Source organism: Triturus cristatus, chromosome 6, assembly GCF_964204655.1.
Source record: "Triturus cristatus chromosome 6, aTriCri1.1, whole genome shotgun sequence".
Classification (NCBI taxonomy): domain Eukaryota; kingdom Metazoa; phylum Chordata; class Amphibia; order Caudata; family Salamandridae; genus Triturus; species Triturus cristatus.
In genome coordinates this window covers 1,730,191,433-1,730,263,521 of record NC_140589.1, presented here as the reverse complement: position 1 = coordinate 1,730,263,521, position 72,089 = coordinate 1,730,191,433, and positions in this window count along the sequence as shown.

The following is a 72,089-nucleotide window of genomic DNA, read 5'->3' as shown; positions in this document are numbered from 1 at the left end:
AGCATGACAATCTGGGCTTCCCTCATCGACTGCGGGGGGATTACCCACCACAGCAAATCCCGGAGGTGAAAAACCAAAAGGTCAGCATATATCTGTGGCCAAGTAACCAACTAATACCTCCCCTGATTCTTGCCAGATCTGGGTGCCCCCCAGTGCCTCTGGGCAGAGGTGCCACAGGGTTATTATAGGGGAGGTGCCTGGAGAGGAACCTCCTCTATAGCTGCACATCTAACACTTTGGCAGTCAAGTCGCCAGTGACCAGGAATCTGTTTAGGCGACTATAAGCATTGTGGGTCAGGGAACAACAGGTACATTCCCTGTCAGTGGGATGTGTCCCATGCCAGATGTTATTGCAATTCACCATGATCTCCCAAATTGTTGTGGTCATGTTGGTATTAGTATGCAATCTGGGGGGATATCTGTCCATCTGTCCATCAAGGTCACAATTAAAGTTCCTCGCCCAAACAACTGGGGCCCCTAGATAGCTCTGTTCCAATTGGTTAAAGAGCACTCCTTCATCTATTTTTGGGGTGTACACCTTCAGGAGGCACACATCCATGCTATTCAGGGCACCAAATAGGAGCAGATATCAGCCCTTAATGTCCTCCTTAAAGCCCCAAACCTAGAACAGGACATGGGGGCAATCCATATAACAAACCCCGCTCATAGTTGGTGTATGTAGCAGAATACAATTGCACCCTAAGTTGGCAGGGTATGCCCAGACGTAGGACCCTTGCTCACTTTGCCACTGGATTCGAGCTAGCCTGGCTGAGGAGGGCTGTTAGCCCGAAACCAGTCCCAGGATACTTGTTTCCAGTCAAGGGAAGACATGACTTAGCAGTTCGGGCTGGACTGTTCCCATGAGGCACTGGGTCAAGACTGATTTGCATATAGCTGTGGCTGAACTGGGTTTGCGAAGTGATCTAAAGAACGATGATGGATTCAACCCAGATCTGTGAATGGGGGTGAGTGTCTGAAAAGTTTCAGTGCTCCGTTCATCATCTCCTTGTGTTTGCTTTGTTGGCCCTAATTTGGCAGGGTATGCCCAGACATGGGTCACTTGCTCACTTTGCCACTGGATTCGAGCTAGCCTGGCTGAGGAGAGCTGTTAGCCCGAAACCGGTCCCAGGATGCTTGTTTTTAGTCCAGGGAAGTCATGACTTGGCAGTTGGGGCTGGACTGTTCCCATGAGGCACTGGGTTAAGACTGATTTGCATATAGCTGTGGCTGAACTGGGGTTGCGAAGTGAGCTAAAGAACGATGATGGATTCAACCCAGATCTGTGAATGGGGGTGAGTGTCTGAAAAGTTTCAGTGCTCCATCTATCATCTCCTTGTGTTTGCTTTGTTGGCCCTAAGTTGGCAGGGTACGCCCAGACATGGGTCCCTTTCTCACTTTGCCACTGGATTAAAGCTAGCCTGGCTCATGAGGGCTGTTAGCCCGAAACCAGTCCCAGGATCCTTGTTTCCGGTACAGGGAAGACATTGCTTGGCAGTTTGGGCTGGACTGTTCCCATGAGGCACAGGGTCAAGACTGATTTGCATATAGCTGTGTCTGAACTGGGGTGGCGAAGTGAGCTAAAGAACGATGATAGATTCAACCCAGATCTGTGACTGGGGGTGAGTGTCTGAAAAGTTTCAGTGATCAGCCCATCATCTCCTTTTGTTTGCTTTGTTTGCCCTAAGTTGGCAGGGTATGCCCAGGCGTGGGTCCCTTGCTCACTTTGCCACTGGATTAAAGCTAGCCTGGCTGATGAGGGCTGTGATCCCCAAACCAGTCCCAGGATCCTTGTTTCCGTTCCAGGGAAGACATTGCTTGGCAGTTCGGGCTGGACTGTTCCCATGAGGCACAGGGTCAAGACTGATTTGCATATAGCTGTGTCTAAACTGGAGTGGCGAAGTGAGCCAAAGAACAATGATAGATTCAACCCAGATCTGTGCCTGGGGGTGAGTGTCTGAAAAGTTTCGGCGCTCAGTCCATCATCTTCTCGTGTTTGTTAGCCCAAAGTTGGCAGGGTATACCCAGATGTGGGTCCCTTCCTCACCTTGCCACTGGATTCAAGCTAGCCTGGCTGATGAGGGCTGTTAGCCCAAAACCGGTCCCAGGATGCTTATTTCCGGTCAGGGAAGACATGGCTTGGCACTTTGAGCTGGACTGTTCCCATGAGGCACAGGGTCAAGACTGATTTGCATATAGCGGTGTCTGAACTGGGGTGGTGAAGTGAGATAAAGAACAATGATGGATTCAACCCAGATCTGTGACTGGGAGTGAGTGTCTGAAAAGTTTCAGCGCTCCGTCCATCATCTCCTTGTGCTTGCTTTGTTCGCCCAAAGTTGGCAGGGTATGCCCAGACGTGGGTCCCTTCCTCACTTTGCCACTGGATTCGAGCTAGCCTGGCTGATGAGGGCTGTTAGCCTGAAACCAGTCCCAGGATCCTTGTTTCCGTTCCAGGGAAGACATTGCTTGGCAGTTCGGACTGGACTTTTCCCATGAGGCACAGGGTCAAGACTGATTTGTACATAGCTGTGTCTGAACTGGGGTGGCGAAGTGAGCTAAAGAACGATGATGGATTCAACCCAGATCTATGACTGGGGGTGTGTCTGAAAAGTTTCAGTGCTCAGTCAATCATCTCCTTTTGTTTGCTTTGTTCGCCCTAATTTGTCAGGGTATGCCCAGAAGTAGGTCCCTTGCTCACTTTGCCACTGGATTAAAACACGCCTGGCTGATGAGGGTTGGTAGCCCCAAACCAGTCCTAGGATCCTTGTTTCTGGTCCAGGGAAGGCATTGCTTGGCAGTTTGAGCTGGACTGGTCCCAACAGGCACAGGGTCAAGACTGATTTGCATATAGCTGTGTCTGAACTTGGGTGGCGAAGTGAGCTAAAGAACAATGATGGATTCAACCCAGATCTGTGTCTGGGGGTAAGTGTCTGAAAAGTTTCAGCACTCCGTCCATCATCTTCTCGTGTTTGGTAGCCCTAAGTTGGCAGGGTATGCGCAGACGAGAGTTCCTTCCTCACCTTGCCACTGCATTTAAGCTAGCCTGGCTGAAGAGGGCTGTTAGCCCAAAACCGGTCCTAGGATGCTTGTTTGCGGTCCAGGGAAGACATTGCTTGGCAGTTCGAGCTGGACTGTTCCCATGAGGCACAGTGTCAAGCCTGATTTGCATAGATCTGTGTCTGAACTGGGATCGCGAAGTGAGCTAAAGAACAATGACGGATTCAACCCAGATCTGTGACTGGGGGTGAGTGCCTGAAAAGTTTCAGCGCTCCGCTCATAATCTCCTTGTGTTTGCTTTGTTCGCCCTAAGTTGGCTGGGTATGCCCAGACGTAGGTCCCTTGCTCACTTTGCCACTGGATTCGAGCTCGCCTGGCTGAGGAGGGCTGTTAGCCAGAAACCAGTCGCAGGATGCTTGTTTCCGGTCCAGGGAAGACATGGCTTGGCAGTTTGAGCTGGACTTTTCCCATGAGGCACAGGGTCAAGACTGATTTGCATATAGCCGTGTCTGAACTGGGATCACGAAGTGAGCTAAAGAACAATGACGGATTCAACCCAGACCTGTGCCTGGGAGTGACTGTCTAAAAAGTTTCAGCGCTCTGTCCATCATCTCCTTGTGTTTGCTTTGTTTGCCCTAAGTTGGCAGGGTATAACCCGGACGTGGGTCCCTTGCTCATTTTGCAACTGGATTCAAGCTAGCCTGGCTGATGAGGGATGTTAGCCAGAAACCAGTCGCAGGATGCTTGTTTCCGGTCCAGGGAAGACATGTCTTGGCAGTTTGAGCTGGACTTTTCCCATGAGGCACAGGGTCAAGACTGATTTGCATATAGCCGTGTCTGAACTGGGATCGCGAAGTAAGCTAAAGAACAATGACGGATTCAACCCAGATCTGTGACTGGGGGTGAGTGCCTGAAAAGTTTCAGCGCTCCGCTCATCATCTCCTTGTGTTTGCTTTGTTCGCCCTAAGTTGGCTGGGTATGCCCAGACGTGGGTCCCTTGCTCACTTTGCCACTGGATTCGAGCTCGCCTGGCTGAGGAGGGCTGTTAGCCCAAAACCGGTCCCAGGATGCTTGTTTCCGGTCCAGGGAAGACGTGACTTGGCAGTTCATGCTGGACTGTTCCCATGAGGCACTGGGTCAAGAATGATTTGCATATAGCTGTGTTTGAACTGGGGTTGCGAAGTGAGCTAAAGAACAATGATGGATTTAACCCAGATCTGTGGCTGGGGGTGAGTGTCTGAAAAGTTTCAGTGCTCCGTCCATCATCTCCTTGTGCTTGCTTTGTTTGCCCTAAGTTGGCAGGGTATGCCCAGACGTAGGTCCCTTGCTCACTTTGCCACTGGATTCGAGCTAGCCTGGCTGAGGAGGGCTGGTAGCCCGAAACCGGTCCCAGGATGCTTGTTTCCGGTCCAGGGAAGACATGATTTGGCAGTTCGGGCTGGACTGTTCCCATGAGGCACAGGGTCAAGACTGATTTGCATATAGCTGTGGCTGAACTGGGGTGGCGAAGTGAGCTAAAGAACGATGATGGATTCAACCCAGATCTGTGACTGGGGGTGAGTGTCTGAAAAGTTTCAGTGCTCAGTCCATCATCTCCTTTTGTTTGCTTTGTTTGCCCTAAGTTGGCAGGGTATGCCCAGACATGGGTCCCTTGCTCACTTTGCCACTGGATTAAAGCTAGCCTGGCTGATGAGGGCTGTTAGCCCCAAACCAGTCCCAGGATCCTTGTTTGCGTTGCAGGGAAGACATTGCTTGGCAGTCTTGCTGGACTGTTCCCAACAGGCACAGGGTCAAGACTGATTTGCATATAGCTGTGTCTGAACTGGGGTGGAGAAGTGAGCTAAAGAACAATGATGGATTCAACCCAGATCTGTGCCTGGGGGTGAGTGTCTGAAAGGTTTCAGCGCTCTGTCCATCATCTTCTCGTGTTTGTTAGCCCTAAGTTGGCAGGGTATGCCCAGACGTGGTTCCCTTCCTCACCTTGCCACTGGATTCAAGCTAGCCTGGCCGATGAGGGCTGTTAGCCCAAAACCGGTCCCAGGATGCTTATTTCCGGTCCAGGGAAGACATGTCTTGGCAGTTCGAGCTGGACTGTTCCCGTGAGGCACAGGGTCAAGACTGATTTGCATATAGCGGTGTCTGAACTGGGGTGGAGAAGTGAGCTAAAGAACAATGATGGATTCAACCCAGATCTGTGCCTGGGGGTGAGTGTCTGAAAGGTTTCAGCGCTCTGTCCATCATCTTCTCGTGTTTGTTAGCCCTAAGTTGGCAGGGTATGCCCAGAAGTGGGTCCCTTGCTCACTTTGCCACTGGATTAAAGCTAGCCTGGCTGATGAGGGCTGTTAGCCCCAAACCAGTCCCAGGATCCTTGTTTGCGTTGCAGGGAAGACATTGCTTGGCAGTCTGTGCTGGACTGTTCCCAACAGGCACAGGGTCAAGACTGATTTGCATATAGCCGTGTCTGAACTGGGGTGGTGAAGTGACCTAAAGAACAATGATGGATTCAACCCAGATCTGTGACTGGGGGTGAGTGTCTGAAAAGTTTCAGCGCTCTGTCCATCATCTCCTTGTTTTTGCTTTGTTCACCCTAAGTTGGCAGGGTATGTCCATATATGGGTCCCTTGCTCACTTTGCCACTGGATTCGAGCTAGCCTGGCTGAGGAGGGCTGTTAGCCAGAAACCGGTCCCAGGATGCTTGTTTCCGGTCCAGGCAAGACATGACTTGGCAGTTCGGGCTGGACTGTTCCCATGAGGCACTGGGTCAAGACTGATTTGCATATAGCTGTGGCTGAACTGGGGTGGCGAAGTGAGCTAAAGAATGATGATGGATTCAACCCAGATCTGTTACTGGGGGTGAGTGTCTGAAAAGTTTCAGCGCTCCGTCCATCATCTCCTTGTGTTTGCTTTGTTCGCCCTAAGTTGGCATGGTATGCCCGATATGGGTCCCTTGCTCACTTTGCCACTGGATTAAAGCTAGCCTGGCTGATGAGGGCTGTTAGCCCGAAACCAGTCCCAGGATCCTTGTTTCCCGTCCAGGGAAGACATTGCTTGGCAGTTCGGGCTGGACTGTTCCCATGAGGCAAAGGGTCAGGACTAATTGGCATATAGCTGTGTCTGAACTGGGGAGGTGAAGTGAGCTAAAGAACGATGATGGATTCAACCCAGATCTGTGACTGGGGGTGAGTGTCTGAAAAGTTTCAGTGCTCAGTCCATCATCTCCTTTTGTTTGCTTCGTTCAGCCTAAGTTGGCAGGGTATGCCCAGACGTGGGTCCCTTGCTCACTTTGCCACTGAATTAAAGCTAACCTGGCTGATAAGGGCTGTTAGCCCCAACCAGTCCCAGGATCCTTGTTTCTGGTCCACGGAAGACATTGCTTGGCTGTTTGAGCTGGACTGTTCCCATGAGGCACAGGGTCAAGACTGATTTGCATATAGCTGTGTCTGAATTGGGGTGGCGAAGTGAGCTAAAGAACGATGATGGATTCAACCCAGACCTGTGCCTGGGGGTTAGTGTCTGAAAAGTTTCAGCGCTCCATCCATCATCTCCTTGTGTTTACTTTGTTTGCCCTAAGTTGGCAGGGTATACCCGGATATGGGTCCCTTGCTCATTTTGCCACTGGATTCAAGCTAGCCAGGCTGATGAGGGCTGTTAGCCAGAAACCAGTCGCAGAATGCTTGATTCCCGTCAAGGGAAGACATGGCTTGGCAGTTCGGGTGAGAATGTTCCCATGAGGCACAGGGTCAAGACTGATTTGCATATATCTGTGTCTGAACTGGGGTGGCGAAGTGAGCTAAAGAACGATGATGGATTAAACCCAGATCTGTGACTGGGGGTGAGTGTCTTAAAAGTTTCAGCGCTCTGTCCATCATCTCCTTGTGTTTGCTTTGTTGGCCCTAAGTTGGCAGGGTATGCCCAGACGTGGGTCCCTTGCTCACTTTGCCACTGGATTAAAGCTAGCCTGGCTGATGAGGGCTGTTAGCCCGAAACCAGTCCCAGGATCCTTGTTTCCGGTCCAGGTAAGACATTGCTTGGCAGTTCGGGCTGGACTGTTAACATGAGGCACAGGGTCAAGATTGATTTGCATACGGCTGTGTCTGAACTGGGGTGGCGAAGTGAGCTAATGAACGATGATGGATTCAACCCAGATCTGTGACTGGGGGTGAGTGTCTGAAAAGTTTCAGCGCTCCGTCCATCATCTCCTTGTGTTTGCTGTGTTCGCCCTAAGTTAGCAGTGTATGCCCAGAGGTGGGTCCCTTGCTCACTTTGCCACTGGATTAAAGCTAGCCTGGCTGATAAGGGCTGTTAGCCCGAAACCAGTCCCAGGATCCTTGTTTCCCGTCCAGGGAAGATATTGCTTGGCAGTTCGGGCTGGACTGTTAACATGAGGCACAGGATCAAGACTGATTTGCACATAGCTGTGTCCGAACTGGGGTGGCGAAGTGAGCTAAAGAACGATGATGGATTCAACCCAGACCTGTGCCTGGGGGTTAGTGTCTGAAAAGTTTCAGCGCTCCGTCCATCATTTCCTTGTGTTTGCTTTGTTTGCCCTAAGTTGGCAAGGTATACCCGGACATGGGTCCCGTGCTCATTTTGCCACTGGATTCAAGCTAGCCTGGCTGATGAGGGCTGTTAGCCAGAAACCAGTCGTGGGATGCTTGTTTCTCGTCCAGGGAAGACATGGCTTCGCAGTTTGGGCTAAAATGTTCCCATGAGGCACAGGGTCAAGACTGATTTGCAAATATCTGTGTCCCAGCTGGGGTGGCGAATTGAGCTAAAGAACGATGATGGATTCAGACCAGATCTTTGACTGGGGGTGAGTGTCTGAAAAGTTTCAGCACTCCGTCCATCATCTCCTTGTGTTTGCTTTGTTCGCCCTAAGATGGCAGGGTATGCCCAGACGTGGGTCCCTTGCTCACTTTGCCACTGGATTCAAGCTAGGCTGGCTGATGAGGGCTGTTAGCCCAAAACCGGTCTCAGGATGCTTGTTTCTGGTCCAGGAAAGTCATGGCTTGGCGGTTCGGGCTGGACTGTTCCCATGAAGCAGAGGGTCAAGACTGATTTGCATATAGCTGTGTGTGAGCTGGGGTGGCGAAGTGAGCTAAAGAACGATGATGGATTCAACCTAGATCTGTGACTGGAGGTGAGTGTCTGAAAAGTTTCAGCGCTCCGTCCATCATTTCCTTGTGTTTGCTTTGTTCGCCCTAAGTTGGCAGGGTATGCCCTGACGTGGGTCCCTTGCTCACTTTGCCACTGGATTCAAGCTAGCCTGGCTGATGAGGGCTGTTAGCCAGAATCCGGTCCCAGGATGCTTGTTTCTTGTCCAGGGAAGTCATGGCTTGGTAGTTTGGGCTGGACTGTTCCCATGAGGCACAGGGTCAAGACTGATTTCCATATAGCTGTGTCTGAACTTTGGTGGCGAAGTGAGCTAAAGAACGATGATGGATCCAACCCAAATCTGTGACTGGGGTGATTGTCTTAAAAGTTTCAGCGCTCCGTCCATCATCTCCTGGTGTTTGCTTTGTCCTCCATGATCTCTGGGCTAGTGGCCGTCACAATCTCCATCAACACCCTTGCTTCTACCCACTCTATTTGTCATAGCTCCAAGTCCAATGTGCCAACCTAACACACTACAACACGGGCAGCTGATTTGGAGGCTTTCCTACCGCAGTTCCTGATCCTTGCAGTCAATCAAGTTTGGCGTGTGATCTGGGTCCTGTTGCAAGACCCTCCGGACCTTGACGCCTGGATGCAGCAGTCTCCTTGTATCTCCAGCCTGTCCCACTCTGCCTCCAGGGAGGTGAAGAACTGTTCCAATATAGGGAAAAGGGGGAAAGATAAGTAAAAACAAAGTGTGCAGTGAGTACAAAGAATTGAAGTGAGTAGATCAACTCTAGATTATCAACTAATATAACATTATTAAATTAGAAATACATTTATGAATATGAAAAAAACTGTGACAATTTTAATTATTTAATTATTTTTGAATAAACAAATATTCTGATTATCTATTTCTTAGTTGATACAAAAATTATTAGTAAACAAAGATGGTTTTCACGGATCACTGACTAAATATCGAAGGTCAAAATATCGACCTACAAAAATATCGGAACAAAAATATCGATGTCAAGAATATCAACATCCTATCTACAACATGGTCAGTACAAAAATATCGATAATTAAATATCGATATAAAAAATATCGTTAGTAAAAAATATCATTATTTTTTTAGTTTAAAAATATATGTAAAATAAACCAAATAATACTTATAAATAAAATAAACATAATTAAATATATTTTATAATATTTAAACGTAATAATTAATATATATAATTTAATAAAACATTAATTAAACATATACATATGTTATATAATATATATACTTACTTAATAATTAGTTTTAATAATTATTTCAGTAACGTATAAATTATTAAATGTTTTTAAAAATTACCAATACATCTATACACATAAAACAATAACATTAATAAATATTAAATAATTACATATAGCAAATAAAAATAAATAAATTTAATTTGAATATTTTTTATTATTAATGATATATTACATTAGCTAAAATAATACAAAACTTATTAAATATCAGAGAGAATAAAACTACTAGTCCAACTCCAACAAAAACAACAGTAAGGAAAATGTTGGATAGCGTAGGGCTAAAAATTACTATTTTCACTACAGGGAGTGTAACAGTAGGGAAAGTGTTGTATAGCGTAGGGGAAAAAATAACTATTCCAACTCCAGAGAGTGCAACAGTCGGGACAGCGTTGGATAGCGTAAGGGGAAAAATTACTATTCCAACTCCAAAGAGTGCAACAGTAGAGAAAGCGTTGGATAGCGTAGGGGTAGAAATTACTATTCCAACTCCATAGAGTGCAATAGTAGGGAAAGTGTTGGATAGCGTAAGGGTAAAAATTACTATTCCCACTCCAGAGAGTGCAACAGTAGGGAAAGTGTTGGATAGCGTAGGGGAAAAAATTACTATTCCAACTCCAGAGAATGCAACAGTAGGGAAACCACTGGATAGCATAGGGGTAAAAATTACTATTCCCACTCCAGTGAGTCCAACAGTAGGGAAAGTGTTGGATAGCGTAGGGGTAAAAATTACTATTCCCACTCCAGTGAGTGCAACAGTAGGGAAAACGCTGGATGGCTTAGGTGTAAAAATTACTATTCCCACTCCAGTGAGTGCAACAGTAGGGAAAGCATTGCATAGCGTAGGGGTAAAAATTACTATTCCCACTCCAGAGAGTGCAACAATAGGGAAAACGCTGGATAGCGTAGGGGTACAAATTACTATTCCCACTCCAGTAAGTGAATCAGTAGGGAAAGCGCTGGATAGCATAGGGGCAAAAATTACTATTCCAACTCCAGAGAGTGCAACAGTAGGGAATGCGCTGGATAGCGTAGGCAGCCGCGGCCCGTGGAGGGAGTTCCGTGGGGCGGTAAGACGGGGCGGGGGAGGGGTAGGGACGGGCCGCGGCTGAGCATAGGGGTAAAAATTACTATTCCCACTCCAGATAGTAAAACAGTTGGGAAAGCACTGGATAGCATAGGGGTTCTATGAACATAATAACCAATTAAATAATTTGTTATTAAAAAAAAGCATTTTAATAATTAATTTACAAAATAATTATTATTAAATACCAATAATTTAAACTAAATATTTAAATAAATAACATTAAATTACATCCCACACTATTCCCCCTTTAAAACACAACACACTACACATACAAAAAACACAATAAATGTAACTATCAATTTATCTATTATTTACAATTAATAATACATTCTTTATAATTAATATAGTTATTAATTTACTAGTTAATACATATTAACTACCAAATTACAATTAATCACCAATTAATTATTAATTAACAATACATTAATTAGCAATAATAACAAATAAAATGAAAAAATAAATTATTTATATTTACTATATTTAACTAACTAATAACAATTAATTACCAATTAATAATTAATTAACAATTAATTAATAATAAATACAAATAAAAAAAAATATCATTAACTATTTAAATTTAATTACATCCCACCCTATTCCCCTATAAACCCACAACCCACTACACATAAAAATTCACATAATTAATTTAATTATCAATTAATCACTTAATAAAATTAAATCACCAATTAATTATTAATTAACAATTAATTAATTAACAATGACAATAAATAAATATTAATAATAAACTAATTATAACTAATATAATTAACCAATTAATAAAATTAATTTACAATAAATAATTAATTAACAATTAATTAATCATAAATACCAATTAAACAATACATATTAATTCATTAATTATAATTAAATTACTTCCTACCCTATTCCCCTATAAACCCACAACCCGCTCTGATACTAAAACGCTAAATTTACTTTAAAATAATTATTAATCTCTAAACATTTATTTTTAAATGTATTAAAATACATTACAATAATCTTTAACATACAAATAAAATACATATTAAAATACATAACACTAAAAAAATATCGATAATATTGACATCGATATTTTTGCTTATGATAATACTTACATCAATATTAATTACTTCGATATTATTTACTTCGATATTACTTACCTTGGGGTCGATAATCTGTCCATCGATATTCTTGACTTCGATATTCTGTCCCTACGATATTACAAACTCGATATTATTGTAGGTCGATATTAAAAATTCGATATTTTGACTGACCACCGGTTTTCACAATGACTGAATTGTCTAAATGATATACATGACTAGATACATGTACTTGCATAGAACATCACCACGTACATATATTTCCATAGAACAAAACAAAACCCTGTTTATGATGACTTTCTTCACAACGCGTTTCGGCTAAGCCTTCATCAGGTGTCCGCTCATTGTGGTTAACTGAATAGAAACAAATTAGTTTATTTGTAAAAAAACTCTTAATTATCTAGAGTCAATCAATGTTAAAACACATCTGATAAACTTTTAGCACACATTTACATATTTAACACAATTAATGGTGTTTGAGATTCCTACATTGTTGTCAGGCAATAAAGTTCTAAGTGAACTATGGATTTAAACAATTACTAACAGAAAATTATTATGAGACAAAAAAAGGGGGGAGGGGAATAGAAGTGTGACTCTCATATACTGATGGACTACAGACATAACAATGTAAAGCATTAATTCTAGACAGAACCTCTCACCAGTGAGCAGAAAGTGTTTAGAAATAGGATAGCTAAGATCAAATTACATTAAGTGAACAACTGATTTGGGCATGGGCATGGTGAATATGATATGAAATATAGCAGATATACCTTTTTTGTGACTTGACATGGTTGAAAATAGATGTGAATAATTCTAGATGATAAATCGTCTGAGATCTAGGGTCAAATCTAATCGGTAGAACTAAAAAATTAGAAAAAAAGTGTTACTGGTATGAGTTACTGAAAGATATATATTATTGGGTAACGATATTTAGCCATAACCTAATCTTGATCTATTAGATGATATATACCTATATAGAAATCTCTTGTCCCAAGCTACACTGGAGTAGCATGTGTAGCTGTATGTCCGAAAATTAGTCTTCACTGACCAGGAACCTAATATGGGTAGAAAAGACCCAAGAGAACTGTTCCAAGCCATCATGGAGGATCTTCATCTTGGCTGGGGAAAGCAGTGTATATCCCATGGCCTTTTTCTGCTTGACACCCCTAAATGTCTGCCATAATTGCTGCACTCTCCGTGTATAATCTGGAAAGTTTCAAATTATATGATTTTCAAACCTAGGATCCCCGTATTGCCGGACCGCCTGGAGAATAGCATCCCTGTCTCTGTTGGAGAAAACTTTCTGCAATAACTGTGTGAGGAGGTGCTCCTACCAGCGGCTGCAGCACCACCGCCCTGTGTGCTCTCTCAACCACAAAGAGAGCCAATAATTTTGCAGTAGGGATTGCAGCTTTAATCCAGCATTCCAGGAATAGTTCTGGCTTCAGGCCCTCTGCCCCCTCTGAGAAGCCTACTAAGCGGAGATTGCAGTGCTGCAAGCAACCCATGGTATCCTCTATTCTGGATTCCAACTCAAGGGCTCACTTTGTGAGATCCCCTACCGTTGCCTTGAGGGTCCTGTAGCTTAATAGCTTAATGACATTCTTTTCCATGACCAGTTCGCGCTCCGCCACCTCGCGAATGTCAACTCGGAGCAGGTTGACATCATGTGAGACCATATCAGTCTTGGCCTGGACAGCCGCATTGAACAGCTCAATCGTGGCCAGTATCTGTGCCCCAGCGGGGCTCTGAGGGTCCTACAGGCTTCCCACCTCTGTCCTCAAGCCCCCCCACCAGAGTTCATCCCGGGTGCCGTGCATTGATCTATTTTGGTCTGTTGTGCATTGTGCAGTAGCCTGTCCACCCCCATCACATCACCTCCCTATAGTGAGGGATTGCTAGGTTCCAGGCAAGTGGTGGTTCTCCACCCAGGTAAGATAAGGGTAGTGGGTAAAACCAAGGCACACCTCCCAGTGTCTCAAGTGCTGCTCCTCAGTTCAATATGTTAGGGTCAGTCTATCGGGGATGAGACACTTAGCTTCTGCTCCAGCCTCATGCATCATCCATTCATGCCGGCAAGCATCCACTATGGGGTCACCTCTGGGGAATTGATCCTACCCGCACTGCATCGCCCCTGGCGTCCTCAAGTAGCCTTAAGCTTGGCAGCAGAACATTGAGCATGTGACACCTCCCGAGGTCATGAGCTTCCCCTCAAGACTGAGTGTCCGCTTAGCCATTGGCCTGAGGGATACCAAGCCAGCTACCGCCCCTCCTGATCCAGTGCGGAGGGCATTGGCCACTGGAAACGTGGTTCCCAGCGGGCCCGATGGTCACCGGCCTTCCACCCACTTCACAATATGGGGGGCCCCAATCCACAACCCTGCCGGTGTAGTGAGGATAATGACACAACTAAAGACATTGCTAAGTTAGCATAGGTTGGAAGTTATTTTGCCGCTCTTGCTCAAGTTACTACATGGCCAATTTCTGGTAAACACTTTGCTCGCTTGCTTTCACATGAGAACTGTCTGTATTTCATGTATTTGGTTGAACACTCTGCTCCTTGTCTGCACAGCGTGTTTAAGGTAAAAAAACAATGAGCTCTGTTGAATTGCTTTGGTCAGTCTCACGTCCCTAGCCATAACATAGAATACAGCTGCAACCCTGGAAATCTGGTGCTTTTAGTATTGCTGTGCATGCATGTTAACACACTTGGAGAAACCGCTTTCCAGGATAGAAGAGCTGGGCTTGTCCGGAGATGTAAATTCCTGCATCTGAACTCGGAGGTATGGGGTCCCCTGACAAAGCCTGGAGGTCTTCTATAATTATAATAAACTAGCTTCTAGTACGGGAAGGGTGGCAAGGCGCTGAAGTTCAGTTTCCACTATCATTATAATATGATTTCTCCTTTTGTTCTATATGGAATTGTAACTATGCTGATTTGTTTGATCCTATGCATTTTGCTACTAGTACTGGCACGTGTATTACATTATAGAGCACGTTAGTTAAAATAAACATTTTAAACTATACTTCGACTCTATTTACTCATGTTGTGGACAAGTACGAGAGTTTGAACGAAAGAGTGTTCTTGTTCCCACGTATCCTGAGAGAGAAGGGAGTAACATGTTCTAGGATGTCTAATCATTGGTAGCTTCGCTGTAGTATGGAGAACAAATTTGACACTATAGCTAGTTGGACAGGGGATCTGGGTACCGAGGTGGGTATTTTAGTACACCACTACACACTGAAGTCGTGGTTTCCTGCGCATAGTTCTGTATATGTGCAGAATCCCTGCAACACCGGAATAGCAGCACCAGTCACCAGACTCACCAAGGCACTCCACGGAGTCTGCAGCACAGCAGCGTCCCCCTTCGCAGCAGTCCTGCTTGCCGGTGCTCTCCAAAGCCTGCCTGTGACACACTATGTCACTCCACTCTGAGGCACACATCATGCTTCACCAGTGGGGGCCTTGGCTTCAGTCCAGGAACAGTCAGGACCTCTCCAGGGCCAGGACTCTGCAACTTCACTCCCCTGGCCATGGGCTCTGAATGCTCCCAGGAATCCCTGGCCTCCCAGCTTTAGTGCCTTATCTGTGGAGAAGTGTAGCTCACTGGTTAGAGGAGGCATACCCTGAAGCAGAGGTCAGACCCGGGACCAGGGTTCAATTCCCGACGCGGCAGGGTCCGGAGCCCAATTGTCCACGGACTCGATAATTCTCGCTTCGGTGCCCACTCTAAGCACGAGTTCACACTATGCAGCTCTGGGCAACAAGCTTGCTTAATCTCCACAACGGCCCCCCCGCGGCGGGATGCCTGGCTTTCACCTTGGGGATGCCCAGTACGGGTTATCTCACAGGGAAAAACCAGGACGGGTTCCCAATGCAATCGCCAAGATGCCCAAGGGTGAGTTGAGCGCTATATAAGAACAGATAATAATAATAATAATAATAATTATTATTTCCTGACTGCTATACCCGATGGACCTGCCTGGCTTCATCAGCCGCTGTCTTCTTGCTGCACTCACCTGCAACCACCACCAATAATGAGGGGAGTCAGCCACTCCAGGCAGTCAAAGCCTCCCCGGCTAAGCAGGTCCTGTTGCTTCTTCAGGCTTCTTCGAGGCCGGAACGTGGCCAAGAGCCAATTGGGGACGCCACTCTGCATCCCACAGCGTCTGCACTTCAGGTCCCCAATCACTGTTCACGGATGGCTGCACTTCAAATTAGCACCCTGCAGCATCTGGGGAATACCACTGATGTGGGGGCCAGCCACCCTCAGATGGCTAAAGCCTCTCAACACCAAAACACTCTCTATCACTCCTTCAGGCCTGTCAAAGACTGCAACATGGCCAGGAGTCGATTGAAGAATGCCACTCCACGTCCAGCAGTGCCAGCTTCTCGGGCTCCCAGGCACAGCTCAAAGGTATCTCCCTTTGACTTTAAAGCCTGACAGGCAGCATGTTTGGAGGATGGTGAAGGATTTAGATGGGACAGGACAGGAGTTAAAGAAACAATGTCCCTGTGGCCATCTTGCCAGGCCATGCTCAAGTACGGCGCTTCATGGTGAAAGTAAAGAACCTCATCACAGGAATAATCTGCACATCACTGCATGCAGTTTAACAGACACACTCTAGTCACAGAAGAGTACTGAAGATAACTATTAAAACACACCTATAGCAGTAATATTTATTTCTAAACATGACTGATGACTTTTCTCATATGGACCCTGATGAAATCATGCAGATTCTAGACAATGTGATATGTTTTGAGCTTTTTGGAGTTACATTTATGAGTGAATGAGTAAATAGCCTAATTCCAGCTGAGTCAGACAGTGACAAGGAGGGTGGTAAAATAATTTACTTTATCTAAAAATAAACACCCTTCTTTAGCAAGCAGTGGAAATGCCACCCTGCTCTCTCATAGACACACCACTCAGCTTGCACTTGCATGTATATGTACAGAGTCTTTCACATAAGTGTACTGCAAATAGAAGCTAGAACCATGAAAGAGTGTTGCCTGCATGGATGCATTTTGCATAGATGTTGCCTGTATGTGAAGGAACAGGGCACAATGAGAGTACATGAGAAAGTGTATGAAGCATGTGGGAGGGCATGTAGGGCCAAATCTGAGAACTGAGATACTAAGGGCCAGTGTCAGTCGGTGGTTTGTGCACCATGCAAACTGTCTTAAACAAAATGTGTGTACTTGCTTGTAACCTATTGATGAAGTTCAAATGGAATTTTACTGAAGTATGCTGATGTAAATTTAGTGGCAGACATCACACCTATCCTTTGCACAATCTGAAGGTGACAGATGTGATATTTAATTAAACTGGGCTTAATCCAAATGGAATGAGATAAATGGGGGTTACCTAGCAACTTCCTTCAATTTGAAGAATTTCCTTTAAGCTGTTCAGAAGGGAGCAACATATACTAGAGATCTTACTAACATGCTGGCAGAAGGTAAGATTAGCATTGAAAGTAACACCAACATCTTTGGTCAAAGTAGCAGGGGTAGGAGATGAGCCAGAGGCCAGTGACTACCAAACCGAGATTCAGATCTAAGGATGATTTCCTTCTACCAGCCCCTCTGTTTTATCAGCATTCAACTTCAAAAGGTATTGGTCATGCAACATGAGCCTGAACAAGACAATCCCTAGGCTTAAGGAAAAATCTGAGTTACTATCAATTTGTTTTTATCAGAAAGTGAGTATTAACAAATGTGCTTCAAATGTAAAGCCAAATGAATGAGTTAAGTCAAATAAAACAGTTAAACACTCCATAAATTGCACATTACTCAATTTCCAGTTTTTTAACACAAAAAGCAAATACATTCACCCACAACTAAATACAAAGCATAAAACCGCAAAGCTAAGCAATGACCATAAGACATTTCTAGAACCACTTGAACTTAAGATCTGTGTCAGAAGGTTTCTTAGACTTATACAATATATAGCCCTCCCGAAGAAGTTTGCTTCGGCGCATTTTTCCTATCAAGGTTGCCAGAGAGTTCCCACATTCCTCTTGCATTTGCCAGAAAGTCACAACATAAACCCCCTTTCTATTGTATTTGTTCACATTCTGCAACCGGACTGTTAGGGTAATGAGGCAGAACAAACAGTTGACTCAGGGAGGTATTTTGGGCTAGAAACTCAGAACTGAGGAACACACAGCAATAACACACAGTAAAGTAATGTTTAAGAAATTGGGTTATCCATTGCAAAGGATGTGAGTCCTTAACAAGTAATAAGTCTGCAGTTTTCTTTTTACTGAAAACAAAGTACCCTACTGTAGCACCTGACTCTCTCAGGGTAGCGAATCAGAGCTGTCCAAGTCCTACTCAGGGTAGCTAGTGTAGACTAGCAACCCCAGCTCTCTAGTATACAACAACAACATTCAATAAATTATTGTCCATTCAGTGCTTTCTCTTTTTCTGGCTTTGTCAAACTTTGTCAGGGTGGCACCACATCGCCTCCAGGCATTTGTGTTCTTTACAAATTTGAAAATCATATTTAACATTGCAATGGCAATAAAAACAGCGGGGACAGTAACAATGTGCAATACATGAATGTATGATGTTACAATGCATGCCTTTACAACGCAGTTTTTACATCGCAACATCCTTTACAAAGCATTCTTCATGCCATTAAATCACATTTTCAGAAACTATCTTTACAACGCATCCCATTACATCGCATTATACCTTTACAACACATACCATTACAATGCTTACCATTACATCGCATTTAAGGTAGTGTTGGATGGTATAGGGGTAATAATTACTATTCTAACTCCAGTGAGTGCAACAGTAGGGTAAGTGTTGGATAGTGTAGGGGAAAAATTACTATTCTAACTCCAGTGAGTGCAACAGTAGGGTAAGTGTTGTATAGTGTAAGGGTACTATGCGTTGTAATGGTATGCGTTGTAATGACTTGCGATATAATGCCTGTGCTGTAGTGACATGCGTTGTAATGACATGCGCTGTAGTGACATGCGATGTAATGGCTGCGTTGTAATGACATGCGATGTGAAGGATGTTGCGATGAAATGACTGATATGTAAAGGTAGTGCGATGTAATGACTGCGTTGTAAAGGTTGTTTCCCGCAATACATATTGTAACCCACCATTGAAGTCAATGGGGGTTGTATTAATCGTCAATAGCATTCATTTTGCTGTCAAGGCTAGCATTGTCAACCATCAATCTTACAAACAAAGCATAGTGTTAAAAACATGCATCCTAAGACTTTCTTTTGCTGCTATTATTCTTCTACTGTAGCTGTAGGACAATCCAGCTGGGGTCCCTGCACTCCAGAGACCAGGTGCAGTAGTAATGGGCATACTCTCCTGAGGTCATGGATTCAATTACCGAAGGGACTTGGGGATGTTTTAAACATTTTATGGAGGCTGCTGCGCTTCTGATGCCCCAACTCCAACACTACAACAACGTTGGTCGTTCCATTGTCCCATTTTTTGGCTTCACAAGAAGGAGTAATGTGCAAATTCTCAAGTGCACATAGGGCTTATGTTGCAATCCCCTGTCCAATGGCATTCATAATAGATGAGCAACTTTTTGGAATACTGAGGAACTGATTCGCAGCTTCACTGCTTTCTGTTTCTTTTTTTTTCTTTCTGTTTCTACATACCTAGAGCCCATGGTCACCAGGATGCAGCCATTTTTGGAAAGGGACAGCACTAGAAGCCCCCTCCCCACAGTTGAGCTGGCTGTGCGCTTAGCTGACACTGCAGCAGAGGAGTCGGCAGCTACTCTCTCCCACCCACAAAAACTCAGGCAAGTTGTGATGTTCCCCAAGACGTGGGGAACGGGGGCTACACACTATGAAAAGAGCATGGGGGTTGCTCAGCTTCTGTCCTGGCCGAATGGGGTCCACTGGGACAATTATCTTGTGTCAGCCCCTGGGGTATGGGGTCCCCAAGGGCCAAATGTTGCTTTGGGGAAAGGGCCCTACGCACGTCTCTTCCTCACTAGAAATACACAATGAAGGTCGCACTGAGTCCCAGGCACTTGATCCTCCCCAAGGGAATTTTAAGAGATCCCGGCAGATCACTGCTCATTCTGTTCCCTGCCCAGCCCCTTAAAGAAATCAGGCTTTGTCTGACCATTTCTCCAGCATGTAGGTCCTACCGGGATGTTTTTGGGCTATTTTGCTCCTGGTCTAGCCACCATAAGTATTCTCTTCAGGTCTTCCAGCCTCCAAGGGTGCTTTATTTTGAATGCTGGGTTACCTACACGGCGGGAGCAGTCGAGCAGTTAACGAGAGTAGCACCACCCTTGGAGTAGTAAGGAGAGAGGGGGGATGAAACGAAGCAACTCCTCTGGAAGGTCATGATTTCAGATCCTAAGGCTTCTGAAATGGAGAGAGTCACCTTTCGCTCCTGCCTGATGGAGTTAAACAGGCTTTGCTGTTGGGGGCATTTGTAGCTCGGAGCCCTGTCTTTCCGGAGGAGCTGCCAGTTGGAGTCACCGCCGCTGCCAAGGGAGTGAGAGGCCGTGGGACGGACTACGGTTCCCAGGAGCCCGTGCGTGCCTGCCTGACTGCCCGCACCTGAGTCGCGGCCCACCTCCACGCCCACAAACACTCAAAACTGCTCGCGGAACCCGCTGGCGCGGGTCCCGCTTCGCTGTTGGTGGTCCTGACTAGCCTCCATCGATATTAGGATTGGTCAATAAGGTGTATGGTGGTTGTACGTGATAAATCATCTGGGATAGGCAGTTACACTCTGAGAAAGCTATTAGTCTGTTGTTTGTTGCAGAGAGATCTGTAGTGAGGTTTTTTGGTTCCGGCCTGACTGAGACAATATGCCTAAAGCTAAGCCAGCAGCCACGACCACAACTATGGATAACTATCTGGTCAAGATGGTTGATAAAATCAACCAAGAACGCAGGAAGTCTTTAGGACGGCCGGGGTCACAAAGCACGAGTCCCCCTCCGTTCAATCGTTTGGCCCCCCAGCCTAGTACCAACCAAGATGTTAGTACATCCTTAGATCTAACGGACTGTACGATCCAGGGAGTTCCAACGGTTGCAATAAGCATGGATAGTGGTACCCCAGGGCCCTCTAATGACCTGGAATCTGGCCAAGTTGCTACACCTGATCCACCAACCCCCAGCTTGACGGCCTCTAGACGCCAAAGATTATCACGTACATGTAGGAATAACAGCAAAACCACCCAGCCCAAGCGAGGGGGGAATCGCCCCACCAAGAAAAATGACCCCTTACCGCCCAAAAATCAACGAGTTCAATCAGTGCTATTGGATGGTACTAAGATCACTCTTGATGATGAGCAACTTGATTTTCTAATAAATGCTATAGATGCCAAGTTTGATCTATTAGTTAAACCCCTTCTGACTAAACTTGCTACAATCACAGATGAAGTAGCCAGATTGGGAGGCCTATTGGACTCTTTTTTTAAGGCTAGCCGAGGAGCCAATCCCAACGATAACATACAGGGGCCTGTTGAGATACCTTTAATTACATCTAACTCAGTTTCATTGACGGCTGGGAGTAGAAATACTAACTTCAGTTCTGGGAATGTTCATGGAACTCCAACTGCAAGGAACTCTTCAACATCGTGAAAGAGCTCTCCAACCCCAACGCCGGAAACAACGACATCACCCCATCGCAAGACCTCTGCAACTCCCTCGCCTCCTACTTCCACAACAAGATCACGGACATACACAACAGCTTCAGCACTCAACCGACGCACGCCACGACCGCAGCAACGCCACCCACCACCACCCTCCGCGCCTGGACCCCGGTCAACACCGAAGACACCGTCCACATGATGAACTCCGTCCACTCCGGATCTCCGACCGACCCCTGCCCTCATCACGTCTTCAACAAAGCCGACGCTGTCATCGCACCCCACCTGCGGGACATCATCAACACCTCATTCGACACCGCCACCTTCCCCGAGAGCTGGAAGCACGCCGAACTCAGCGCTCTGCTCAAGAAACCTACAGCAGACCCCACCGAACTCAAGAATTACCGCCCCATCTCTCTTCTCCCGTTTCCAGCCAAAGTCATCGAAAAGACCGTCAACAAACAGCTGGCCGCCTTCCTCGAGACGAACGGATCCCTCGACCCATCGCAGTCCGGATTCCGTGCCAACCACAGCACCGAGACCGCCCTCATCGCCGCCACTGACGACATCCGAGCCCTGATGGACAACGGAGAAACAGCGGCCCTCATCCTCCTAGACCTCTCCGCGGCCTTCGACACGGTCTGCCACCGCACCCTAGTGCAGCGCCTCAGCAACGTCGGAATCCAGGAGAAGGCACTGGAATGGATCGTCTCCTTCCTCGACGGAAGAACACAAAGAGTCCGCCTACCACCGTACAAGTCAGAGGCCACCGAAGTCATCTGCGGCGTCCCTCAAGGATCCTCGCTGAGCCCTACTCTCTTCAACGTCTACATGAGCCCCCTCGCGGCCATCGCACGCCAACACAACCTCAACATAATCTCCTACGCCGACGACACCCAGCTGATCCTCTCCCTGACTAACGACCCCGCCGCCGCCAGAGCCAACCTGCACGAAGGGATGAGAGAGGTAGCCGAGTGGATGACGACGAGCCGCCTGAAACTGAACTCAGATAAGACGGAGGTCCTCATCCTGGGCTCCTCGCCCTCCGCCTGGGACGACTCCTGGTGGCCCCCCGCCCTGGGCACCGCACCCAAACCGACGGACCACGCACGCAACCTGGGTTTCATCCTGGACTCCTCCCTCTCCATGACCAGGCAAGTCAACGCCGTCTCCTCGTCGTGCTTCAACATCCTGCGCATGCTTCGGAAGACCTTCTGGTGGATCCCCACAGAGACCAGGAAGACCGTCACCCAGGCCCTCGTCACCAGCCGACTGGACTACGGCAGCGCACTCTACGCCGGAACCACCGCCAAGATCCAGAAGAGACTCCAGCGCATCCAGAACGCCTCAGCCAGACTCATCCTCGACATCCCACGACACAGCCACATCTCCGGACACCTAAGAGACCTGCACTGGCTCCCGGTCAACAAGAGAATCACCTTCCGCCTCCTTACCCACGCACACAAAGCTCTCCACGATCAAGGCCCGAGCTACCTCAACAACCGCATCAACTTCTACGCTCCCAAACGCCACCTCCGATCTGCCAGCCACGCCCTCGCCGCCGTCCCACGCATCCGCAGAGCCACTACAGGAGGAAGGTCCTTCTCCTACCTGGCCGCCAAGACCTGGAACTCCCTCCCGGCCGACCTGCGCCTGACCCAAGACCACCCCTCCTTCAGGAAGAAGCTCAAGACCTGGCTGTTCGAGCAGTAGCGGCACCCCCCCCCAGCGCCTTGAGACCCTACGGGTAGGTAGTGCGCTTTATAAATGTCTTGATTGATTGATTGATTGATGGAACTCCACCTGTAGTCTCCAACACATCCCCTCAGCGGCCGGGTTCCATCAAATCACCCTCTAATATAGCACTAAGGAAACCGATGGGCCATGACGCAAACACTTACAGCCTTGGCAGCCCTCAGCCGGATTTGCCACCGACTTGTGCACCCTTTGTAGCCGTCTTGACTAACGTCCCCCCTGTTAAGGGGTTCGGTGGTAACCATGGCTATGGAGAATCCCACTCGTCATTAAAGAATAAGACTGTGGATTGGCTTCACCGACAGTGTGGCTTCCCTGTAGCCTTATCAAGGGACATATTAAGTACTAGGAGAACTAATTGGGTTGGCAAATCACGTAAGACCTGTGAGGGTGATTGCATAGTCATTAATTTTTGAAACCCACAACTTACCTCTACTGTACTAATTAAAGCCGCATCTCTCCCTGCAAGTGATCAAGGTATTTCTTTGCGCCCCCTTGGGTACTTTTATAGAGATCATGTTACCCAATCTGATGATGAGCGCCACCGGTGCAGGCCCAGAGACCAGAACTTGTGTGCCGCTCCCGCTATCCCCACGTTTAATAGATTCCAGCCCCTGAGTGGGCTTGATTGTAATGATTGACTGGAATCCCACTTAGTTGATATAGGGAACGAGGACGTTCTCTTGGGAAAGAGGAGTTTTAGTACGGTCCCTGGGGTACCAGATTGTGAGGAGTCAATCAATATCACTGGTACTGGTGTTAGCCATATCGATTCCGTAGTGGATCATGAACACGAAAGACCAGTTATTAATGATAGGGATTGGACTGCATTAAATAAGCTCAATCAACCAGCTAACTGTGGCCCGTGTCCTATTGCTTGTTGGAATGTTACGGGACTATTACATAAGGATGAATGTTTAGGTTGGTTTGATTTTATTAACCTTTTTAACATAATATGTTTTCAGGAAACCTGGAGTCTGGACCCCATTAATTACAATGGTTTTGTTTCTTACCAATTACCGGCTGTGGCTTCCAATTCGGGGAGAGCCAAGGGTGGCCTTTTGACATTGATCTCAGTAGATGTTCCACTCACTGTAAAGAAACATGTTTTGATCGGGGCCCATTCCCAGATTCTATGGCTTTGTCAGGAGCAGGATAGAAATATCCTTTTAATTAATTTTTATAACAATGTATTTGATAATACTAGGCAACAGGTAGTGTTTGCCTTGGAGTCTGCTTTGGCAAATATTGTAACGGGAAATGATATTGTTTTCGATTTTATTTGGCTGGGGGATTTTAATACCTCTGCCTGCCCATCTTCTGCACACAGGGTCTGTGGCTTCGTAAATTGTCGGGGGGAGGGAGTCTCTCATTTCCCCCATAATCCATATGGTGATTCATTAAACAAAATCCTGATGACTTACGACATGGAGATGTTGGGAAATATGAGGGGCGCTTCTGGTGAAACCCTCCCTACTTTTACGGGTCGAAATGCTAGTACTGTTATTGACTTCATCTGCATTTCTTCTAGTCTTAACCCATGGTGTACAGCCCCTTTGGTAGTTGATAACTTAATTAGTGATCATAACTGCCTGACCATGGAGACGGTGCTCTGGAAGGCCAAACAAGGCCCAAAACCATGTATAGTTGCTAACATTGAACCACATCGACCCAATGGAACCAGAATCAGGTGGAAGGGGGATAAGGCAGACCTTTTGTCCAACTCCATTATTACTAACTGTGTAAATGAAATTGTTGCTATCCTAGAGAGCAGAGAGCTGACAGACGTAATCTTGCCCAAGTTTATTAACATTAATCTTAGCATAGAAGCTAAACTCACCAAGCAACATAAGGGCAACCTAAGCCGGCAAAGGGGGTGGTTCGACCATGCCAGTACCACCGCCCTTAAGAGTCTTAAAGAGGCACTGGCAGCCAAACAAAGGGACACAATCCTGATTAGGCAGCTTAGGGCTACTTACCGGGCCGCAGTTTCTAAAAGAAAGGCCGAACTAAGGCAAGAGGCATGGGACAAGTTAGATCAGGCCGCTGAAACCTCTGATTCTTCTTTATTTTGGGCAACAGTCAACTGCCCTTTCCTAAAGAACGAGGAGACACCTGTACTGTCGGCAAACGTCAGTGCGGAAAGTTGGGTCTCTCACTTTTCCTTGATCTTTGATTCGGCTAAACCGAAGGGAGGATGGGATTGGCCATCCATTCCCTTAGACATCTCCTCTACCGAGGTCCAGAATTGTATCACCGCTAGTAAAGGAGGGAAGGCCCAGGGGCCTGATGGGGTGCCGGTTGACGTTTATAAAAAAGAACCAGAGATTTGGGGCCCGTTATTAACTAAAGTATTTAACGCAGCTGTTTGCTACGGTGCCCCGCCTACTTGGAAGGAATCTATCATAATCCCTATCTATAAAAAGGGGGAGAAGAGGGATGCCAAGAACTACCGCCCAATCTCCCTCTTAGATTCCTCTGTGAAAATTATGAGTCGGTGCTTCTTGTTAGATTAGAAGAATGGGCCGAATCAAATAACATCTTGGCAAATTCCCAATTTGGTTTTAGGAAGGGTCGAGGCACAGTAGAACAGTGTCTCAACCTAGAACTGCTAATAGGGAAATATACCATGGCCAAGAAAGGTTCCCTTTTCCTCTGCTTTGCAGATTTAAGTAGTGCCTTCGATATGGTTAATCACAAGATCCTATGGGAGAAACTACTTGAAATGGGGGCACCGGAGGGTATTGTTTACTTCCTGGCTAGACTTTATGCCAATCTTAGCTCAAGCGTTCGATATGGCCCAGGGGGGGAGTGCACCCCAAAGTTTACTATCAGGCGCGGAATCAGACAGGGGTGTGTGCTCGCCCCCCTACTTTTTACACTCTTTATCAATGAGGTTGACTCTGTTCTAAAGACCGTTGTGGCAGACGCACCAAAAATACTTGACTTCCACGTCCCAGTCCTACTTTACGCGGACGATGCCGTCCTTCTCTCTAGGACCCCTGTCGGCTTACAACGCCTAATGGACAGGTTTTCACTGTTCATTAGGGAAAGGAAGCTGATGATTAATAAATCAAAAACATTTGTTATGGAATGTGGCAAGGGTCGTAAAAAACCGCATTCCTTTTTTATCGAAGGGCATAGGGTCCAGACGGTAGACACTTTTAACTATCTAGGTATCACTTTCTCCAAGACAGGTAGCTGGTCCAGCGAAATCACCCATGTTAGGGCTAGAATGGCGAAATGTGCCCACGGGGTGTTTACGTTCGCTTCCAAAATCGGGGATAGGCGGCTTGGAGATATGTTGAAAATCTACCAGATGAGGTGTCTCTCAATTGCCCTTTATGGAGCGGGTGTCTGGGGGCATGTATTGACTGGGAGTCTACAAGTGGAGGAAAATCTGTTCCTAAAAAGATTACTTTGCTTGCCCATCTCAGCATCTACGGATTTGGTGCATAGGGAGTTCGGAATCCATTATCTCTCGGATACTGTTGCCCTTAGACCTCTCCTGCTGTGGCGTGCTATTTGGGTAAAGGAAGAGACCTCCTTGAACAGAGCCATCATCAAGGATTGTTTTACCCTTGATAATAATCTAAAGATCCCTTGGGTAAATTTTGTCACGAGTAGCTTTATGGAAATTTATGGTCTTAACTTATTTGAGGATAGTTACGCTGCCAATAGTTTGACCAAAAGTGAGCTGAAATCTGTTTTTATGCTCCAAAAGTCTGAGCGACGTGTGAGGGCCAGTAGCAATCTAACCACTTGTATGCTCTATGGCAGCTGTAGTGACTTGATAGGTTATCAACCGTATCTGAGCTTTGTAACTAGACCCTCCCACAGGTTCGTTCTAACCAGACTGCGTTTTGGGATTGTCCACCATCTGGTGGCGTTCCCAAATATCAAAAAACACCCGATCGGTCCTTGCCCCTGTGATAGCACCACAGCTCAAAGCACCATGCACTTTTTACTGTTTTGCCCACTCTACGGCAACTTTCGCATTGCTTTTTTAAAACCTGTTTTTAAGAAATTTGGAGTTAGGACTGTTAAAGATACTATGAAATTGTTATTTAATCCCCCACCTGATGTTTGCTTTTTTACTGCTACATTTCTTCTCCAAGCCATCAAGGCAAGGCCTAGTATCATTTTTTAATTGTCATCCAACTGTATTTTTTAATCACTTGTCTGTTCAAGTAGTATAGAGGATGTTTTTATGGTTCATCATCTTTGTTTTTGTATTCAAATGATGTTTTACAATGTAATGTTTGTGCTTTTATGGACTTTTTGTTAAGCTCCGAATAAAGCTTTATGAAATGAAATGAAATGAATGCTGGGTTTTCTGGCTACCAGTGCCAGACCAGTCCTCTTCCTGCACTCCAGGTGCACTCTCCTACTTGATGGCCATCGTCCACAACCTCTCCACAACCAACAGGCAAAATATTCTCCCTGCCACACTCACCAAGTCTAACAGCCTCCTGGTTACTTGCAAGACGCCTGTGTGTCAGTAGCAGCGTCAAGGGCGGGTACATAGAAGATCCAGGTGAACTCTCCTAGGTCCATTTCCCCAACTGTTCCTCAGGGGCATAACTGGTGCTACACAACCTACCCTGGAGAGAGCCATCTTAGTCCAGAGGGTCAGCTGCAGCCAAAGTCCCAAAGCCCATACTTACATGGGTACCAGGTGGGTTCTCCTTCCAGCTGGGCATTCTTTCATCATTGTCACTCCCAAGTTCAGTGTCATCTCATTCATAACTCCCTTGTGCAGGGATTTTAAGTGGAGGTGGAAAGTTCTAGAAATCAGGTACCCCTACTAGGATGCTACATCATCACTCCACTCCTGTTCCAAACCTCCTGTACAGCATTCTAAGACATTCTCCTATGGGAGCCTAGATTTGTCTGTGGGAAGAGCTTCCCTGAGTGCCTCAGCTCTGCTCCTACCTGACACAGCTGCCTGATCCCTTCCCACCAAAACTTCAAAGGAGAACCTCCTCAGTGTTTGGATACAGAGGTCTGGCCCTCCTTCTTTGCTTCTGTGAGCTTGGGCTATCATCAAAGGTGTAGTATGACAAGCTATTTAACAGATGCAAATTTCCTCCCCACCACTTCCATTTAAAGGAACTGGGTCAGGCATTGTTAATAGGTTTATTGTGTGGGTAGGCGTTTGCTCCTTTAGCTGGAGAGATGAGTAATTAACTTGGCATTGTGGAGGAGATGGAGGCCTGGAATCGGATTTTCAGCTGAGCCAAGGAAATTTAACAATTCTAAATATGTGATAAGGAGTGTAGATATGATGTTAAGGACTGTAAATCTACACTTCAGGTGCATGCTTACCCCTAGATTGAGACCTTGCTGGCCCCTGTAGATTTAAATCGAACAAAACAATACGTTAGTGCAAATTTCTCCTAAATTGTGTAATACAGTGCAAGGACCACAGATGTTTAGTAAGTACTACAGGCCTATACTATGAATGGCAACTGAGAAATGTAAGGGCTGCCCTAGGTCAGCACCAATCGTTGGAGAGTCCCTTGTGCTACAGGCTGCCTGTGTGCAGATACTGGGCTGCGCTGCACAGTATCTGTCATGTTTATGTAATAAAAGCCCGTTCGCCTTTTTCCCTAGCTGAGCGGCAGCATCCTTATCCTAAAACGATCACACTGGTGGTTAGCACTCTCAGTACAATCACTGTGAATTTATCATGTCTGAGACTCGCACTGACACTCCCCACAGTAGAAGCCCAAAAACCGGGTAGTCAAATGCGAACAGCCTAGTGGAACTAAATAGGTGGAACCCATTTAGTATAGGAATGTTGTTAAAGAAGAAGGTTTTCATGTACATTTGACTGTGATGAACGCATCAGTGATCTGAGGCCCAAAGTTCTTGAAGTGTCAACACATTTATTAAGCAAAAACAAGCAAAACGTGATATTACAATGCAAAGTGACAAAGATTGCCCTCATAGCAGTGAGCATCTAATGCTAAACTCCTTTGCAATGCATGGAGTTTTTATAGGCTTTTGCATAGAGGCGTCAATAGAATCCAAATGACTGCAGCTGAAACCTAAATATCCGGGTTTAGTTCTGTCAAGTATGAGAGAGAGGCTGCATACATCCGTCAGTGCTGCTCTTCCCCGTGCTAATGATCTGTTTGTGAATGTTATGGGATGAAAAGCTACAGAGATGTCAAGTGAGCAACAGAGGCCAGAGGCACCATTGTGTAGAATGCAGTGAATACTGTCCAGAATGACTATTGTGGCTCTTGTGGCTGTCTCTGTGAAGCATCCTTTAAAGAAGCTTATTTGTATTGTTCGAACACACACTTTGGATAACTTTTCTGAATAAACAGCTATCAGTTACTGGTCTGCAGTTCGATGAGGATGCTGAAAGGCTCTGCATTTTTAAAACGTAAAATAAATTTAGCTTTGACCTATTTTAACTGAGTCTCGGAAGCTCTCTACCTGCACCGAGTAGCTGAACATGTGGCACCATACTTAGCAGGACAGCTGTACATAGTGCTTGGTCGGGCTTGATAGTACAGCTGTTTGCTTGCTCGACTGTTACCAATTCTTCATAACATGCATGGCGTCGGCTTTCCAGCTGCTCAAGGAAGTGCTACAAACATGCTAATGACTGTGTGGTGCATGATTCCACCTCCCATGGAATGCTTTCATTGCAATGTGTGAGGGATGATTTTACATCTGAGAAATACACTCAGTTATCACATATTCAATTCTGTGTCACCTACATGCATTGAATACATAAAACAATACTTTCTTCATAATGTAATTACTGCAATAGGCTTTTTTAGCATTTTTGTCAGGACTCAAGTGTGAAGCATTACCATCACCACCACTAGTAGAACCACCATCCACCACTACCACCACCTGCATTATCACTAGCTGTGTGCAAAATATGCATGTTTTGCTTTAGATTAATGATGTGAAATGTTGGCAAAATTCAGTGAAATTACGGGTAATTGAGCATCTTGTAAATATGTCTCTTCGTTCCAAATGTAAGGGTCAAACACATTCATGCGTCATTTTTGGAGGCAAGGACGCGTGTAAACAGAGCAGTATGAACAACAGCTGCTCACGTTCTGATGTTCTCAATACATTTTTACCGCAACTGACACCATTCACGGTACATTTTGACTGTGAATAGTGCGTAGTCATGCATAGTTGCATAATAGCGTGATTTCAGTAAATTTGATTAGCATAAAATTTCCAAAATCACGCTATTTACACGAGCGTAAATTAAGTTTCACCAAGACCTAAATATTACCACTACACTTACCACCACCATAACCACCAAAAACATTACTAGCACTATTTGTATGAGCACCAATGCTAGCACCATTACCGCCTCCACTATCATCACCAACAGTGCCTTTGTGTGTAACTGTGTTTGAATGCTTTGACAACTGAAAGCCAGACAATGCTTTTGCAAGGGCTTGTCTATCTTCTGACTAGTATGGGATCATCAAAGTAGAATGTCAGTTTCAGTTACAGAGCTATTATTTGTAAAATTGTGAGGAATTTTTCTATGAGTTTAAATAATTGTGGGGAAAGAAACTTTAAGTTTTAATATATTTTCTAATAGAAAAAATATTTATTATCAGTTATTTTATTAATGCTACATACTTTTTTTACTTAAATTGCATAGGCGCTGGTGTGATTTTACAATTCGGAAGAGCCCTGATGGATTGTTTACAGATGTATGAATCTTTTCCAGAAGATGGTGTGCATTTGCAAACATGTCTTCTAATGAATATATTTTTTATAGCTCCTTTTAATGTCTGTAATGTCTTAGATAACTTGTTGCCTCCCGACACTTTTGAGTTTGCACGGATATTTGCTTTTGGAACTTGTGTCCTTCAAGAGTCATGTATCTGAATTCTTTCGAGATTGTTTCTTGTTTCAAAATGAGCCTTTTTCATTGGCTCCTGGTACAGTAGATTTAATTTAATGCTGAGCTGATGAGTTGGTGTCAGATCTCTGGGAAGATGGCCATGGCTTTGGAGATAGAAATTGCAAGTACATCAAGAGTGATTTGTCTAAATCAGCTAAGTACATTGAAGGATTGCTTTGCCTATTCGTTGGAGTTTGGGAATTTTTAATCCCAAATGGAATGAGAAAATAATCAGACTATTCACTTTCTAATGTTTGTTTGCCGGTAATATTTGCTTTGTGTTGGGCTTTGTGTAGATAAACATGTCTACTTGTCTCTTTCACTGTTTGCGCTGCAACGAATTGACTCACCATCAATGCACCCTGAAAGATACCGTAGCAGGAGGTGTTGCAACCAACATACTTGTCCGCAGGTTCACCAGGCATTTGAATCTTCTGAGAAAAACGTATGTCTCTCTAAGAGAACATTCTTGCAATAATTAAATCTGGCATCAACATCTCAATAGCCATGATATATTTATCCCCTTCCACTTCCTTAGCAGGGAGTTTTTTTCATGCTAAGAGTTTACATGTTTTCCAATGCTGTGGATCAAACAAATTTATTGGTACCTAGAAACCCCTATGCAGTCCAAGTAGGCCTCCAAGACTTGGTGCCACTCCTGGTGACCGTGAGGCCTACAAAGGTGCAGGGGGTGTGATTTTCTGCATTTTGTAGCTGGCCGATATTCTGAGCTGCTGTCTCATAGTCGTTGACATTCTGCACTTCTGGAGAGATGCAGTAATACACATTTAACAGAACAAACGTAGTGCTACTGTGTAATTAGTGCTGAAATATGGCACTGCTAGGAAGAAGGAGCATTACAGATGGAAGAGTCAAGAATGGGAGCTGTAGACAGCAATACTAGAGAAAGGAAAACACTGGCAGACAGTGATGTCTGAGTGACCTTGCATCACTGTGCTCTCTGACCCTCTGAAGGAACATTGGGGCATATTATCAAGGACGGCGTTAAAATTATCGCCGGTTTAGCGGCAGAAAACTGCCGCTAAAGCGGCGATAATGGGCTTGATAACTGGCCCTGGAGAATTCCAACAGCAGCCCATGTTCACACCAGAACATGGGCTTCTATTGGAATTCTCCAGGGCATATTATCGAGCCCATTATCGCCGCTTTAGCGGCAGTTTTCTGCCGCTAAACCGGCGATTATTTTTAACGCCGTCCTTGATAATATGCCCCATTTTGGTTTATGTTTGTGCCTGTTTATTTTGTGAATGCATTTTGATCACCTTAGTGTCATTGAATATTTATTCACTAAACCTTTAAAACTGATGTGTTTTGGCTCTGAAGAGTTGTTGCCTAAATAATCCTCAAACATCAGATTTTCTGTCCACACACTCTTGCTCCTACACATACAAGTTACTAAATACCACTATATCACTGGACACACACAAATGTTGACTTGCAAAAACTGTTTTACCCTAAGTACACTTGCGTTACTGTACATATCGGTCGGGTGAGAGGATGTGTAGGGTGGCCTAGCTAAAGCTGGGGAAGCGGGTTCGAGTCTCGGAAGTGACGCTTAACATCCTGTGATTCTGGGCAAATCACTTAATATCCCCGTGCCTAACAAAAAACGAATGTGTCCGTCTGTAACGCAACTGGTGCTCATGTAAAGCACTCTTATACCTTTGGGTCTAGTTCACGCTATATAAAAGGTCACACAAAAAAAAACAACACAGTATCAAATTTTCCCAGCAATACACAATTATGTCAGTTATACTCTTCTGGTTGTGAGGATATATAGGGTTTGTAGGTTTTAAAAGAACTCGGGTCACAGAGAGCCAACAACTGATCTGCACCTTGTAATGGTTTCTCATTGTGTACCGAGTATAAAGCAATTCATCGGGTAAAATAAAAAGAGTGAAAATGGGTATGGCACAAACCTATGCATTTCTGAAATGTAAGCAAATGCTGAGTTTAGGAGCAGTGATAATTTCTGAACTTATGGGTACCCATGCTGGCATGTAGTTCAGCTGGCATTTTGCAGCATGTCTTCGTTCTAGCATACTGGCATAAATTAATTACAAATGTTCTACTTTGCTGTGTTTCACACATCTCTATATAACAAGCATTGACATAGCCAATAGGTCTCGCCTTTGGGACCTTACAGTGTTTAGCTATCCAGCACAATATCCTTGGTGCAACAACATCAAGTGTTGCATGGCTAAACACTTATAAGGTCCCAAAGGCAAGACCTATTGGCTATGCCAATGCTTGTTTTGAGTGAGTGGCTCATGCAGGTATGCCGCTGTGAGGTAGAGATGCTGCAAGTGCTTTTACAGGAGCCCCTGTGACATTGCACCTCTTCAAAATGTATCTTGGGTCTAGCCCCCTATTACCGTCTTCTCGCACCCAATGCATCCTTAAATGTCCCATGTACAGCCGGGGTTGACACTCCTATTACCCCTGCCCTCCAGGGACACTTTACCTGTCATGGGTGGTGGTGGGGGATGTGGTGGTGGACGTGGTGTTGATGGACATGGTGGTGGAAATGGTGGTGGACGTGGACATGGTGGTGGACGTGGTGGTGGATGTGGTGGTGGTGGTGGATGCGGTGGTGATGGTGGATGCGGTGGTGGTGGTGGACGTGCTGGTGGTGGACATGGTGGTGGACGTGGTGGTGGTGAACGTGGTGGTGGTGGATGTGGTGGTGGTGGTTGTGGTTGTGGTGGACGTGGTGGGGGTGGACATGGTGGAGTTGGTGGTGGAGGTGGACGTGGTGCTGGTGGCTGGGGTGGAGGACGTGGTGGACATGGTGGTGGATGTGGTTGCTGTGGTGGTGTTGGATATGGTGGTGGTGGAGGTGGTGGTGGACGTGGTGGTGGACGTGGTGGTGGTGGACGTGGTGGTGGTGGACATGGTGGTGGTGGATGTGGTGGTGGTGAACGTGGTGGTGGTGGATGTGGTGGTGGATGTGGTGGTGGAAGTGGTGGTGGATGTGGTGGTGGACATGGTCATCGGGTATTTACTATGTGGTGTAATTTCCTTCCATATTATTTACTGAAGTACTTGGCTGATTGTACGTTCCGATGTTTGCAGGGATATGAATTAATAGTAAAGATAGAGCAACACATTGACCCGTTATACCATCAGTAAATAATATACATAAGAAAAATGCCATGGGCCTTGCACTATCATATCACCAGTTACTTCCATAGCAGAGGAGAATATGAATAATTTTCTTTAAACAGTTGTCAAGGTGATATGAGACTTGGATTTTAACACTTCGCAATCATCCACTCCCGTGGCATCTTCCACTCTCGGGTGCTTCAAGTGGCATCTTAAGAGCATTCGAGGATGCCCGCTTCCTTCTGAACACCAGAGGCCCCACCTGCGCGTGCCGGGCCCTCTGAAGAGCTACGACCGCTCCGCTGCTCCTCACGTGGCAGTCACAGCCGCTGTGCTCGAAGCCTCCATTAAGAGAGGAGATGTTCTTACAGACTTGATGTGTGAGTGATGGGGTTAACGTCAAAGACTGGCACGCTGGTGACAACCGGGCAGACAGCGACAGGAATGATCCTAAGCCATCGCATTTAATGTCGCCGGCTGTACAAAGCAGCGGACGGATTAGAGCTGCCGATCTGAAAGATTGCACTGCAGTGGGACACGTGCTGCAAGAGGTCAGAGCTGGCTGGCATGTGCACTCCGGAAACAAAGCATGCTGAGAAGGGCAGTGTGTGCAGGCAGCATTCAGGGAAGATGTGTCTGATTAGCAAATGTCGGTCTGCAAGTTAGTTTCAGGGCTGGCATAATTATTTTTAGGTAGCTGTTTAATTTATGCTTTCTGTTTCAGGGCGCTTCATTATGTTAAAGCGTGTGTGGATTCATAATTTCAATCGATATATTCGAAAAACAAGTCCCAACTAACAATAGTGCTTTCTTTTGGTAAAATACCCTAGCATGGTACAAAATGGTATTGATGCAATAATATTCATTTTCGAATGGATTAGCACATCAGATGTCAAAAACAAACACATATGCCTCTTAGACACCATGCTGGTGTTCTCACTTAAATACAAGGACCTAAAAAACCTGCTCTGTAAGTTAAGCGATTTGATGACACCAGCTCTTAAAAAAGTAGACCCAATTGGTTTGTCTGATCATGTGATAGAGACTGGAGTAAACAGATTATGCTTCACTGCATAATACAACAAGCGTGCGCTCGCGCTGCAAGTAAAAAAAAAAAAAGGAGGCACGTCTGGCGAGTGGTGTGCGCGCACCATGACGAGAGAGGAAAGCCAGATGGCGCCTCCGCTCGTCATTGTGTGCGTAACCGCACGCTCTATGCCATCCAAAAAGCTGTGGTCTGGCTTTTTAAAGTCCACTCACTTAATGCCTCGCAAGCGCTGGCTCAGGCAAGACCTAAAAATGGTACTTCACTTGTTTGGCTGGGCCTAGCACCTGAGACACAAGACACCTCAAAACGCAACCTGAAGCCATCATATAGTACCCAGCAAAATCCCTGCTTTTTTACAACATTGGTAGCTGTGGATTTTGGGCCCTATCTTAGCCGCCACAGAAGAAAAACTGCCATAACAAGACATTTGTGAACACTAGACACCTGTACAGGTTTTCTTAAACCAGAAGCCTTTACAAACCTCAAACTTTGACTAAAAACACAAATCTTCATTACATTTCTGTGAGGAAAACTTCTGGAATCTATGGGGAGCCACAGATTTCATACTACCCAGATTTCCTCCAAGTCTCCCAATAAAAACAGCACCTCACTTGTGTGGTTTGGTCTAGTGCCCACAACAGGAACAGCTCAAACCAGGGTCAATGGGAGAACCACATTGTGGATTCCCATTGACTCTTGTTTGAGCCATTCCTGTCATGGGCAAAAGGCCCAGCCACACAAGTGGGACAACATTTTTATAAAGAAAAGTGGGGAAATGCTGTATCATAGGAAGTTTGAGGATTCCTGCTGATTCCAGAAGTTTACACCACAGAAAATCACGGAAAATGCATCATTATAGGCAAAGTTAAATGATAGCAGGGCAATGTAGGCAATAAAAGTCACATCACCCTGGACTCCCCTGAGTGTCTAGTTTTCAGAAATGTCAGGGTTTAGTGGGTTTTCTTGGCTGGTCGACAAGCCCGTACCCAGAAAACAAAGTTACTTCTTCTGTCATGTTCGCGACCCCGACCGCTGCCCCTTCAGGACTCTTGCGAAAGTCGCCCGCTGGAACAGGGCCTTAGTGCTGTTCCGCGAGATGCGGGACGTTTGGGAGACTACCGAGGGAGCCAGGCAACTACCGCTCCCAGCGGCCTGTGCTTCCAAAGGCGCGTGCGCACCGGAAGTGACGCGGCGCGAGGTCCGGGCGGCTTCGTAAGCCGGTGCCGGAGAAGAAACGCTCGCAGATTATTCTGGAGCTCAATCAAGAAGCGTGTTGGAGAATCCTAGGCTGTGTTTTCAGGGTGCGGTAAGGGTGTCAGTGACACCACCAAGACTCCTTTTCTCACACTAGTGCTTCCTTCGCCAACAGTTTTTGTGACTCTCAGATTCAGCTGCCATTCGTGTGGTTCTTGGGGGATTGATTAATTCCTGACCAGTATTATGCGTGGTGCACACGTGAATGGGTGACATTACCAGGTGGTATGATAGCAATACCGCGTTATGGATTCTGTATATAGAAATATTTCTGCCTTATAAAGACGTTATCAAACAAAGCCAAATGCTACATATGATGCCAAATGATTACGTGTGATAAATGTGTGTGTTTGTCTCATCTTCTAGCTGGGGTTTGTAGAGAGGTCGCTAGGCTGCAGCATAAGACCTTCTTCCCCAGTGAAGCCTACTCGCACACCCTTTCGTGTGGGTAAATGTGTTACGTCCTTGCAGCGTGTATATACTCATGTGGTGTGGACTAGTGTTTATGTGTTGTTTGTTTACCAACAGTCCTGCAAATTGAGTATTGTATTGTACGCTAAAGGAAACTAGGTGGCCCAGAAGAAGCTTTGACAAATATTAAACGCCCTTCTTCTGGCACGACCAGATTTGGTTCTTTTCTTTACAGGTAGACCTAGTCGTTCAAGGTAGAAAGACCAGTGGGGCATTAAGTATGGCCTGTATTGCATGGTGTTAACAAACGTTGTGTTTTCTTTACAGATCTCCCTCCCCGCTGTTCCCTTCCTTTCATTCTCCCGATTGACCCCCTTAAGCTTCCGTGCCTTTACGGCAACTCGGAATTGAGGTTGTCAATAGGTGGACCCCATTGAGCAACGAACCGATTCTGAGAGGCCTCCGCGGGACCTGACATCTTCTGCTGATGATGATGCCACATTGCGTCCTGAATCTCATACTGTTGCAGGTGCTAGACCCACCCACACAGGTGAGGACAGTATGTTTGCATGAGACATGTGGGAACTCTGTGTGGTAGGAAATGTGTGGCTCCTCACAGATTCCAGTACTTCCACTCACAGAATTAGATGCAAATGTGTGTTTTTAGCCAATGCTTGAGGTTTGCAATGGCTTGTGGGTAAAAAACTCTTGAGTGAACCACATGAGTTACATTACCCTGGAGGTCAGTAGTGTCTACTTTACACAAATATCTGGAGTTGGAAGGTTTACATAACATACACCATGGCAGTACAATTCAGAATAAACAAATATTGCTGCATAACCATCAACTACTCAAGTACACAGACATTACTGGTTGGATTTGACACAAGGATGACTGAATAAAATATAAATTTTAGTAACTAGAGATTTCACAAAGTGAAAATGTAAAAATCACTGTAATTAAGACAATTGAAATTTCAGAATACTGAACTAGTGGCTAACTGCTCATGAGCTCTATAACCATGACAAGGCACCAACAGCTTTACAGGGCATTCACTCACTTTTCATGCGTCTCACACACACAACCATTCACACCACCAGCCGCTGGCCCAAAACATTACAACACTCACATCAACAAATGGTGCCATTCAAGGGCCCATTACTTTCATACACCCACAGGACTGACACACCAATCACACCACCTGGTATCTGACAGAGTGTTTGGACTGATGTTTGGCTGTCAGTGTGTGTAGACTGACATTTGGCTGCCAGTGTTTTGTAGTGACCAGCAGCAAGTCACTACATACATACACACACTTCAAGCCAGCTGCCACTGCACACACCGCCAGTCAACCACCAGTTCACACACACCTCTAGGCAAACACCAGTTCACACATAGCACCACACACACTACCAGACATACTCCAGTCCACACACACTGCCAGCCAGACACCAGTCCAACACACCGCCAGCCAGGTACCAGTCCACATACATCACCAGCCAAATGTCAGGCACACACACCGCCAGCTAAATGCCAGTCCACACACATCACCAACCAACAGGGCACTCCCGAAACATATATAAATAAAAGATACTTGGCCTGTGGACTGACAATTGGCTGGCATTGTGTGTGCAATGACCAACAGCAGGTCACTATGTATATATACACACACCCCTAGCCAGCTGCCACTACACACACCATCAGTCAGCTAACATTACACCCATACCTTCAGCTAAATGCCAGTTCACACACACTGCCAGTCAGACACCATTCCTCAGACATTACCAGGCAGACGCAAATCCATACATACCACCAGCCAGTCGCCAGTCCACACACGCTGCCAGCTTGATGCTAGTCCACACACACAGCCAGCCAAACTACATCTGCACACACCACCAGCCAGATGCCAGTCCACACATATCACCAGCCAAAGAGGCACTCCCCCAATATATATAAATAAAACTTCCCTGGTGCCAAGTGTTTTTTCGACCCCACTCCCCTCACAGGGGCATACATGCCTAAACAAGCATTTACAGTGCAATAGGTCTCACATGTACAAGGGTTTAAGCTATTGTCATTGTAACTGACAATGCTGCTATGTCTATCCCACTCTGCTTGGAATAGGACCCTATTAAATCACATTCACAGTTTTTGTCCATTCGTCTGAAGAGGGAGGAAGGGCCATCACATTCTATACATGTGTGATGGCCAAACAAAATGCTCTTTGAGTTAAATCGCCAGAAGCAGAGCTAAGCACACACAGGAAGTGCGGTTACTTAAATGCTGCAATAACAAAGCTGAATTTATGATTGACACAGACAACAGCCAATAGCAATCGCTGGGTGTGCCATAGGCCATAGAATAGGATACAGCAGGTCTTTCAGAGAGCGCAAGCGCTGTCAAAGGCTCAACCTAAAAATGGAAGATCTGCCCAGGGGAGGGGAGAAGCATAAAAAAAAGGACAAGCCCATTTCAAAATTTGGAGGGACCTTTGCCCAAGGGTATAGTCTCTCAAGATATATAAATAATAATCCCTGGCGCCTAGTGATCAGCCTAAAAAATGCCTGATCTGTCTCAGGGAGGTGGAATAAAAAGGAGATACCATTTTCAAAATGAGAGCAACCCTTGCCTAAGGGGACCCTCCCCAACATACATACATAATCTCCCTGGGATCAGATTGGCTTAAAAATGGCAGATATGCCCCCGGGGGTGGAGAACAGACTACAACATTTGTCCTAAATATGGGGAGACTCCTCTGCACCAAAAAGTCTTCCCTGGTTTCTAGTGGGTGCATTTCTGCTGCATGATCGTGGTCCCACCTGTGATCCCTCATTAGGCATGTACTTTAGAGCGACACCAGAGGAAAGGAAAAGCTCTTTCCTTTCCCCCGGTGTCTCTTTGTCTTCCTTATCATTCCCTGGAGTGAGGACTGACCTGAACGTGTTCTCCTTCCTGGAAGCCAATGGCTTTCAACACGTGATTAGCACCTGTTGATGTCGGCATGCTGTGTGCATGCTGATGTCATCATATCACTGTGGTAGGGATCTGTCTGGCAGCAGAGGAGGCATGTAGCGCTCCCCAATGGGTGGATGCTAGAATGTGCTGGAGCCGTCCTTAGCACCTGAGCACTGGTGGGAAGGAAGGCTCCAGCATGTCCTCTGGACTCAAGTGGTTAATACAACAGAGAGTGACATTTTAATTCTTATAACTAACAGCAGCCTGAAACATACCATACTGATGATGCTGGGGTGTCAAACAGGTAGGGCAATGAATCTCGCACACAATTTCATCTCAATAGGCTTAGATATATAAAGCTATGTTAGTAGGATGATGACTCATTAAAGAGGAAAGTTTATATAACAATGTTATTAAGATTCTAGGCTCCAAACAGAAAAAAACAATATAAAACATTAACCGATAAATAAAAACTTAACACATAAAGCTACTAAACCCAAATTGCATTACACAATATCAGGATACAAAGTAGGACCCAGACAGAGTTGGTTAATGTTAAGTAAACAACACTGGCTAAGCATGTTGGGTTTGATAGTTCAGTGTAGTCTCTTTCACCAATCCATCCCATGGAAAAAGCACTGCTGCAGGATGTTGAGGCAGATTTTTAGCTTATTGGGTTCTATACGTGAATACGTTGGAATTGTATGTTTATTATATTAAATCGTTTTCAGTCTGGAATATCGTGACCACAAGATGGAGGACCAAAGTATCAGAACATATATGAAGCTAGGTATGGAAAATCTATATATACTTGCCTGACAATATTTTGGTCCTCCGTATGTTGACTACTATATTAAGGGATAATGCCATTCCATAATCAATATTCAGGATCCACATCTAATAAAATTAATGATGTAGGAAAAGATCTGTGATTTCTGAATTCTATATTTCACAGCATCGCTCATCCTTACTTGGAATATCTCCCCTTGCTCCCTTATTTGCAAGGTCAAGTGGTACATGGTGAGGACAATTTCTTGTCACCCCCCCGCCCACATTAAAAGTAATAAAATAAGGGGAAAAAAAGATAGTGACACATATTTTTGCCATTTTGTCACCCCCCTCAGTGACATTTTGTCACCCCCTTCAGTGAAGACACTAGGGCCGGCCCGCACCCACCGCACCCCCCTTCTTACGCCACTGACTTCTGGTGCCTCAAGTTATTGTTGGCTTTGCAGACTTCTGTTTAAAGCAATGCATAGCTCTATAATTTGCTCATATTTCCAATTCCATGTGCTCTTATTGTTGCATATCATGAGTACATTTGTTCTTTTTAGACTAATCAGTAATCATACACAGAAAGCACCATAGAGTTTTCATCTCTCTTTAAATTAGTCCAATATCCTATTAAACCTATTTTCTACAATGTATCATCTCTCAAACATTTTATGACAGATTCAGCTCTTACTTCAAACATTAGGCTTTCTTATTAGTCAAAAATTAGTTACAGCTGATCCATGGCCCACAATGCCTTCTGAGACATTCTCTTCTATTTCTATTTGTAAAGATACCTTTCGGACTATCAATTAATTACCCCTCCCTTTTGTCTAGCTTGAAGCCAACTGACTCTTAATATGACACTGGTTTCTCATGGGTCCTTAAGCGGTATGGAGCTTTGCTGAGTTCTAACAATGTCAACTCAGTTTGTTTGATCCTAACCTTCTGGAAGGAAGGTCTGGTAGTACCATTATTGAAGAAAAGAAAAACATATCTATCAGCCTTCTCAGAAATTACTGACCTATTACCAGTCTTTTAATACTTATTACAAACTCCAGCTACTGCGGCTGACCCTCAGTTCAGCACCTCAAACCTCAAACCCCGTTCCACAAATATAGTCTGCCGCAGTTCGACTCCACTGGAAACCAGAAAAAGGATTTTGAAGGAGTGGAAGGTGCACCAGGCAAAGAGTCCAAAGGCTAATAAGTAAGTCCTTAAAGTTTCTTTTATTTCTTGTAGTAAAACATGCAGTCAAACATCAGCCAACCGTTTCGTTCTTTCAGGGCTGAAACAGTTAACATAAAACGGCACATAAATATATAAACATTTATAAAGACTCTTCGGACACAAAGAAAACTACATCACATGTATACACATAAATGACGTCCAACACCAAACAGAAAATTCAGCTCATAAACATATAAATAAAAACGCAATATATACATATTGCTTATTTTGGTCGAATCCTTATAACAACACCCTATGCTCAGCCAAGTACCATGAAAACCAGAGTTTGAATCCGGCTATTATATCAGAAATATCCTAGAAACGATGAGTGAGACGCACTTCCACTCGCATTTTTTTAATCTTTGAACCTGGATCAAGAATATGTTTTGTGACCGACTAAGTATGAGTAACTGACTTGCGGCATAAGTATGATTTGTTGGGAACCCTTCGGTGAAGGTTTACAATTCATAATCTAAGGGTACAGTATGAGCACAGTACGCAGTGGTCATGTTTTTCTCAGAAATTCACCCTCTAAAGATGGTGCCTGGACTCGCACGGGAGCCGGGCAGCTGCGCTCCAGCTTCACGCACTTCCGCCGTGACACCAGATTGCAGCGAGTTTTTAAATATTCGAAAATGTGGTGGTGTGCGGTCATACTTTGGATGTGGCACCTGCCATTTACAGTGCAAAAATTCTGCTGGTAAGTTGTTTGGCACGAGTATTTTATACTTGGCAACCCCAGGTGGGGCACTTATCGCGCAGGGTTATACAACCCGTTAGCTCCATGGGGGTGGTTTTCGTTCTCTATTGCGTTTACCAAACCTAATTTTATAATAAGGTTTTACCTTTCACCTTTTGCTATTCAGTTAATCTCGGTACGTGCGTGCCAGTCGCTGTACATGCCGGCCCCAATACAATGCGTTTAGCTGGTTGTTGTTTGCCATTCCCCCCCTTTTAAACACTATGTCGCTTTTCTATTGGATTACAGCATACACGTGCTGGTCCCCTCATCCTCTCCCCCGTGCACGCCCCCCCTCTTTTTTAATGCGCATATAATCCAGATTTTGTACTCGGGCATGTGATGGTCCGGATGACTGGGACGCATTTATGGCACGCGGGTGATGACACTCAATCTGAGGTCGTGTGACAGTTACCACGAGCGTCGCGTTTTGCAAACTTTCCCCACAAGGATGATTGGGGTTTATCTGGTCTTGGCTGTATTTGGTGTGCAGAAAGGAAGGTGGAGAAACTGAAGGGCCAGATAGCAGAACTTGAAAAAGAAATCCAAGATATGAATCTAGTTGAATTGACCGAAAAAAACTATGCTATACTAAAAGATGTGATTAACAGGCATCAGATACAAATCAAGGAGAAAAAGTTGAGCAAAATAAGAAGAGATGAAAGAGATTACAACCAGGGAAGGGTGTTTACTTTTAGTAGAGGCTTTGATGAAGTGTTAAAACCCAAAGTCACCGGGGGTGTAGAGAAAATAGATGACTTAAGTTCAGTCAACTATAGTAGCTCAAGCATTTCATCCATTGAGGATGGGGGTGGACCCAGTACACTGGGATCCAAACCAGTGAATACTTCTTCTTTTTCCGAGGAAATTCAGCGAATAAAACGAGGAAAACAAAAAATAGCCAATCGGGCAAATCAATCAGGAGGGGCAAGCGGAGGCACCGACAATATTAGAATTGGTACCCGCAGCCAGGACAAAACCAAAAAATAGAACTTGTATCGCTAGACAAACAAGATGCAGGGGAGAATATGAATTTAAAAGTAATTAATTTGTTGAATAAAACATTGAATGCTCATGAAATTTCTGTGTTACAAAGGGGTTTATCTTTTTGCCCCAGTTGAAAATGTAATTTTACAGATATTGAAATTGACTTGTTTAAGTTTGCCAGAAAATTAAAATTAAAAAGTTTCTTTTCAACTTACCATAGATCTAAGTCTGGTAATTTGGAAAGTGCACAGCCAGTAACCTCTCTTGCTCACATTAGAGATGTACAAATGCTTTCATCTATAACAGAAGAAGATACTTATAATGAACAAGATATTATCTCCTTATTAAAAATACCTGTAGATTATTCTTGCTCTAGTGGTCTGCAACCGGCGTCTAAATTCACACCCCAAGGTACACAATTCGAAGCAATAGATGCTTTTGTTAATAATGTTATTTTTAGACTTACACAAATTTGAAGATCAAGGGCCATATGTAGGTAGGTAAATACCGGCCGGTAACGGCCGAAATATCGGTAAATTTCCCGTTACTGACCGGTATTTAGCCAATTGAGATGTAGGAGTCCAAAAAGAAGGATTCGGTAATTATGAATCGGTAAATACCGATTTATCTTTACCGAATTCTAAATTTCCGATTCATAATTACTGAATTCATATTTACCGATTCGGTAAATATGAAATGGTAAAACGAGAAAAGAGATGTAGGTAAATTCGGTATTACCGAATTCCATGAAATTCGGTATTTAAGAGTCGGTAATTAACACTGAGTGAAAGCAGGTGGTAATCAGCCACAGTGCATATAAGCAATCCCAAAATGCAACAGCGTGAACACCATGGCGGCTCTGTATGTGATTGCAAGGCGCCTACGTCTACAGGCAGCAGGTCTGAGGATTTGGAGACGGGAGGAACGCATTTACAGACAGCGCATCACACTCTTTCAACAGACTGAGGCTGAGATACATGAAAGGTACAGGCTACACCCCCAAACCATCATGGACCTGATAAGGGACCTGCACCCACTCCTGGACCATCCAACAACAAGGGCGCATGCCATACCACCACATGTGCAGGTGCTCTGTAGCCTACATCTACTCGCATCTGGCAGTTACCAGGGGGTGATAGCTGCGGTAGGCGGGGTATCCCAGAGTTGCCTGTCCCGTTTCTTCAGCAAGTTCCTGGATGCCATGATGCAGAGAATGCAACACTACATTAGCTTCCCAAACACACAGGCTGAACTGCTGAAAACAAAGACCGACTTTTACCAGATGGCACAGTTCCCGCATGTCATAGGCTGTATTGATGGCACACACATTCCAATCTGCCCACCAGCAGCCACTGAGCACATCTACAGGAACAGAAAGTCCACCCACCCCATAAATGTGCAGGTAATCTGTGATGCAGGCAACATAATCACTGATATCGTAGCTAAGTTTCCTGGGAGCACCCACGACTCCTACATCTTCCAGAACAGTGGGATCTACGCACGCCTGTTTGCCGGAGAATTTGGAGAAGGATACCTGCTAGGTAAATCACTGTGACACTCCCTAATACTTACCGCATATGAATGTGTATTGAGGTATGTGACTAATGGTACTCTCTTACTCACCTAGGCGATAGTGCATATGCCGTGCGGTCATTCATCCTCACTCCCTACCTACACCCATCAACCCTGAGTGAGAGACGATATAATGTGGCACACAAATCAACACGCAACGTGGTGGAGCGCACGTTTGGACTATAGAAAAGCAGGTTCCGCTGCCTCCACAAAAGCGGAGGCGCACGCCAGTACACACCCATCATCTGCTGCAAGATCATTGCCACTTGTGCAATGCTGCACAACCTTGCCACAAAGACAGGTACAGAGGTGGAAATAACAGATTTTGAGGACAATGATGATGAGTTTGCACAGCCAGAGCCCAACTCAGCAGGAGTGGCAGCAGCAACAGATGGTAGAGAGAGACGGGCAGAGATCACATGCAACTATTTCTAAGTAAGTAAGGGGACACAGCCAGTAGTTGGATGCAATGACGTAGTTTTAATTAGCTGGCACTACGCCACAACACAACGGCAAAACTGGCCTATCAAATTGGTGACATCCATAGTTGGAAGTCAAGGGTTCCTTCACCCAACTGTGTCCTGTAATTGTGTGCTGCATCAGCGTCTGCACCCACGCACTACAGTGCGGGATGCCAGTGATTGAGTGTCCTCACTGGCTGTGGGACCAGTGGCAGCCCCATGCCGTCTGATGCTCCTCCGTGTGTCTGTGACAGGGGGGGTAATGCTGCTCCTACTGGTGGTGTCCTCGCTGTCCCCAGCATCCACAGCACCAGTTGTGGCAGACTGGCTTGTAAGCAGCACCTCAAGTGCACTGGTCACCTTCACCAGCCCCCTTGAAACATCATTGCTGCAGTGCGCAAGCCCCTCCTGCATTGCCACAGAGCGCCTGCAGAGCAGAGAAGTGGCAGTTGCTAGGCGGTTCACTGCCCTTGTGTGGTGATCAATTTTCTGCCTCTCCCTTCGCCGTGTTGCTCTGTCCTCATCCATTTTTGTGCACAGCAGCATCACGGACTGGGACATGTCCCGCATGCCCGCAGCCATCTCCCTCATGCCCTCAGCCATTGAGCTTATGCCCCTGTCAATGTTGCCCATTGTGTCATTGAGGCCCTTCATTTGGCGCTGTACTGACTGGATTGCCTTGCCTTGTAGGCGCTGCACCTTCACCATGGTGGCCTCCAGCCCTAAGAATACACCATGGCTCTCACCCTGTGGAGGTGGAGTGCACACCCGAGCCCTGTGGCGGCGGCTGGCACCTGTGTGTGCTCCCTCAGAGGCGGAGGGCAAACCGGCATTGCTACCATCCAGTGGCACAGTGGATGTTTTCTCCCCCCTCGAGTCTTCTGATGAGGACTCTGACACATGCAGTCTGGCAACAGCACGCCTCCTAGACCTGACCAATGCAGGTGGTGTTGATGCGGGTGAGGCCAGCAGGAGTGGCGAGGCTGGATGTGGTGGCGAGGCTGGCTGTGGTGGCGTGGCTGGCTGTGGTGGTGAGGCTGGCTGTGGTGCTGTTGTCTGCCCAGCACTCGTGGCGGCCTTCTCTGTGCTGTCCTTCCGGGGTGCCCTCTCTCCCTTCTCCTGAGCAGTCCTGCGCGAAATATCGCCTGTGGACAGAAATTCAACATCAGCTCAGTGTACCTGCAGCCCTGCATTGCTAACATCAAAATACATTTCTGTAACACTATCTCATTGTCCTCTGCCTGCTTATCGCTGATGTGTGTCACATGCCTTGTTGTTCTGTGCGATTCTTGTCATGATAGGGGTTTCACTGACTACATCTCCCATAATGTATTGCTGGTATGCACAAACACCTGTACTGGAGTGGGATTCACATTGCCCAATCGGGGATTTGGGATAGGGGAAGAGGGGGCACAATGCTGTGCATGCGTCTTACCTTGTTTGGTAGCAGCTCTGGCAGAGCTGTCTGCATCCCCAATCCCAACGACACTTTCGGGCTCAATCGTGGACTCCACGAGCTCCTCAAGTTCAGTCAGGGCAGGTGCCCTGTTCCTTCCTCCTCCTGTCCGGCTGGCCTGTTTCTTCAGATCAGCCATCTTCCTCTTTGTGATGATACGGATGTCGTACCACCGCTTCTTCAGCACATCAATGTCCCGGGGGGTCACTCCTATGGCATTTACCTGCGCCTGGATTCCAAGCCAGATCCTTCTTTTCTCTGATTCTGCCACTTGCAGGGACTGCTTTCCAAAAAGCTTATTGTGCTGCTTCACAACCTCCTCCACAAGTACCTGCAGTTCCTTTGGACTGAATTTGAGTTTCCTCTTCCTTACCCCTCCATCTCTTTCTGTGTCCTGGCTGGCCATTGTGTCAGATTTCTTGTGCAAGTTCCGGCACTGGCTCTGTTGCTCTCCTCTGCACTCCCAGCCTCTCCAGAGTCTGCTGATTGTGTGCACCTGCCTGGGTGTGGCCACTTCCTGGTTGGGTGGGGTGGGGTTTGCACAGGATTGGCTGATTCCTCAATTGCTGTTCATTTGAATTACCGAATCGGTAAATTCCGAATCGGTATTTACCGAATCGTGAATACCTAATCGGTATTTACCGATTCGGTAAATACCGGTTCAGAAACACCGGTCGGTATTGTAGAATCGGTAAACATTTACCGATTTTTACCGAATCGGTAAGAGTTACCGAAAAATTAGGTACATAGGAAATACCGATTTCTAAATACCGATTCGGTAAAATTCGGTATTTAGGAATCGGTATTTCTAGGTTACCTACATATGGCCCCAAGTGCTATCTGGGCAGAATAGGAGTAGACATGTTAATAACTTAAGCAGGGATGAATGGATGGCCATTAACAGTTTAAAAAATGACACCAATATAGTAATTCGGGAGGCCGATAAGGGAGGCAATATTGTTATAATGAATAGGCAAGAATATTGTAATGAGATTAAACGACAATTGAATGATACAGAAACTTATCTTAAAGTTACTACTAACCCACTGAAAGAAGCTAGCAGCCTTATTAATGAAAGGTTGTATTCATGGAAAGAGCAGGGGTTGGTAAATGAGAAAGAGTTCAGATATCTGCAAGTTGCTAATCCTGTTGCGCCCTTTATTTATATCTTACCAAAGATACATAAATCAATGCAAAATCCTCCGGGTCGACCTATTGTCTCCGGTATAGGGAGTATGACGGAACATCTTTCAGAATTTGTGGATTTGTTTCTGAAACCTTTAGTTATGAATCTACCAGCATATCTACGAGACACAATGGATGTACTTAATAAATTGCAAGATCTAGTTTGGGATGAAAGTTTAAGTTTTGTGGCTTTTGATGTCGTAGGGCTGTACACATGCATTACGAATCAAAAAGGTCAGCAAGCGTTAAACTACTATTTAGGACAAAGAAGTGCGAGTTTAAGAGACCACTCCAAAATGTTGATAGATATGAGTTCATTGATCTTACAGAATAATTTTTTCCTCTTTGAAGGAGAATGGTTTCAACAGATAAGAGGCATGGCTATGGGCTCCAGGTTTGCTCCCTCTTATGCCAACCTTTTCATGGGATGGTTTGAGAGGGAGCATGCCTGGAGTAGAAGAGCGGCCTTATGGATGGATCAAATAGTTTTCTGGGGACGTTTTATTGATGACGTCCTGGTCATCTGGAATGGATCAGACTTCGAATTGAGAGACTCCCACCAGTTTTTGAACAACAATGATTTTAATGTAACATTAACAATGAGCCATCATTCGAGCAGGATAGAGTTTTTAGATACTGAGCTGTTCATAGTAAAAAATCAGGTTCACAGTCAATTATTCAGAAAAAAACCAGCAACTAATTCAATCTTAAGAGCGGAGAGCTCCCACCCTGCCTCAATAGTGAAAGGCATTCCCTACGGGGAAATGATTTGTATTCAGAGAAACTGTAGCAGAGACATAGGGCCCGATTCACAGAACTAACTTAAGACAAAATCCTAAACTTACTACCATTTTGGTATTCACAGAAGACACTTACTCATTTTGGTATTCACAGAAGGCACTTACTCATTTCGGTATTCACAGAAGTTAGGAGTCCTAACTTTAGGACTCCTAAATGCCTTCTGTGAATACCGAAAGTCTTAAAATTAGGATTTTTCTCAGTTTAGTAGTAGTATAGTTAGGACTCCTAACTTTAGGACTCCTAAATGCCTTCTGTGAATACCGAAAGTCTTAAAATTAGGATTTTTCTCAATTTAGTAGTCCTAAATCTAAACTTAAGACTACTAAATTGAGAAAAATCCTAATTTTAAGACTTTCGGTATTCACAGAAGGCATTTAGGAGTCCTAAAGTTAGGAGTCCTAACTATACTACTACTAAACTGAGAAAAATCCTAATTTTAAGGCTTTCGTTATTCACAGAAGGCATTTAGGAGTCCTAAAGTTAGGAGTCCTAAATTTAGGACTACTAAATTGAGAAAAATCCTAATTTTAAGACTTTCGGTATTCACAGAAGGCATTTAGGAGTCCTAAAGTTAGGAGTCCTAATTATACTACTACTAAACTGAGAAAAATCCTAATTTTAAGACTTTCGGTATTCACAGAAGGCATTTAGGAGTCCTAAAGTTAGGACTCCTAACTTCTGTGAATACCGAAATGAGTAAGTGCCTTCTGTGAATTCCAAAATGAGTAAGTGCCTTCTGTGAATACCAAAATGGTAGTAAGTTTAGGATTTTGTCTTAAGTTAGTTCTGTGAATCGGGCCCACAGAATTTAAATTGGAATTAGATGCATTACAATGTAGATTGGAAAATAGAGGCTACCCTATAAGTAGCCTTGTACAGGCAAGACATCGAATTGAAAAGGTCAAAAGGGAAGATACATTGATTCAAAAAACGAGACATCATAATACTGATCGTGTCGCATTTATTACCACATACAATATACATCATAATCAGATTTTCAAGATCTTAAATAAGAATTGGAATTTGCTGAAGGGAGTACCGGGATTGTTCGGTGTCATCTCTGATAAACCTAAAATGACATATAGAAGAAGTGCTACTATTGGAAATGTCGTCACTAGAAACTATGTTGAACCTATTAGGTCAGAGGGTACAAATTGGCTGACAAGCCAAGCTAAAGGTTTCTTTACATGTGGAAATTGTAACATATGTGACTTAGGCATTAATTGTATTAAAATATTTAGTTACAACACTAAGAAAAGTTATCATATAAATGAATTCATCAACTGCAATAGTGCGAGTGTAAGATATGTTTTAATATGTGCATGTACAAAAATATATATAGGAAGCACTAAACGCACCTTGAAACCTAGAATACAAGAACACAGAAGAACTATATTAAACCGAGATACACATTCACCCTTGTATCAACATGTAAAGCAGGATCACGAACATAGTGGTAGTTTCAAGTTTCATGGTTTACAGAAAATCACACCAAAAATTAGAGGAGGTGATTGGGAACCAGAACTGCGACAGCAAGATGCAAAATGGATTAGTAGATGTAGGGCCACAATCCTTGGCCTCAACAGTGACAATGAATTACACTATTTTTTATAGTTGCCATTAATTATCATGACAAAATATAACACAATTCACTTATAGTATTTGCCTGAAATCATAGGTTGGTAACAATGTATTGAGAAATTGCATATGTTCCAATTATTCTTATGGAATTATAGGAAATTGAATTAATTTTCACTTCCACAGCAGTAGTTAATTATTAAAGAAAATGTATACGATATCCAAATGTAACGGAATAATATTTTACAGTAGCATGCGAATTTAGCGATATTGTGTAACAAAAATTTACTGTATTGTACATTATTTTTGAATTGTTTCATAAATAGATTGTTCTCGTTAAATGATATTTACAATTAGTTTTTTTTTTCATATTCGTGTGTTTCGATTCTTAGGCACCGTCATGAATGAACAAACTGAAGTACAAGTTCTTCTCATTGCTTGTAATTAATACAATAAGAAATATATGTCATGACATAATCAGCCCTTTTGAATTCTTGCCTGCTTTTCTCAATAGCAGATTTGACCACATGGAATTGGGATCGCTCAGGTTGGGCGTCTCTCCCTTGTGCTAACTAGGTTCACAATAGTAATGAACTGCGTTTATGGACTAATCTTGACTAGTACGTTGATAATAGACGTATTCTTTTCTTTGACTCCTCCCAACTAGAAATCTTCCTTCACTTAAACACATCTTTTAAAAAGACGCCCTTATCTTTAATTAAACTCTTCCAAATAATAATTTTCTTTAACCACAATATGTTTTTTTCATTTTGTACTTTTGTGCCTTATAAAAGGGAATACAGTGGGTTGGTGTATTTTTGCCTCTCCTTCCTGATAGCAGATTCAAACCCGTAAGGTTGATGGACTAATTCGGATTATGTTAATAGCATGATGTGTTGTCTGCCTTTAATTTTGATGCCGATAAGTATTAATGGCTACCATTGTTTTAAAGGACAACCAGTGAGAGTCAGGCTTTTCGTTAGAACACTTTTTTTTGCCAATAGCAACGAGTTTTACAGCTACTGGTTCACTCACCGGATAGTATAAACCAGGTTATTTAAATGAGGAATAGTATAACCACTTCTTTGATTGGCTGCCACATATTTAGCGGACCAGAGAGGGAACAAATCAGGCCCCGATAAGCACACAATTCTAAGGCACTACGCCTCTAAGGGAGAAGGCCACACAAAATCAGAGCTGCAGGGCCAACTCCCCCACAATGCAGCAAACACACATAGCAATCACAGGACATTAGCAACAATGGCAATGTGCAACACCAGCACCACAGGACAGAGCTCAACAGGTTCCGCTCGTGCATAGTAACTGTCCACTCACATCTGGCATTGCCTGGCACAGTGTGATAATAATGAACGGGTACTACCACACATCTGTCATGTATTTGGAAAACACACTGACTGCCATCAAAGAGCCAGCTCCTCCCAAACAGTCACAATGTACATTGGCATGCAGTCTGAATGTAAACATCTAAAAATCAACAACATACATGTGAAACTCTGTTAACCTGCATCTCCCCTTAACATTTCAGAGGGACAATCACTACCTACTGCAGAGCAGAACACAAACCCCATCATTGATGATGTAGACGACAACCTGCACATATGTCAAGATACCCTCCAACGGATACTGGACAGCCACTTCACTCCATCCCCAGGAGCAGGGCATGCCAGCTGCCTCGAAGTGACCCCACCACCTACACAGACCATCCAGCAGGAAACACACACCACCACGGCTGTCTCCCAGGACCCCCACAAACAATACATGGAGCACATACAACGTGTGTGGTCTTCCTAGGTGGAGTTGGTTGAACTGCTGAGGGTGGGTTTCGAGCACATGGCAGCCAAACTCGATGCCATACGTGGGTGTCTGAGTCCCATCAGGGACCACGTACAGTCCCTATCGGGCACTCCCTGTCCGCACCATGCTCAGCCACAGATGACTGCAGCATGAACATCGACACACACAGCTCCGACCCCTGATGTGTCCGCGGCGCAGAGTGATGCTCTTCCATCACCTTCGCAGTCTGATGTGCCAGTGGCACACAGTGATGCAGCCCCATCACCTTCGCTGTCTGATATGCCAGTGGCACACAGTGATGCAGTGATCACCCCGCCACACATACCGGACACACCGGACACAGAACCCGTATCAGGGGAGTAAGAAGGGGATGTGAACTACTGTGTGAGGAAGGAGGCAGTAGCAGCCATCACCACCATATGGCCTGTCCCTGCCTGGTTATGACCTACGTATCATGGCCTGGGAAACCCCTCCTAGTGACTCCCGGAACACTCTGCGGCTTTCACCCGGACCCCGACACGGACTGCCATTTCGTCACCGCAGGCCAATTACACAGCTATCCTGCTGTAGACTGCACTCTCCCTGTTCCCAATCACTGTGGAATCCCCAAAGGACTCTGGTGGACCCACAACTGGACTTCCATGTGATGTGGGCTTGGATGGCCATGTACAGCCCCAGCTCCGTCAATCACCTGAATGTGAATAAAACATTTTAAATCACACAGATGTGTCATCACTATGTTTCCCCACATATGGGGTTGTGGCTGGATGTAGGGATAATGTTTGCACATGAAGGTACACCCTGGCAACTGACATCTATGCGCATGTGTACTGAATAGGGCTGTGTGTAGGACTGACCCAAACAAAAGCAGGCCAGGAGTGGTGTCCTACACAACATGTGACACCAGAAGTTCATGTCACATACCTACTCACACACAGCTGTGTGGACACATTCTGTTGTGATACATGACATTGCTCCACATGGTCAGAGGTTGGACACCATACTCACATTGCTGTAGTCACGTAAGTGCACATGACGTCCAGCACCAATCTAAAAACACTGTCTGGCTCACAGAGGTGGAGCTTGCCAAAGGGACACCCCCCCCATTGCATAAGCGTCAGTCAGTTCCTCCCTGTGTAGGGACGATGCTCATTGTGGCACACGAGTGGACAATCCAAACAACACACTTCACAGTTAGACACCAGTGGAGTTGCATTGACTTTATTGGCATGTGCACGTCAGTACGGACGAGGCAACGGCCACAACAGGCAGGGACATGCTCGAGACACTTACACGCAGCATGGGTACATGTCGAGGTTCAGGAAATGTTGGGGCTAAAATGGTCAACATTCATCACAGATGGCAATGCTCTCAGTCCACCTTGCCATGCTGGATGAGTCATGTTTTGTTTGGCGCATGCCCATTGCCCCGTGTGAGGGGGCTCGACTCACTGCCCATGGGATCTGCATGGTGCTCTGCCTCCGAAGTGCGCCGATTGTCTGCTCTGCTGACGATGATCAGGTGTGAGGGTCCGACATGTCGTCCTACATTGCCATGTGTGTGCTCTCCCCCAGCAGTGTGTCCGAATTGGCAACTTTGCCAAACGATGCTGGTTTGCACTGGGCATGGACCTGCATCACCTTGCACAGGTGTGTGTACACAGGCATTGTACCACGCACATGCATCCAGAGCCCAGACGAAGGCAGATGTTTTCCATGTTGTGGTGGGATATGTGAGCAATCCCCATGATGCAACAAGTTGTTGGGACATGTGCTGAGGGTGACAATCGGATGTGGCTGCAGGAACGTAGTTACTCGTACATGAATGCCCGTGCAGCTTCATGTGCAATGTGTTCCAATAGTACGTTGTTGTCGTGTTCAAGGAACACCAGGGTGAGCCAATCCATTAAGTGTTCCGGGCAGGTGTGCTCAGCCCACGCTGTTTCACCAATCCGCATCACAGCCCAATAGGGGAGCGCCTAGATGTGGTCACTACACATGAGGAATTGTGCAATCTCCCATGCACAACTACCAATACATATGCAGTATGTCAGGGCATCCCATGCACGGCTGTCTCGGTTACACTCCTGTTCGTGATCCAACACGGGGCGCAGACACAGGTCATAGTCCAATTCATCAACAGTTGTGCTGGATAGGTCAGACATCCATGGGCACACCCGAATGTGCATGTTCGGCAGTGGAACCCAGGGCTGGACACAGGTGACGTAGGCAATGCGGAAGCTGAGCCGGTAACTGATCCGCAGCACTGTCAGTGGCACTGCACCCAGTAAATGCAGCATACGTGCACGGTACTGTTCAACGTGATGGGGGTTGTGCATGTGCCCGGTGTGGCCTGCCATTGCGTTGGTGCATCTCGTGGAACCGGCACACTTCTGAACTGCGGCGGTTTTGTGGAGGATATGCCACAGCTCTGAGCAATGATTCAAATGTGTGTGCAACGTTGGGGGGAGTGACTTTCTGATTCCGTGTGTGTCAAGGGCATCCCATGCGTGGGTACCACAGGCAGGGGCTTCTGTCTCTGGGGTGTGGATGAGTCGGAAGGTTCATTTGCGGAATGCATGGTGTGGGAGTCGTCCCCGTCTGCCATGGCATCTCTCTCAGGGTGCTCCAGGTGCGGTCTGGACTAAGGTCAGAGGTGCAGGTGTCCTCCTGCCTCCTGCATTGGAACAATGGAGCTTTCATCCCTGATGTTTGTCTGACTACTACTTGCTTTATAGGGATGTGATGTGGCTTTGTCACTGAGATTGGGACTGGCCTTGGGCTCATGGTGTACAGATGGCGATACACAGACACATGTTGGCATGTGGAGCCAGGTGGCCGAGAGGCCTTGCGTTGCTTATGCAATCTCACTCCGTCTCTCTCCCTCGCTCTTTCCCTCTCTTTCCATTGGTGGGCACATGGCACACCTTCTTCTTTTGGATTTGGTCTTCTAGGCTGTGTGCTACGGATTGTCTGGTGAGGAGCCGCTAGCACTCATCCTAATGGTTGTCTTGGCTTTTTTTTGTATGGTGTTTTATGTTGGTGATTGCATTGCTGTTTGACTGAGTCTCCATTTTCTGGCCACGGAGGTCTGTTGAATTTCCTGCTTGCGCGACATCAGGCATAATGTTTGTATTGGGATACCTGGTGTTGGTGTGCAGTTTCTTTGTCGGGAGTTGGGGGTGGTCCCGGTGGTGTGGGGGGTGTGGTGTTGCGGGCCTGGGTGTGGTGTCAGTGGGTGTTGTGGCCCTCTTGGGTGTCCGGGCCGCATGGTGGGTGGCTCCATGGCATCTGTTGCCCTTCTGATGTGGCCCTGGGCTGGTCTCCCTTTTGTGGTGCTGAAGGACTGGGCTATTCTAAGGCCCAGCGGTGCCAGGGGACAACACCTGAAACCTTCGTGGGTTACCTGTTCCGGCGTACAAAACACAGAGACTCGGGACACTTCCGGCGGCGTCAAAGATCAGCGTTTATTTACTGCAGGGATACAGAAGTCGCAAGAAGTACACAACGTGTAGGTTCTGGGAGACTGCGTCAAATTGCACAAGTGGATCGCTCCTTTTATACACATTTTGGTCATAGAACAACATGGCAGACAAAGGTTACAATTTAGTTCCCACAGTAAACTTCAAAAGGGTCGCATTCATGTTTCAGAAACCCGGAATACAATTTCAGCTTCATTGCCGGTTCCCAACTGTAAAAGCAGATCATCCCCACATTAAGCACATTCCATTCTGACTGTAAACACATTAAGAGGAAGGACAGAAACAGATGCAAAGGAAGAACAAGGATGCACAACAGATTAGAAACGAGTGTAGAGGGTAATAACGGAAACCAGATCGCAGAATCAAAGACCTCGTGACTAATGCAAGCATGACTGAAACAATAGACCAGTACGGCAAGATGAGCCCTGAGCGGGGCCATCTGCCTCTGCCGTGTCATTTCCCTCATCATAAAAGACACCCTCAAAGGAACACGTGTCCTCCGTGAAAGCTTGGGAATCCCAGGGTCACAAAGCGGACAAGGTCCGTTCGCTGGCTACTTGAGGGCAAGAGACAAAATGGATGCCACATCTAAAATGGAACCCGGGGGTTCGAATGGACATACCTAGAAATGAGACGATCCGTACATAGCAGCATAGCGAAAACGCGTACACCCACTAAACTCGTCATTTGCGGTTCGCTGATACCAGATTCGTCCATATTCAAAACACACCCAAAAAGTGTCGTTCCAATTCACACGGAACCTCAGACGCTCCTTTTGCCCTCATGTAGGCAAGCACTAATCGAGATCAGAGTCGATTTCGATATTCATCAGATCGTTCAGCTGTTGCTAGAACATCATTCTATCCATCAATGTCTCCTTGGTAACAGATGGCCGTCTTATACACGCCGTAGCACAAAGACTACATAAGATAGGACCACACTGCACACAAAGACAACACGTGAATCGGAACGTTACAACAACCCCTACGATCATCAGAATCTTCCAACCCCAAGTGGATAGCAGGCCCCAGAACCATCCTAGAAGTGTCCAATTACCCTCGTCCACGTGTATGGACTCAGAAATTTTATGCAACTTCGAGATGGCTTGGTAAACAGTTGGAGCGTTGTCAGGACTGAAAATGCAACAGCTCGAATGGATAACTTTGCACACACCACCTCTATCTGCAAGAACAACGTCGAGAACCATACGGTTCTGCAACGTCATAAGTCTATCCGCCTGCAGTTCTGCTGTTAAATTACAAAGAGCGCTCGCAGTTATGTTAGCAGTCATCTCTACCACACGGGTCAATTGTCTCAGGTTTCTACTATTTACCATAGATCCCCAAAACGGCAAGAAACCCTTAAAGAAGTCTCCCGCTTCTTGACCAGCAGTATCCTCTTCACTAATAACGCCTCTCACAACTCTAGTCTTGTGATAGTCCGAGGCAACTGAAAAGGTCGGTGGCAAAAGATTCGCGATATAACAGGTTCCCGAGAAGTCACGGGGCAACCATGTATATGCACGTTCATAACATACGAAATAGGTACCCTTGGCAGTCAGAAAAACAGGGGAAGAGAGCATCGGGAGAACATACGTGTCAGTGCAAGCACTGTTCCCGAGTTGCGCTCTCGGATTTCGACCAAGACCCTTCAAGCAGAAATTACCAAGGTGGGGTATGATCCATATTGGAGACGAGCTCTTGAGCTGTCTATCACCCACTGACGTACTATACTCAGCTTCACTCAGGTCCTTATAGGCTTGCACCTCTTCATCTGGAATGAGCGATGCATCAAAAACATCCCTATCTAAATCCGCAATCGCTATTGCCAAAGGCTTGTGGTACGGACCAGGACCAAAGTTTGCAGAGCGTGGCTCTCGACTGGGGTAGGAATCTAGTGCACTACGGAACATAGTTTGAAATGCTCGAGCTGACCCTTGGGAGCTATAAGGAAGAACCAGATACGGAATACCCCTATCCATGGTATGTGGCATTAACCCACACACCCAACAGTTGGTAGTGTTCATTACCAACTGATGCTGATGTAGGAGCTGAACGAAGGAGTTATTGATGAATTCCGCACGTCTAACCTGTTCATGTTGTGGCAGAGGATGAAAGGAATGTGGTGAAAAAGTGGTAGTAGAACTTAGTTTAGGAGAAAGAGTAGGTGAAATGGAAGGCAACAACGACTGTATTCCGAAATACACTCCACCCACCAATAGCAGAGACACAGTCAGAAATAACAGAAGTACCTGGAACAAAAAACACTTCGTTCGTACAATCTTGTGCAATTTTGATCTTTGCGCCGACATCCTTTCTACTTCCAACAGCTTAGAGAACGCCATCCTCTAAAAACCGTCCGTACGTACTTGACGCACTTCGTTCTGAGTAGCGATTATCAATTCCCAGGAGTTCCCAGGAGTCGACAAAAAGTAACCGACCTAGTGTCAGAAACCTGCTAAACAGAAAGGAGTACCCGCACGGCCCTACGGTTAACCCGGATGATAGGTTTTCCTAAACACGTAGCTTAATACAAATCTCTTCAGCTGTGAAAAGCATACATAAAAACTCAAAAATGCAGAAAAGGATGTAATTGTTCGTAATGTTCTTGGCAACGGGAAAGAAAAAATATAAGGAAAATTTTATGAGTCTCTGTTACGTAGACGAAGAAAATATCGATCTCTTCCAGGTCGAGTCTGCTCGTCAAACAATTGTTCAACTGGTAAAACAGTGTTCAGTCGATTGGATGATGATTCAGACCTCGAATTCTCTTCAACTGACGACTCAACAGGTGTGTCTGACTGCGATGGCAATGAATTGTCTCTTACAGGCTGGGCATCGCTGAACGGCACAAAACATAAAGGAGTCTCAGTTTCCGTTGCCGCTATACCAGTTCTCACCCAACTATCGGTCGGGAGAGGGATCGGCACCTTTTTGGTATGGCCGGCGTGTACCCAATTCTTTCTGCCTTCCAACCGAACTGCAGTCCTCGTGGCCAACAGCACCTGATAGGGTCCCACGAATCTCGGCTCCAGGTTACGTTTTCGGCCAAAATTTCGGGTAACGACCCAGTCGCCCGGTTGGAGCCGATGTCCAGGACCCTCTGTCTGTGCTGGCAAAGCTTCAAAGACCTGTTGATGAATGGACCTTAGTTTAATAGTCAGATCATGAAGATAATCAATTAGCATTGGATACTCAAGACTATCAAAGGCCTTAGGTCTCGGGACTCCCCAAATATTCGCAGGGCGGCCGAACACAATCTCATAGGGACTGAGCCCTACTCGAGAGTGCACGGTCGCTCTGGTCGATAAGAGAGCCAGAGGCAAGGCATCAGGCCATGACAAACCAGTCGTAGCCTGTATCTTTGCAAGTTTCAGCTTCAGAGTACCATTGTACCCTTCAACTAGACCCGCTGCCTGGGGATAATTGGCACTATGGAATTTCTGTCGAATTCCAAGGCCCTTACACACACTCTGCATCACACTTCCCACAAACTCGCTTCCATTATCTGACCACACAATCCTTGGCATTCCATACCGTGGAAAGTATTCCTTCAGTAGGACTTTCGCTGTGGATAGAGCAGTATTATCCTTAAGAGGATAGGCCTCGATCCATCTGGAGAACGCACAAACCACAACCAAAATGTACTTCAGATTGTTGCATCTCTCCATATGGATGAAGTCCAGTTGGATAACCTCAAAGGGACAGGCAGGAGGAGCAAAATGACCAGGTGGCGTGGGGGTGCCCTTACCAGGGTTATGCATCAAACACACCATACAGTTTTTAACCACCCTTTCAGCACACTTAGCAATACCATCATTCTTCCATACAGGGGACAATAACTTACATATACCTTTCGCACTAATGTGTGACAACCCATGAGCCATAGTTACGACAGCTAATACATACGCATCAGGTAACATCCACCTCTGGCATTCCGTCAAATCAACCCAACATCCATGCATGTCCAACTTGCCCGTACTTTCTTTCCACTTGGTTCTTTCAGTTTCAGTGGCCTCATTCTGAATTGATTTCACACTTTCAACAGTGTCTTCACACATACCAGTCTCCGTCGGCCATCTCACTGATCCCGCAACATACATTCGGGTTGCAAGATTCTTGGCCGTTTCCTTAGCAATCTCGTCTGCAAATGCATTACCACGACCAACATCATCCGTAACCTTTTGATGTGCACTACATTTAACAATCGCTACCTGTTTAGGCAATGTAAGTGCATCCAAAAGATCATTCACGAGCTGCCCGTGTTGGATCTTCGTACCATGCGACGTCATAAATCCTCTTTCTCTCCACAATCGCCCAAAACTATGCGCAACACCGAATGCATACTGACTGTCGGTGAACACATTCACTCGTTTTCCTTTAGACAAAACACACGCTCTTGTTAACGCAATCAATTCTGCTGCTTGCGCTGAATTCTGACTCAATCTCGCGGTTTCCACAACCGTGCTCAATGTCACTACAGCATATGCAGTTGTCACATCACCATTCGGCAATTTGAAACACGAACCATCAACATACAAAGTGCCATCAGGATCTGCCAACGGAGTGTTTTTCAGGTCTACACGACCCTTCGTTTCTTCCTCAGTTCGTAAATAACAATCATGTGGTGGTACACCATCTAGTTCCATGTTAATCGGCAACAATGTCGCCGGATTCAGGACATTACAACGCTTGATCTGTATATGACTTGCCAAAAGCGTCAACTCATACCCGGACAACCTTGCACTCGTCAGATGTTGAGTTTTTGTCCGATTCAGGAGAGTGTCAACTGCATGCGGAACCATCACAATGAGCATATTATCCATGACCAGACCTGCAGATTGTCGAATAGACACTGCAGCTGCCGCTGTCGCTCTCAAGCAACTGGGCAACGCTCTAGCTACCGGGTCTAAAGTCGAGGAAAAATACGCACATGGACGCTGCTTACCACCAAATTGTTGCGTCAAAACGCTCAACGCACAACCTTCTCTCTCGTGAACGTATAGTGTAAATGCCTTACTGTAGTCAGGAGTACCTAACACAGGAGCCGAACACAACGCGTCACGTAGTTCAGAAAAACTTTTCTGACATTCTTCCGTCCATGGCAAAGGAGTCGAGACATCCTTGCACGTGAGAGCTATCAATGGCTTCGCTAACAGTGAAAAATTTGGAATCCACTGTCTGCAGTATGACGTGATACCCAGAAAGGCACGCACATCTCTCTGAGTTGTTGGCACAGTCATTCGAGCAATTGCTGCAATTCTTTCAGGGGTCAATCTCCTTCCCGCCTTTGACAATAAGTGACCTAGATAGGTTACTTATTGACAACAATATTGTAGTTTAGAAGGTGACACTTTATGATGTAAGTCACATAGATGCTGTAACAGTGACACTGTAGCAGTTTTGAAAATCTGTTCAGTGTCAGCAGCTACCAACAGATCATCGACGTACTGAATCAAAGCCGCACCAGCCGGCAACACAAACGCATCAAGTTGACCCTTACGAGCCTGGCTGTAGATCGATATGCAGTTGTCACATCACCATTCGGCAATTTGAAACACGAACCATCAACATACAAAGTGCCATCAGGATCTGCCAACGGAGTGTTTTTCAGGTCTACACGACCCTTCGTTTCTTCCTCAGTTCGTAAATAACAATCATGTGGTGGTACACCATCTAGTTCCATGTTAATCGGCAACAATGTCGCCGGATTCAGCACATTATAACGCTTGATCTGTATATGACTTGCCAAAAGCGTCAACTCATACCCGGACAACCTTGCACTCGTCAGATGTTGAGTTTTTGTCCGATTCAGGAGAGTGTCAACTGCATGCGGAACCATCACAATGAGCATATTATCCATGACCAGACCTGCAGATTGTCGAATAGACACTGCAGCTGCCGCTGTCGCTCTCAAGCAACTGGGCAACGCTCTAGCTACCGGGTCTAAAGTCGAGGAAAAATACGCACATGGACGCTGCTTACCACCAAATTGTTGCGTCAAAACGCTCAACGCACAACCTTCTCTCTCGTGAACGTATAGTGTAAATGGCTTACTGTAGTCAGGAGTACCTAACACAGGAGCCGAACACAACGCGTCACGTAGTTCAGAAAAACTTTTCTGACATTCTTCCGTCCATGGCAAAGGAGTCGAGACATCCTTGCACGTGAGAGCTATCAATGGCTTCGCTAACAGTGAAAAATTTGGAATCCACTGTCTGCAGTATGACGTGATACCCAGAAAGGCACGCACATCTCTCTGAGTTGTTGGCACAGTCATTCGAGCAATTGCTGCAATTCTTTCAGGGGTCAATCTCCTTCCCGCCTTTGACAATAAGTGACCTAGATAGGTTACTTCTTGACAACAATATTGTAGTTTAGAAGGTGACACTTTATGATGTAAGTCACATAGATGCTGTAACAGTGACACTGTAGCAGTTTTGCAAATCTGTTCAGTGTCAGCAGCTACCAACAGATCATCGACGTACTGAATCAAAGCCGCACCAGCCGGCAACACAAACGCATCAAGTTGACCCTTAAGAGCCTGGCTGTAGATCGATGGACTCTCACAGTAGCCCTGAGGTGCGCGTTTAAACCTGAAGCTGCGACCACCTAATGAGAAACCAAATAAATCTCTGCTTTCCTCAGCAATTGGAATGCTAAAGAACGCATTCTTAAGATCGATTACTGAGAACCATGATGCAGAAGCTGGAATCAGAGTCAGCAAAGCTGTAATGTCAGGCACCACGGGAAACTGCGGAACAACAATTTTATTGACCTCCCGTAAGTCAATAACAAAACGATACACAGGAGGCTGAGAGGGATCAGTTCGTTTCAGAATAGGCAACACAGGACTATTACACACGTTACCCCGCGTTTCCTCGATAACATCTTTATCGATCAAATCGTAAATGATCGCTAAAAGTGCTCATTCACCATCAAGAGAAATACGATACTGGGGAATGCGTGGCAATCGCACGTTTGACTTCAATTGAACAACATACGGTGGTATGTCCAGCAGGCCCACGTCATTGGGGCCTGTCGCCCACAAAGAATCAGGAAGAGAACTCAATTCCGGTGGGAGCTTATCAGTCGACAGATACATGGGAGAGATCACTCTCTGACCTAGCGTCAACTCTACTCCCGCAGGGGAGCAGTACAAAGTCGCATGTAACCGCTTCAATAAATCCAAGCCCAAAAGATTCTCACCACAACCAGTAGTCAAAATCAAAGGAGCTTCTAACTCTCGAGACCCAATTGTAAGGGGCAAAGGGCTAGAAACCGGATTGCTAACGGGGCGCCAGAGAATCCAACGGAAACATTCGTTAAGCCAGACAAGGGTGCGCCAGGGAGTTTCGAACGCATGATGGAACTTTTCGCTGCACCAGTGTCCAACAGAAAAGGCTCAACTACGCCCAATGTGGCAACTGCAACATAAGGCCCTCTCTGATCAACCGGAACTGATACTACTCCCTTTCTTTGTCTATGGCTGTCCTAGTAAGTACCGTCCGCGCCAACATCATGCTCGACGTAATAGTCGTCCACATGATACTGTGCAGATCGTCCAGACGGAAGATCGCGCCGATCAAAACAATTTTGCGAATCTGATGAAGTGGCAAGACGCTCGTTCTGATTCTGAGTAACACCGCGACCTCTACCACGTGAGGCTTGTTGAGGACCACTGCGACTTCCTCGAGCTGAAACACCATTGTTGCGGTCACGCAGCACTGGACAATTAAACTTCAAATGACCCTCACCCCTACAATATGCACATTGATTATATCCCAACACAAAACGAGGCGTAGAGGAGTCGGTACGTAGCTGTGATCTAGAAAACTGCGGTTGTGACCGATGTGACTGCTGCGAGTCATTTTGATTCGAGCGCGGAGGATACGCTTGCTGCAATAAGACCTTAGTTTTAAGATCCTTCGTTTTCTTATCTACGCGTTCGCTTTCTTCCGTCTCTTTATTTTCATAGTATTGGGCCGTGGCTAATATCTGAGCAGTTGTAGAGACGGCCCACGAACTTTCAGAATTTTTCAACTTGATACTCAGTTCAGGCAATAAATTAGATACAAATTTATCAACAAACAATCGCTGACCTCCCTCAGAGCTCATATCCTGACCACTATGATCAATGAATGCCTCCTCAAATCTCGTAAAGAAATCGGAGACACTCTCATCTTTCTTTTGTTTGCACGCAGACAATTTGTCCCAATTAACACGTATGGCGGGCATAAGTGTCTTCATAAGTGTAATGATCCTCTGAGGCAAATTCTCAATGAGCTGTTCAGGTTTAGCCCCACCAACTTGCTGTGCGTCAGCCGCCACAAGAGCAGCCCAATCACCGCCTAACTCAGCTGCGTGATCCTCTTGGCGAATTTTCACCCAAATCGGTTGAGGTACTACGTTACCAAACAACATGTCGATATCTGCAAGATTCATAACAGTAGCGGCCACTAATTGGGACAACTCCTTATAATAACCTGCAGGATTTTTACGGGGGTCGGGCAAGGTTTGCTTCACCTGCAAAACTTCCGATCGCTTCCATGGGAGGTGTATCCAAACTCTCTGAAAGTGAGGTGGAATAGCAGGATTAGCATTAGGATTACCTGGCATCCATACTGGGGGAACTTCCCGCATAGGATACTGACCAGGTTGTGCCATCCACTCCGCAGTTTCATCCTTAAACAATGCTCGAGGTTGTACCGCAGAGCGAAAAGATAATAAACGCTCTAGAGCATGTCGAACGTTATCACCTACAATCGTACCAGTCGAAAATTGATTCTGAAGCTCAGTTATCTCGGACGGTACATTATCTACCGCATCAGTATCCCACTCTTCTCATAAGAATTTACACATTTCCTCATACACGAATCTCTGTGTAGGCTCATTAAACTGGGAAAACGTCTCGAAAACTATGCGCGATGAATACTTCGCAGGATGCCTAATCCATTTACGCGCCATTTTCACTAACGACTCACGTTCCCTACCATCAGGAATTTGACTGCGCCTCTGAGCAACATCAGAAAGATTTGACCCAAGTACGGGTCCAAAAAACGGGGAATAGAGAGTAGCGACAGCATTAAATAGTCGACTACGAACGGAAGGGGATGAAGAAGAAGGTACAGGAGCAACAGTAGTAGGAGGAAGCGAAGAAACAATAGCAGTAGCCGGGGTAACAGGAGTAACGGTAACAAGAGGCTGGTGAGGTACCGGTAAAGGAGCAGTAGGGAAAGGAGCCGGTAAAGGAGGATGGACAATCTGTGGCACAAGGGGATTCAGAAGAACAGGAGGAACGGCAGGCTGACCAGCAGCCGCCAGAACAACAGGTCGAGGAACAGGAGGAATCACCGGACCCACAATATCTGGAGCATAGGGAGGGGGTGATTTCAAGAGATAAGATAATAGGGGATCCTCTATCACCTCCTCTCCAGGTTTATCAGAAACAGACGGCAATGCCGGATAACATCTATCCACCGCCATATGGTGAAGTCGAGCACTAACTTCCTGCTCCTTCTCATCTTTGTCCCGCTGATACTGTTCTGCATTTCGCATCACCGTAATGACACCTTCTCTCTTATTTTCCTTTATCTGTTTGATTTCTTTCTGCTTGGCATCTTTGCGCCATAACCGAAAGGAATCAAACATGGCCGGCCTAGCCTTCTTTTTAAACAATTTAGCTTCAAGATTATCTAGGATTGCAGTTTCGAAACTACCATGTGATGGCCAACTAAGAACACCATCATTTTTAGTGTAACAAATCCAATATTCATTATACACAATAGGACCCACGTCATGGCGACTATAGAGCTCATAAATTGGAGTTCCAACCGGAGGTATCGGGCATGAGTCCTCTAGTTGGGAATCCGTGCTGCAACATTTAAGGAAACCAAACAAAGTACTACGGCCAGGCATCGTGCACACTAACCGAGTCTACAAACTTCAAGGGCTATCAAATGACGATGTCCTCGCAAAAATGCAAGACCCTCGGTTTTGGCAATTGCAATCGTCAAATAAAACCCAACAACTAAGAACCAACAACTAAGAACCACAAATGCAATGGAACCATGCAAACAACCAAGTTTAACCAAGAACTCTGGGAGCGACCCACAAATACTTAACTGAAAGAGCAATGGCGTCACCAGGAAGGCCCGTCTATCGTCTCGCCGTACAAAGGACTACGCCAGGCGCGAAAACAGGTCGACAGTCAGGGTATCAGTCCGTCGCAGCCGTCAGGAGGTGGGAATCTTCGCGGGGAAAGTCTTCGGGCCACTTATTTCGACAACTGGATCGATGAAGCGGGGTGCACCTTCCCTCGGAGATTTCACACGAAGTTCCTCACGATCGTCGGGCTTGGACCGGTACCGCTGATGTCGCCCTACGTTGGGTGCCAACTGAAGGACTGGGCTATTCTAAAGCCCAGCGGTGCCAGGGGACAACACCTGAAACCTTCGTGGGTTACCTGTTCCGGCGTACAAAACACAGAGACTCGGGACACTTCCGGCGGCGTCAAAGATCAGCGTTTATTTACTGCAGGGATACAGAAGTCGCAAGAAGTACACAACGTGTAGGTTCTGGGAGACTGCGTCAAATTGCACAAGTGGATCGCTCCTTTTATACACATTTTGGTCATAGAACAACATGGCAGACAAAGGTTACAAATTAGTTCCCACAGTAAACTTCAAAAGGGTCGCATTCATGTTTCAGAAACCCGGAATACAATTTCAGCTTAATTGCCGGTTCCCAACTGTAAAAGCAGATCATTCCCACATTAAGCACATTCCATTCTGACTGTAAACACATTAAGAGGAAGGACAGAAACAGATGCAAAGGAAGAACAAGGATGCACAACAGATTAGAAACGAGTGTAGAGGGTAATAACGGAAACCAGATCGCAGAATCAAAGACCTCGTGACTAATGCAAGCATGACTGAAACAATAGACCAGTACGGCAAGATGAGCCCTGAGCGGGGCCATCTGCCTCTGCCGTGTCATTTCCCTCATCATAAAAGACACCCTCAAAGGAACACGTGTCCTCCGTGAAAGCTTGGGAATCCCAGGGTCACAAAGCGGACAAGGTCCGTTCGCTGGCTACTTGAGGGCAAGAGACAAAATGGATGCCACATCTAAAATGGAACCCGGGGGTTCGAATGGACATACCTAGAAATGAGACGATCCGTACATAGCAGCATAGCGAAAACGCGTACACCCACTAAACTCGTCATTTGCGGTTCGCTGATACCAGATTTGTCCATATTCAAAACACACCCAAAAAGTGTCGTTCCAATTCACACGGAACCTCAGTGCTGGCTGCCGTCTGACTTAACACCAGGTCAGAGCAGGTGTAGACTTCCTGGTGCTGACGCACCTTATAGCCTGTTTTGTGTTCTTATCGCCCATCTGGTTGGTCGTTGAGAATGTTGTGGAGTGGTGTTGTTGCGGCTTTTGGCACGGGAACGCCTATTCTGCATCTCATTAGCGATAGTTGCGGGGACCCTCTGTGGCGATGTTTTTTGCGACTGCTATCGCGGGTAAACTGGTGCTGTGGGCTGTTAGAACCAGCTTATGAATGGGGAGGTAAATTTATCACGACTAAAGTGCCGTTAATTCGTCGATAGCTCCTTGTGAATATGGCCCAAAGTACATTAGCTATTACAACTGTTTTGTAATGATGAACATACCATAACGTGTATTTGTAAAGAACATGTTAGCCAAATCTTGGCGCTGAATAACAGATGTTTATTGTTTACATTACATTGATTACATTTTTAATGCAGAGATGCTAAAATCAGAAGCACAGGTACACTAAAATAAGTTTACCATAGTGAGCCCCAGGTGTCACTCATGGTATAAGTGGACGAGATTAGAGGTGAATAAATGACCATCAGTACAGAATGAATATCACAAGATAATTAAAGATGGTTTAGGCACAGGAAAGTTAAATCCAGTGAAAGAAATTCAGTGTTTTCATTTTTAGAAAAATGTCATGAGTTCACACCTTATATTAGAATAAGATGGCAGGCGTATTTAACATAGAACAAGTTGATATTTTCGAGATAACACATATTATTGATATATTAATTCAAGCATTTCTGCACAAATAAAATAGTTCTTGGAAAATTAAGTGTGTAAATAACCACAGGAGTTACCCGAAGACCAAAGAAGCACATGGATATAATAAAAATATGTAGAACCTTAATTACAGAATGTGAGACTCGCACCCACCAGCTTCACATTTATTGAATGGTTAACTAGGAATCTTAGCTCCTTACAGACCTGTGACTTCCAATTGGAACGTCTCTCCGGTTTACCTCGACCCTGTGGTCTCTGATTCTAGCTGACCGCATACATTCTGGAGAGATTGGATCATAACCAGAGGCATGATGTAGGCCACTGGATAAGACAAGTCTTCTACAGGCATACCCAGCGCAATCGTTTGATTTCTCTTAGCGACACTGCCACATTGGCATGGCACCACCAGAGGCCATCCCAGTGTTTCCTGTGCTCCTCATTTCACCAGGACCCTACAATATATTGAATTTGTGTCTACATATGGCCTCCCATGTGGATCTCCCTTTATCATTAGGCCCACTAGTTCTCCGTAAGATATTCAAAGAAGGATTGCCTCACCTTATTTGATGATGAGTGTTAGAAATGGATTTTCTGGTTGGTTAGGGTATGCACCTAAGCCAGGCAGAATCTACCAATTTAGTTGGGATAAGGGGATTACACACCTGAAAAGTCCCCCTGCTCACCCCCTTGGTAGCTTGGTACGCATACGAACAGTCAGGCTTATCTCAGTGGCAACATGTTAAGCATTTGCACATAGCAAACAGTAATACAGTGAGAACACTACAGAAGGACACCACAGTTTTAGAAGCATATCCAATATTTATCTGCTTAACACAAGACCAAAAACAGTAAAAATCCAACACACAGCTACAACTATAAATAATGCAAAAATAGGCTTTTTATACAGTTCCTTGAAGTTGATATCTCCATCGGGGATATCAAGGCTCCGTGAGCAAACAAATCCACCAGTTCCAGCCAGTCGCTGCCTCGCGGGCCAGCTACAATGTCGGGAAGACCCGTAAAACAGCACCTTTGGAGATGCTGGGCGTTTGACCTTATGGTGTGCTCCAGAGGACCGCTGTCAGAAGGGGTTGGTTCCGGAAGTAGGTGCAGGAGTCGTCAGGCTCTGGAAGTCACATGCGTTGCAGGTCAAACTCTGTGTCTTTTAAGTCAGGAGTGCCGGCGTCGGCAGGAGTCAGGGCTGTGGTATATTTTCAGGAAGGATCTGAATGTCATTATCACGCAGCACAAATCAGTGGGACTGCATAGGGTGTTGGTAAAACCCTCCCTCTGCAATTTCTGGACAAGCGTTTAAAAGACTATGGACTCCATTCTAAAATGGCCGCCAATTTTCTCTGTCTAACCAATTATGGGTAGGAAGTCTCGCGGGAGACGAGACTTTGTGTGTTCACGAGGTGCGTCTTGCTGCGCACTTCAATTTAGTCACAGTCGAGTGAGGAAGCTTATGTCCTCGCTCCTCTACTTGAAGAGTTTCCTCAGTGTTACCATTTAGTTGGTCTCTGCCGGTCTCCCGACCGTGCTAGGAGGTATAATAGAGAGAGAGAGTTTAGTCTCAATTTAGTCAGAGTCAAATAGTAATTTTCATCGAAGATAGAAGTTTACTCAACATTGGAGAAGAAACAGTGCAACTCGACACCAGAGTTCCAGAAAGTCCTTGAGGTAGCCACAGGGTCTCCTTACTCCGGTAGGCTTACCGTCGAGTGAAGGAGACCAGCTGCAGTATTATTTGGTGAGACGAGAGAGATATTCAAATACAAGTAAGCAGATCACGGAGAGAATTGTGAGCGCCTTATTTTCAGTCAGCGGAACTTCTGCTTCATCTGCTCTTGTTTCTACCCTTCCTACCTTGCGACTTTCCTTCTCATTCCTTCCTCCTGTCTACCCTTACCCTGTCCCCTTTTGCGCGTAACCTAGTAGAGCACGGAGAACACTGAGAGCCCTTATTTACTCACCTTATTCAAGCAGCCATAGACTTACAAGTTTCAGAAGAAGTACTTCGTAGAATCCATGAACTTCAGTTACAGACTTAGTTCGACAACTAGAAAGACAAGGAAAATCGGTAAGAGGGAGTAAAGGTAGAAGAAGAATCAAAAAAAATAATTAGAAGAGAAGAAAAGCATAAGTCTTAACTAGTTGTCTTTTGTGTGTGTATTAGGTCTTCCAATAGAACATAAACCAGTGCGCAACCAAACTGGGAAATAAAGAGAGGCATTGCTCCTGCAGAAGAACTGGTAGGGAAAAGGTCGAGGGAGTAAGAAAATTGTTATATAATACTAGCAAGAATGTTGAATGGAATTTTGTCTCCTTCTGTGCATTAGGTCTTCCTGGGCAATATTAGAAAGACGAAGAGGGAGCCAGTTCAGCACGAGTGTCTCTTTTCTGTCCACTTCCCCTTTCCCCCTGCCTGGAGCAGCTGAATCTACGCAGCTAGCTCCGGGAGGAGGGCGTTGGGAATTTAGCTTCATTCTGCCTCCGTGAAGAACTCCGTCCGGCCTTCCTGATAGGTATGAAGTGGAGCGGTGTGACATACAGTGCCCTCAGGTCGCGGTTCTCACAGCGGCTCAGTGACGGTCATCCAGTGGCATCGTGAGACCATGGCTGCGGTGCGAAGCAGGCAGTATTCGTTGCTGTGCTGATAGGTCATGGTGCAGGCAGCGGCGGTGTCATTGTTGAAGTGCTGTCATCGGTAGACCCAATGCTGGGGTGCGAGATGGGGCAATGTGGTGTGCGGGGCCCACATGTCGCAGTGCAACAGCTGCATTGATGTCAGCTTGGAGTGGTGTCGTTGATGAGACCAGGGCTGAGGTGCGAAGCGGGACTGTGCTCCATGTTCTCCACAAGTGGTGTCCACAGGTCATGGTGCAGGCAGCGGCATCGGTAATGCCGTCATGGCGTCGTCAGGGATATCAGGGTGGGGATGTGAACTGATTTGGAGTGGTGCCTACAGCTCACGGTGCAAGCAGCGGAACTGTGGCGGCATCGGACAGCATCATCAGTGAGACCAGGGTTGCGGTGCACAGTACAGCAGTGCCCTCTGTGGTGCCTTCAGTCCACGGAGCCAGCAGTGGCTTCATTGATGGCATCGGGTTACCTTTCTCCTTTGTGGCAGCTGAAACATCCAGTTCTAGAAGCCAGTACCCAGTAGATGTTGAAGTCTTTCATTTCCCTGAGACTTCCAACAGGAGGAAAGCTTTACATCAAGCCCTTGGAGATTCCTAGTATGCAGAAAGAACAGTCTGTCCAGTCCATTTCTTTTCACTGCCCAAATCGGAAGCAGCAACTTCAGGCCAACCCAACAAAGCAAAACAGCCAAGGGGTAGTACTGCTCCTGGCAGTTCTTCCAGCTCTTCTTTCTGGCAGGTTCCTTAGTGAAGCAGTAATCTAAAGTTCTGGGGTCGGCCCCACAATTTTTACCACATTTTCCTTTGAAGTTGGTACAAACAAAGTTCCTCTGGCACACATAAACCAGTTTTTGCCTGGCTCAGGCCAGGTTCACTACAGGAGGTGCAGACAGCTTTGTAGAAGGCAGCCACAGTCCATTCAGGTGCAAGCGACAACTCGTCCAACTACTATAAATGCAACCAGGTCTGTTCAGCCTAGCTATGATGCACCCAGGAAAGGCAGGACACACCTCAACCCCACCTTGTGTCTGTCTAGTGTGAATGCACATCCCCAGCTCCTGTCATTCCAAACCCAGATGGTGAACACAAACGGCAGAGGCAAACAGGATAGTTAAGCAAGAAAATGCCCACTTTCTAAAAGTGGCATTTTTAAACACACAATATAAAAATTATCTTCAATAAAGATGTATTTTTAAATTCTGAATTCAGGAAGCCTAAAATTCATTTCTCTATCTTATCCCAATGGAAAGCTACACTTGTAAGATGTTACAAGGCAGCTTTCATGTTAACCTATGGGACAGATAGCCTTTCAATAGTGATAAACTAAATACACAGTAGTTCACATACCTCACCCTGTCCATGTGGGTACCTTGGGCCTACCTGAGGGATGCCTTCAATGTAAGAAAAGGGAAGGTTAGGGCTGGGCAAGGGGGTGCACTTTCCATGGTCGACATGGCATTAAAAACTGCGAGCAGACACTGCCAGGTCTAACAATGAGCCGACAAATCATTTAGGCTGAAACACCGCCATCAACTTTGTGGAGAAAAAGATTTTCTTTTTACAATAAAACAGCTGCCTTTGGTGCTTTCGAACTTGACACCTGTATAAGCTCTCCAAAGGATGCCAAAAGGAAACACTTATAAAAGCTTATGTCAATTTGTCTACCCCCACCTGAATTTGTTCACTTTTTAAGGGCTCTTTTTTGGAT